General features: G+C 53.1%; 2 protein-coding genes across 2 annotated transcripts; one reads left to right on the forward strand and one right to left on the reverse strand.

The window, feature by feature from the left end:
- The first annotated feature begins 7,166 nt into the window (after positions 1-7,166).
- On the forward strand, positions 7,167-57,283 carry LOC138673822 (axoneme-associated protein mst101(2)-like). Its single transcript, XM_069761858.1, has 4 exons — positions 7,167-7,277; positions 7,376-8,056; positions 14,265-14,361; positions 56,849-57,283. Exons 1-4 carry the CDS (start codon positions 7,167-7,169, stop codon positions 57,169-57,171), a joined length of 1,212 nt encoding a protein of 403 aa, XP_069617959.1. The 3' UTR covers positions 57,172-57,283.
- LOC138673781 (neurofilament heavy polypeptide-like) lies at positions 19,877-21,309 on the reverse strand. Its single transcript, XM_069761825.1, has 2 exons — positions 20,892-21,309; positions 19,877-20,810 (listed from the first exon to the last, which is right to left on the reverse strand). The coding sequence occupies exons 1-2, from the start codon at positions 21,307-21,309 to the stop codon at positions 19,978-19,980; spliced, it is 1,251 nt and encodes a 416-aa protein (XP_069617926.1). The 3' UTR covers positions 19,877-19,977.
- Positions 57,284-68,713: the final 11,430 nt, after the last annotated feature.

Raw genomic sequence — 68,713 nt, forward strand, 5'->3', positions numbered from 1 at the left:
ACTGTACGACTCTGGGCACTGTACGACTCTGGGCACTGTATGACTCTGGGCACTGTACCACTCTGGACACTGTACGACTCTGGGCACTGTACGACTCTGGGCACTGTACGACTCTGGGCACTGTACGACTCTGGGCACTGTATGACTCTGGGCACTGTACCGCTCTGGGCACTGTACGACTCTGGGCACTGTATGACTCTGAGTACTCTATGATTGAGCACTGTATGGCTGGGCACTGAAAGATTAGGCACTGTACGACTCTGGGCACTGTACGACTCTGGGCACTGTACGACTCTGGGCACTGTATGACTCTGGGCACTGTACCACTCTGGGCACTGTACGACTCTGGGCACTGTACGACTCTGGGCACTGTACGACTCTGGGCACTGTATGACTCTGGGCACTGTACGACTCTGGGCACTGTACGACTCTGGGCACTGTACGACTCTGGGCACTGTACCACTCTGGGCACTGTACGACTCTGGGCACTGTATGACTCTGGGCACTGTACCACTCTGGACACTGTACGACTCTGGGCACTGTACGACTCTGGGCACTGTACGACTCTGGGCACTGTATGACTCTGGGCACTGTACCACTCTGGACACTGTACGACTCTGGGCACTGTACGACTCTGGGCACTGTATGACTCTGGGCACTGTACCACTCTGGGCACTGTACGACTCTGGGCACTGTACGACTCTGGGCACTGTATGACTCTGGGCACTGTACAGCTCTGGGCACTGTACGACTCTGGGCACTGTATGACTCTGAGTACTCTATGATTGAGCACTGTATGGCTGGGCACTGAAAGATTAGGCACTGTACCACTCTGGGCACTGTACGACTCTGGGCACTGTACGACTCTGGGCACTGTACGACTCTGGGCACTGTACCACTCTGGGCACTGTACGACTCTGGGCACTGTACCACTCTGGGCACTGTATGACTCTGGGCACTGTACCACTCTGGGCACTGTACCACTCTGGGCACTGTATGACTCTGGGCACTGTATGACTCTGGGCACTGTACCACTCTGGGCACTGTATGACTCTGGGCACTGTACGACTCTGGGCACTGTATGACTCTGGGCACTGTATGACTCTGGGCACTGTACGACTCTGGGCACTGTACAACTCTGGGCACTGTATGACTCTGGGCACTGTACGACTCTGGGCACTGTATGACTCAGGGCACTGTACCACTCTGGGCACTGTACCACTCTGGGCACTGTATGACTCTGGGCACTGTACCACTCTGGGCACTGTACCACTCTGGGCACTGTATGACTCTGGGCACTGTATGACTCTGGGCACTGTACGACTCTGGGCACTGTATGACTCTGGGCACTGTATGACTCTGGGCACTGTACCACTCTGGGCACTGTATGACTCTGGGCACTGTACCACTCTGGGCACTGTACCACTCTGGGCACTGTATGACTCTGGGCACTGTACCACTCTGGGCACTGTACCACTCTGGGCACTGTATGACTCTGGGCACTGTATGACTCTGGGCACTGTATGACTCTGGGCACTGTACCACTCTGGGCACTGTACCACTCTGGGCACTGTATGACTCTGGGCACTGTACCACTCTGGGCACTGTACCACTCTGGGCACTGTATGACTCTGGGCACTGTATGACTCTGGGCACTGTATGACTCTGGGCACTGTACGACTCTGGGCACTGTATGACTCTGGGCACTGTATGACTCTGGGCACTGTACGACTCTGGGCACTGTACGACTCTGGGCACTGTACGACTCTGGGCACTGTATGACTCTGGGCACTGTACGACTCTGGGCACTGTATGACTCTGGGCACTGTACGACTCTGGGCACTGTACGACTCTGGGCACTGTATGACTCTGGGCACTGTACCACTCTGGGCATTGTACGACTCTGGGCACTGTACGACTCTGGGCACTGTACGACTCTGGGCACTGTACGACTCTGGGCACTGTACCACTCTGGGCACTGTACGACTCTGGGCACTGTACCACTCTGGGCACTGTATGACTCTGGGCACTGTATGACTCTGGGCACTGTACCACTCTGGGCACTGTACCACTCTGGGCACTGTATGACTCTGGGCACTGTATGACTCTGGGCACTGTACCACTCTGGGCACTGTACCACTCTGGGCACTGTATGACTCTGGGCACTGTACGACTCTGGGCACTGTATGACTCTGGGCACTGTACGACTCTGGGCACTGTACGACTCTGGGCACTGTATGACTCTGGGCACTGTACGACTCTGGGCACTGTACGACTCTGGGCACTGTATGACTCTGGGCACTGTACCACTCTGGGCACTGTACCACTCTGGGCACTGTATGACTCTGGGCACTGTACCACTCTGGGCACTGTACCACTCTGGGCACTGTATGACTCTGGGCACTGTATGACTCTGGGCACTGTATGACTCTGGGCACTGTACGACTCTGGGCACTGTATGACTCTGGGCACTGTATGACTCTGGGCACTGTACCACTCTGGGCACTGTATGACTCTGGGCACTGTACCACTCTGGGCACTGTACCACTCTGGGCACTGTATGACTCTGGGCACTGTACCACTCTGGGCACTGTACCACTCTGGGCACTGTATGACTCTGGGCACTGTATGACTCTGGGCACTGTATGACTCTGGGCACTGTACCACTCTGGGCACTGTACCACTCTGGGCACTGTATGACTCTGGGCACTGTACCACTCTGGGCACTGTACAACTCTGGGCACTGTATGACTCTGGGCACTGTACCACTCTGGGCACTGTATGACTCTGGGCACTGTATGACTCTGGGCACTGTACCACTCTGGGCACTGTACGACTCTGGGCACTGTACCACTCTGGGCACTGTACCACTCTGGGCACTGTATGACTCTGGGCACTGTATGACTCTGGGCACTGTACCACTCTGGGCACTGTACCACTCTGGGCACTGTATGACTCTGGGCACTGTACGACTCTGGGCACTGTATGACTCTGGGCACTGTATGACTCTGGGCACTGTACGACTCTGGGCACTGTACAACTCTGGGCACTGTATGACTCTGGGCACTGTACGACTCTGGGCACTGTACCACTCTGGGCACTGTATGACTCTGGGCACTGTACCACTCTGGGCACTGTACCACTCTGGGCACTGTATGACTCTGGGCACTGTACGACTCTGGGCACTGTATGACTCTGGGCACTGTATGACTCTGGGCACTGTACCACTCTGGGCACTGTATGACTCTGGGCACTGTACCACTCTGGGCACTGTACCACTCTGGGCACTGTATGACTCTGGGCACTGTACCACTCTGGGCACTGTACCACTCTGGGCACTGTATGACTCTGGGCACTGTATGACTCTGGGCACTGTACCACTCTGGGCACTGTACCACTCTGGGCACTGTATGACTCTGGGCACTGTACCACTCTGGGCACTGTACCACTCTGGGCACTGTATGACTCTGGGCACTGTATAACTCTGGGCACTGTACGACTCTGGGCACTGTATGACTCTGGGCACTGTACGACTCTGGGCACTGTACGACTCTGGGCACTGTATGACTCTGGGCACTGTACGACTCTGGGCACTGTACGACTCTGGGCACTGTACCACTCTGGGCACTGTACCACTCTGGGCACTGTATGACTCTGGGCACTGTACCACTCTGGGCACTGTACGACTCTGGGCACTGTACGACTCTGGGCACTGTATGACTCTGGGCACTGTACCGCTCTGGGCACTGTACGACTCTGGGCACTGTATGACTCTGAGTACTCTATGATTGAGCACTGTATGGCTGGGCACTGAAAGATTAGGCACTGTACGACTCTGGGCACTGTACGACTCTGGGCACTGTACGACTCTGGGCACTGTACCACTCTGGGCACTATACCACTCTGGGCACTGTATGACTCTGGGCACTGTACCACTCTGGGCACTGTACCACTCTGGGCACTGTATGACTCTGGGCACTGTACCACTCTGGGCACTGTACCACTCTGGGCACTGTATGACTCTGGGCACTGTATGACTCTGGGCACTGTACGACTCTGGGCACTGTATGACTCTGGGCACTGTATGACTCTGGGCACTGTACCACTCTGGGCACTGTATGACTCTGGGCACTGTAGCACTCTGGGCACTGTACCACTCTGGGCACTGTATGACTCTGGGCACTGTACCACTCTGGGCACTGTACCACTCTGGGCACTGTATGACTCTGGGCACTGTATGACTCTGGGCACTGTATCACTCTGGGCACTGTACCACTCTGGGCACTGTATGACTCTGGGCACTGTACCACTCTGGGCACTGTATGACTCTGGGCACTGTACGACTCTGGGCACTGTATGACTCTGGGCACTGTATGACTCTGGGCACTGTACCACTCTGGGCACTGTACCACTCTGGGCACTGTATGACTCTGGGCACTGTACCACTCTGGGCACTGTACCACTCTGGGCACTGTATGACTCTGGGCACTGTATGACTCTGGGCACTGTACCACTCTGGGCACTGTACGACTCTGGGCACTGTACCACTCTGGGCACTGTACGACTCTGAGCACTGTACGACTCTGGGCACTGTACGACTCTGGGCACTGTACGACTCTGGGCACTGTATGACTCTGGGCACTGTATGACTCTGGGCACTGTACGACTCTGGGCACTGTATGACTCTGGGCACTGTACGACTCTGGGCACTGTATGACTCTGGGCACTGTACGACTCTGGGCACTGTATGACTCTGGGCACTGTACCACTCTGGGCACTGTATGACTCTGGGCACTGTACCACTCTGGGCACTGTACCACTCTGGGCACTGTACGACTCTGGGCACTGTATGACTCTGGGCACTGTACCACTCTGGGCACTGTACCACTCTGGGCACTGTATGACTCTGGGCACTGTATGACTCTGGGCACTGTACGACTCTGGGCACTGTATGACTCTGGGCACTGTACCACTCTGGGCACTGTACCACTCTGGGCACTGTATGACTCTGGGCACTGTACCACTCTGGGCACTGTATGACTCTGGGCACTGTACCACTCTGGGCACTGTACCACTCTGGGCACTGTATGACTCTGGGCACTGTATGACTCTGGGCACTGTACCACTCTGGGCACTGTACGACTCTGGGCACTGTACGACTCTGAGCACTGTATGACTCTGGGCACTGTATGACTCTGGGCACTGTACGACTCTGGGCACTGTACGACTCTGGGCACTGTATGACTCTGGGTACTGTATGACTCTGGGCACTGTACGACTCTGGGCACTGTATGACTCTGGGCACTGTATGACTCTGGGCACTGTACGACTCTGGGCACTGTACGACTCTGGGCACTGTATGACTCTGGGCACTGTATGACTCTGGGCACTGTACGACTCTGGGCACTGTATGACTCTGGGCACTGTACGACTCTGGGCACTGTATGACTCTGGGCACTGTACCACTCTGGGCACTGTATGACTCTGGGCACTGTACCACTCTGGGCACTGTACCACTCTGGGCACTGTACGACTCTGGGCACTGTATGACTCTGGGCACTGTACCACTCTGGGCACTGTACCACTCTGGGCACTGTATGACTCTGGGCACTGTACGACTCTGGGCACTGTATGACTCTGGGCACTGTACGACTCTGGGCACTGTATGACTCTGGGCACTGTACCACTCTGGGCACTGTACCACTCTGGGCACTGTATGACTCTGGGCACTGTACGACTCTGGGCACTGTATGACTCTGGGCACTGTATGACTCTGGGCACTGTACCACTCTGGGCACTGTATGACTCTGGGCACTGTACCACTCTGGGCACTGTACCACTCTGGGCACTGTATGACTCTGGGCACTGTACCACTCTGGGCACTGTATGACTCTGGGCACTGTATGACTCTGGGCACTGTATGACTCTGGGCACTGTACCACTCTGGGCACTGTATGACTCTGGGCACTGTACCACTCTGGGCACTGTATGACTCTGGGCACTGTACCACTCTGGGCACTGTACCACTCTGGGCACTGTACCACTCTGGGCACTGTATGACTCTGGGCACTGGACGACTCTGGGCACTGTACCACTCTGGGCACTGTATGACTCTGGGCACTGTACGACTCTGGGCACTGTATGACTCTGGGCACTGTATGACTCTGGGCACTGTATGACTCTGGGCACTGTACCACTCTGGGCACTGTATGACTCTGGGCACTGTACCACTCTGGGCACTGTACCACTCTGGGCACTGTATGACTCTGGGCACTGTACCACTCTGGGCACTGTACGACTCTGGGCACTGTACGACTCTGGGCACTGTACCACTCTGGGCACTGTACCACTCTGGGCACTGTATGACTCTGGGCACTGTACGACTCTGGGCACTGTATGACTCTGGGCACTGTACCACTCTGGGCACTGTACCACTCTGGGCACTGTATGACTCTGGGCACTGTATGACTCTGGGCACTGTACCACTCTGGGCACTGTATGACTCTGGGCACTGTACCACTCTGGGCACTGTACCACTCTGGGCACTGTACGACTCTGGGCACTGTACCACTCTGGGCACTGTACCACTCTGGGCACTGTACGACTCTGGGCACTGTACCACTCTGGGCACTGTACCACTCTGGGCACTGTACCACTCTGGGCACTGTACGACTCTGGGCACTGTACGACTCTGGGCACTGTACCACTCTGGGCACTGTACCACTCTGGGCACTGTATGACTCTGGGCACTGTACGACTCTGGGCACTGTATGACTCTGGGCACTGTACCACTCTGGGCACTGTACCACTCTGGGCACTGTATGACTCTGGGCACTGTATGACTCTGGGCACTGTACCACTCTGGGCACTGTATGACTCTGGGCACTGTACCACTCTGGGCACTGTACCACTCTGGGCACTGTATGACTCTGGGCACTGTACGACTCTGGGCACTGTATGACTCTGGGCACTGTACCACTCTGGGCACTGTATGACTCTGGGCACTGTATGACTCTGGGCACTGTACGACTCTGGGCACTGTACCACTCTGGGCACTGTATGACTCTGGGCACTGTACCACTCTGGGCACTGTATGACTCTGGGCACTGTATGACTGGACCTTGTCATCCATTCATCCCTGTATACACCCAGTACCGGCAGGCACCATGCGGTTATTATCGGCACCGTACCGGCACTGGTATAGTGGGCAGCAGGGGGCGCTGCAGGCGCTGCCCCTCCCCCTCTGCGCATTGTCTTGTTACATGGGGAGTTTTCTAGTAATTGTTATAATTATAGGCAAATGATCCAAGAAAGTGAAAAGAACAGAAAAGCCGCAAAAATCTCACAGCTGCGACAGAGCGACAATCAGTGCTAGAGGAAAGAAGCTGCGACAGCGGAGGAGAGAGGCTGCGACACGGCAGAGGAGAGAGGCTGCGACACAGCGGAGGAAAGAAGCTGCGACAGCGGAGGAGAGAGACTGCGACACGGCAGAGGAGAGAGGCTGCGACACAGCGGAGGAAAGAAGCTGCGACAGCGGAGGAGAGAGGCTGCGACACGGCAGAGGAGAGAGGCTGCGACACAGCGGAGGAAAGAAGCTGCGACAGCGGAGGAGAGAGACTGCGACAGCGGAGGAGAGAGACTGCGACAGCGGAGGAGAGAGACTGCGACACGGCAGAGGAGAGAGACTGCGACACAGCGGAGGAGAGAGGCTGCGACAGCGGAGGAAAGAGGCTGCGACACAGCGGAGGAAAGAGGCTGCGACACAGCGGAGGAGAGAGGCTGCGACACAGCGGAGGAGAGAGGCTGCGACACAGCAGAGGAGAGAGGCTGCGACAGCGGAGGAGAGAGGCTGCGACACAGTGAGAAGAGAGGCTGCGACAATCAGTGCCAGAGGAAAGAGGCTGCGACACAGCAGAGGAGAGAGACTGCGACACAGCAGAGGAGAGAGGCTGCGACAATCAGTGCCAGAGGAAAGAGGCTGCGACAGCGGAGGAGAGAGGCTGCGACACAGCAGAGAAGGTGCGGGGTTCGGAGTCTGGAGCAGCACAGTCCACAGGTGAGGGCAGAGGCGGCTATATATTATATACACACACACTATATATGTATATATTATATACTCGCACACACTATATATATTTTTTACTCTCACACACACTATATATATATATACTCACACACCGTTGACCTCGTGTCCTCTAATAACTGTCACTTTCCCCATGGTGACATTGTTACATTGTTCCATTATCACAGATGATTCTCGCACACACACTGTATATATATATATACTCTCACACACACTATATATATTATATACTCGCACACACTGTATATATATATACTCTCACACATACACTATATATATATATATATACTCTCACACACACTATATATATTATATACTCGCACACACTGTATATATATATACTCTCACACATACACTATATATATATATATATATATACTCTCACACACACTATATATATTATATACTCGCACACACTGTATATATATATACTCTCACACATACACTATATATATATATATATACTCTCACACACACTATATATATTATATACTCGCACACACTGTATATATATATACTCTCACACATACACTATATATATATATATACTCTCACACACACTATATATATTATATACTCGCACACACTGTATATATATATACTCTCACACATACACTATATATATATATATATACTCTCACACACACTATATATATTATATACTCGCACACACTGTATATATATATACTCTCACACATACACTATATATATATATATATATATATACTCTCACACACACTATATATATTATATACTCGCACACACTGTATATATATATACTCTCACACATACACTATATATATATATATATACTCTCACACACACTATATATATTATATACTCGCACACACTGTATATATATATACTCTCACACATACACTATATATATATATATACTCTCACACACACTATATATATTATATACTCGCACACACTGTATATATATATACTCTCACACATACACTATATATATATATATATACTCTCACACACACTATATATATTATATACTCGCACACACTGTATATATATATACTCTCACACATACACTATATATATATATATATATATACTCTCACACACACTATATATATTATATACTCGCACACACTGTATATATATATACTCTCACACATACACTATATATATATATATATATACTCACACACACTATATATATTATATACTCGCACACACTGTATATATATATACTCTCACACATACACTATATATATATATATATATATACTCTCACACACACTATATATATTATATACTCGCACACACTGTATATATATATACTCTCACACATACACTATATATATATATATACTCACACACACTATATATATTATATACTCGCACACACTGTATATATATATACTCTCACACATACACTATATATATATATATATATACTCTCACACACACTATATATATTATATACTCGCACACACTGTATATATATATATATGCTCACTGCACATTTTGCGCTTTCTCTTTATATCATTTTCAGGACTTCATTTGATTTAAACATCAAATTACTTAAAATTACAGAGATACAAGAATTCCTCTTCTCCTCCTTTTCCTCTTCTCTCTCTTCTCCTTTTTCTGTCTGGTTTTTCCTGTTCTCCTTCCACCTGCTATTTTCCATTAACTTCATCTTCCTCTTCTTTTCTTCCTCCTCTTCCTCCTTCCCTCTTTCCTTCTGATTCCATCCTTCCTTTTTCCCTCTTTGATCCTTGTTCCTCTCTGATATTTAGTAAATAGATACAATGTATCAGTCTCCAGGCTGCTGTCCTGCCGGGTCCGCGCCTCAGTGATCACTGGACTGTCAGCTCCGCGGCCCAGGACTATATACAGTATATATAATAGAGGTGCCTATATATGGTGTATACAGGTAATACAGGTGCACCCCATATGTACCTGTATACACCCTATATATCCATCTATACACCCTATATGGACCTGTATACACCCTATATATGCACCTCTATACACTCCATATACAGTATACTCCTATATACACCCTATATATAGCTATATACGCTCTATATGTACCTCTATACACCCTATATGCACTCCTGTGTACACTCCATATATACATCTATACACCCTATATGTACCTGAATACACCCTTTATATAAACCGCTATACACTATATATATACCTCCATACACCCTATATGTACTTGTATACACCCTATATATACCTCTATATACAAAACACACTACAGTATACACCCCATATATATCTGTATAAACCCTATATATACTCCTGTATACACTATATATACATCTATACACCCTATATGTACCTGTATACACCCTTTATATACACCTCTATACACCCTATATATACCTCCATACACCCTATATATACCTCTATACACAATATATACTACTGTATACACCTTATATATATACCTATATGCACCCTATATATACTCCGGTATAGACAGATATTTGGCAGGTACATAGCTGGACAAGGGATGCAGCCTGTATACAGATATTACTAATGTAATGTGATAATCTGCAGAGGGATCAGTGATGAGATAATCTGCAGAGGAGACAGTGATGGGATAATCTGCAGAGGAGACAGTGATGGGATAATCTGCAGAGGAGACAGTGATGAGATAATCTGCAGAGGAGACAGTGATGTGATAATCTGCAGAGGAGACAGTGATGGGATAATCTGCAGAGGGATCAGTGATGAGATAATCTGCAGAGGAGACAGTGATGGGATAATCTGCAGAGGGATCAGTGATGAGATAATCTGCAGAGGAGACAGTGATGGGATAATCTGCAGAGGAGACAGTGATGGGATAATCTGCAGAGGGAGCAGTGATGAGATAATCTGCAGAGGAGACAGTGATGGGATAATCTGCAGAGGAGACAGTGATGGGATAATCTGCAGAGGAGACAGTGATGAGATAATCTGCAGAGGAGACAGTGATGGGATAATCTGCAGAGGGATCAGTGATGAGATAATCTGCAGAGGAGACAGTGATGAGATAATCTGCAGAGGAGACAGTGATGGGATAATCTGCAGAGGAGACAGTGATGGGATAATCTGCAGAGGAGACAGTGATGAGATAATCTGCAGAGGAGACAGTGATGGGATAATCTGCAGAGGGATCAGTGATGAGATAATCTGCAGAGGAGACAGTGATGGGATAATCTGCAGAGGGATCAGTGATGTGATAATCTGCAGAGGAGACAGTGATGAGATAATCTGCAGAGGGATCAGTGATGAGATAATCTGCAGAGGAGACAGTGATGAGATAATCTGCAGAGGAGACAGTGATGTGATAATCTGCAGAGGAGACAGTGATGTGATAATCTGCAGAGGAGACAGTGATGAGATAATCTGCAGAGGGGACAGTGATGGGATAATCTGCAGAGGAGACAGTGATGTGATAATCTGCAGAGGGGACAGTGATGAGATAATCTGCAGAGGAGACAGTGATGAGATAATCTGCAGAGGAGACAGTGATGGGATAATCTGCAGAGGAGACAGTGATGAGATAATCTGCAAAGGAGACAGTGATTAGATAATCTGCAGAGGGGACAGTGATGGGATAATCTGCAGAGGAGACAGTGATGTGATAATCTGCAGAGGGGACAGTGATGGGATAATCTGCAGAGGAGACAGTGATGAGATAATCTGCAGAGAGGACAGTGATGGGATAATCTGCAGAGGAGACAGTGATGGGATAATCTGCAGAGGGGACAGTGATGTGATAATCTGCAGAGGGGACAGTGATGTGATAATCTGCAGAGGAGACAGTGATGTGATAATCTGCAGAGGAGACAGTGATGATAATCATCAGAGGGGACAGTGATGTGATAATCTGCAGAGGGGACAGTGATGTGATAATCTGCAGAGGGGACAGTGATGTGATAATCTGCAGAGGGGACAGTGATGTGATAATCTGCAGAGGGGACAGTGATGTGATAATCTGCAGAGAAGACAGTGATGTGATAATCTGCAGAGAAGACAGTGATGTGATAATCTGCAGAGGAGACAGTGATGATAATCATCAGAGGGGACAGTGATGTGATAATCTGCAGAGAGGACAGTGATGTGATAATCTGCAGAGAGGACAGTGATGTGATAATCTGCAGAGGGGACAGTGATGGGATAATCTGCAGAGAGGACAGTGATGTGATAATCTGCAGAGGGGACAGTGATGGGATAATCTGCAGAGGAGACAGTGATGAGATAATCTGCAGAGGAGACAGTGATGAGATAATCTGCAGAGGAGACAGTGATGTGATAATCTGCAGAGGAGACAGTGATGTGATAATCTGCAGAGGGGACAGTGATGTGATAATCTGCAGAGGGGACAGTGATGTGATAATCTGCAGAGGGGACAGTGATGGGATAATCTGCAGAGAGGACAGTGATGTGATAATCTGCAGAGGGGACAGTGATGGAATAATCTGCAGAGGAGACAGTGATGAGATAATCTGCAGAGGAGACAGTGATGAGATAATCTGCAGAGAGGACAGTGATGTGATAATCTGCAGAGGGGACAGTGATGGGATAATCTGCAGAGGAGACAGTGATGAGATAATCTGCAGAGGAGACAGTGATGAGATAATCTGCAGAGGAGACAGTGATGTGATAATCTGCAGAGAGGACAGTGATGTGATAATCTGCAGAGGGGACAGTGATGGGATAATCTGCAGAGGAGACAGTGATGAGATAATCTGCAGAGGAGACAGTGATGTGATAATCTGCAGAGGGGACAGTGATGTGATAATCTGCAGAGGGGACAGTGATGGGATAATCTGCAGAGGAGACAGTGATGTGATAATCTGCAGAGGAGACAGTGATGAGATAATCTGCAGAGGAGACAGTGATGAGATAATCTGCAGAGGAGACAGTGATGAGATAATCTGCAGAGGAGACAGTGATGTGATAATCTGCAGAGGGGACAGTGATGGGATAATCTGCAGAGGAGACAGTGATGAGATAATCTGCAGAGAGGACAGTGATGGGATAATCTGCAGAGGAGACAGTGATGTGATAATCTGCAGAGGGGACAGTGATGTGATAATCTGCAGAGGGGACAGTGATGTGATAATCTGCAGAGGAGACAGTGATGTGATAATCAGCAGAGGAGACAGTGATGTGATAATTTGCAGAGAGGACAGTGATGTGATAATCTGCAGAGGAGACAGTGATGGGATAATCTGCAGAGGAGACAGTGATGTGATAATCTGCAGAGGAGACAGTGATGTGATAATCTGCAGAGGGGACAGTGATGTGATAATTTGCAGAGAGGACAGTGATGGGATAATCTGCAGAGGAGACAGTGATGTGATAATCTGCAGAGGGGACAGTGATGTGATAATCTGCAGAGGGGACAGTGATGTGATAATCTGCAGAGGAGACAGTGATGTGATAATCTGCAGAGGGGACAGTGATGTGATAATTTGCAGAGAGGACAGTGATGTGATAATTTGCAGAGAGGACAGTGATGTGATAATCTGCAGAGGAGACAGTGATGTGATAATCTGCAGAGGGGACAGTGATGTGATAATCTGCAGAGGGGACAGTGATGAGATAATCTGCAGAGGAGACAGTGATGTGATAATCAGCAGAGGAGACAGTGATGTGATAATCTGCAGAGGGGACAGTGATGTGATAATCTGCAGAGGGGACAGTGATGTGATAATCTGCAGAGAGGACAGTGATGTGATAATCTGCAGAGGGGACAGTGATGGGATAATCTGCAGAGGAGACAGTGATGTGATAATCTGCAGAGAGGACAGTGATGTGATAATCTGCAGAGAGGACAGTGATGTGATAATCTGCAGAGGGGACAGTAATGTGATAATTTGCAGAGAGGACAGTGATGTGATAATCTGCAGAGGGGACAGTGATGTGATAATCTGCAGAGAGGACAGTGATGTGATAATCTGCAGAGGGGACAGTGATGGGATAATCTGCAGAGAGGACAGTGATGTGATAATCTGCAGAGGGGACAGTGATGGGATAATCTGCAGAGGGGACAGTGATGTGATAATCTGCAGAGGGGACAGTGATGTGATAATCTGCAGAGGGGACAGTGATGGGATAATCTGCAGAGGGGACAGTGATGGGATAATCTGCAGAGAGGACAGTGATGTGATAATCTGCAGCGTTTCCTTCAGTTTTCTGTGTCTTGCAGGGTCAGGACATGAGCCGGTTCCTTGTCTTTGTGGTGGTCTCGCTGGCATTGGGCCATGATGGCTGCTCCGCGGGTGTTGACATTGCGCGACTCCCAGGTAAATTCTTCTCATTGGACCCGTCCAGAGTTTGGGGGGTAACAATGTTCATCGTCTCCTGGATCCCCCGATACACGAGCGACTCATTGTTGTATTTTCACCATTTCCCCTTATTCTTACATTATTTTGTCACTTTACAGTTGATTTTATTTGTTTCGCCTGTTTTTTCATTCCCGTGGGTCTCTCTTTTCCGTGGGTCTCTATTTAGCATCATAGAATGGTAGAGTTGGAAGGGACCTCATGGGTCATCTTGTCCAACTCAATGCTCAAAGCAGGACACACTAAATCTTCTCAGACAGATGTCTGTCCAGCCTCTGTGTGAAGACTTCCATTGAAGGAGAACTCACCACCTCTGGTCGCAGCCTGTTCCACTCATTGATCACTGTCACCCTTCTAATATCTAATCTGTATCTTCTCCCTTTCTTCTCGTCTTTCCTTGTGCAAATGAGAATAAAGATGATCCTTCTACAATGTGACAGACCCTCAGATATTTGTAGACAGCTATTAAGTCTCCTCTCAGTCTTCTTTTTTGCAGCTAAACATTCCCAAATTCTACAAATGTTCCGCATAGGACATGGTTTGGAGAACTTGCTCTAGTTTGTTGATGTCTTTTTTAAATGTGGTGCCCAAAACTGGACACAGTATTCCAGATGAGGTCTGACCAAAGAGGAGTAGAGGGCAATAATGACTTCACGTGATCTAGACTGTATGCTTCTGTTAATACATCCCAGAATTGTATTTGCCCTTTTTGCTGCTGCATCACACTGTTGACTCATGTTCAGTCTGTGATCTATTAGTTTTCCTGTGGGTCTCTGTTTCTTGTGGGTCTCTCTTTTCCGTGGGGTCTCTCTTTCCCGTGGGTTTTTCTTTCCCGTGGGTCTTTCTTTCCCGTGGGTCTCTCTTTCCCGTGAGTCTTTATTTCCCGTGGGTCTCTCTTTCCCGTGGGTCTTTCTTTCCTGTGGGTTTTTCTCTCCCGTGGGTATTTCTTTCCCGTGGGTCTCTCTTTCCCGTGGGTCTTTCTTTCCCGTGGGTCTTTCTTTCCTGTGGGTCTTTCTTTCCCGTGGGTCTTTCTTTCCCGTGGGTCTCTCTTTCCCGTGGGTCTTTATTTCCCGTGGGTCTCTCTTTCCCGTGGGTCTTTCTTTCCTGTGGGTTTTTCTCTCCCGTGGGTCTTTCTTTTCCGTGGGTCTTTCTTTCCCGTGGGTTTCTCTTTTCCATGTGTCTTTCTTTTCCATGAGTCTTTTTTGTATTTTTTATTTTGTATTGTATTGTATTTTGTCTTTTCTATGGTCGTTCTTTTTTTCTGTGTCTTTTCCATGATTTTTTTTCTGTGGTTCTTTTCTGTGGGTTTTTCTTTTCTGTGGTTCTTTCTTTCCCGTGTGTCTTTCTTTCCCGTGGGTCTCTCTTTCCCGTGGATCTCTCTTTCCTGTGGGTCTTTCTTTCCTATGGGTTTTTCTTTCCCATGGGTCTTTCTTTCCCATGGGTCTCTCTTTCCTGTGGGTCTTTCTTTCCCGTGGGTTTCTCTTTTCCATGTGTCTTTCTTTTCCATTAGTCTTTTTTTTTCCATGGGTTTTTCTTTTCTGTGGGTTTTTCTTTTCTGTGGTCTTTCTTTTCCGTGTTCTTTCTTTTTTGTAGGTCTTTCTTTTCCGTGGGTCTTTCTTTTCTGTGGGTCTTTGCTTTCTGTGGGTCTTTGCCTTCTGTGGGTCTTTTTTTTCTGTGGGTTTTTCTTTTCCGTGGTCTCTCTTTTTTGTGGGTCTCTCTTTCCTGTGGGCTTTTCTTTTCTGTGGGTCTTTCTTTTCCGTGGGTATTTGCTTTCTGTGGGTCTTTCTTTTCTGTGGGATTTTCTTTTCGGTGCTCTTCCTTTTCTGTGGGTCTTTGCTTTCTTTCTTTTCTGTGGGTCTTTCTTTTCTGTGGGTCTTTCTTTTCTGTGGGTCTTTGCTGTCTGTGTGTCTTTCTTTTCCGTGGTTTTTCTTTTATGTGGTCTTTTTTGTGGGTCTCTCTTTTCCATGGGATTTTCTTTTCTGTGGTCTTTCTTTTCTGTGGGTCTTTCTTTTCTGTGGGTCTTTCTTTTCCGTGATTTTTTTTCTGTGGATCTTTCTTTTCTGTGGGTCTTTCCCATGGGTCTTTCTTTCCTGTGGGTCTTTCTTTCCCATGGGTCTCTCTTTCCCGTGGGTCTCTCTTTCCCGTTGGTCTATTTCTTTTCTGTGGGTCTTTCTTTTCTGTGGGTCTTTCTTTTCCGTGATTTTTTTTCTGTGGATCTTTCTTTTCTGTGGGTCTTTCCCATGGGTCTTTCTTTCCTGTGGGTCTTTCTTTCCCATGGGTCTCTCTTTCCCGTGGGTCTCTCTTTCCTGTTGGTCTCTTTCCCGTGGGTCTCTCTTTCCCATGGGTCTCTCTTTCTCATGAGTCTTTTTTTCCTGTGGGTTTTTCTTTCCCATGGGTCTCTCTTTCCCGTGGGTCTTTCTTTCCCGTGGGTCTCTCTTTCTCATGGGTCTCTCTTTCCCGTGGGTCTCTCTTTCCTGTGGGTCTTTCTTTTCCGTGGGTATTTGCTTTCTGTGGGTCTTTCTTTTCTGTGGGATTTTCTTTTCGGCGCTTTTCCTTTTCTGAGGGTCTTTGCTTTCTTTCTTTTCTGTGGGTCTTTTCTGTGGGTCTTTCTTTTCTGTGGGTCTTTGCTGTCTGTGGGTCTTTCTTTTCCGTGGTTTTTCTTTTATGTGGTCTTTTTTGTGGGTCTCTCTTTTCCATGGGATTTTCTTTTCTGTGGTCTTTCTTTTCTGTGGGTCTTTCTTTTCTGTGGGTCTTTCTTTTCCGTGATTTTTTTTCTGTGGATCTTTCTCTTCTGTGGGTCTTTCCCATGGGTCTTTCTTTCCTGTGGGTCTTTCTTTCCCATGGGTCTCTCTTTCCCGTGGGTCTCTCTTTCCCGTTGGTCTATTTCTTTTCTGTGGGTCTTTCTTTTCTGTGGGTCTTTCTTTTCCGTGATTTTTTTTCTGTGGATCTTTCTTTTCTGTGGGTCTTTCCCATGGGTCTTTCTTTCCTGTGGGTCTTTCTTTCCCATGGGTCTCTCTTTCCCGTGGGTCTCTCTTTCCCGTTGGTCTCTTTCCCGTGGGTCTCTCTTTCCCATGGGTCTCTCTTTCTCATGAGTCTTTTTTTCCTGTGGGTTTTTCTTTCCCATGGGTCTCTCTTTCCCGTGGGTCTTTCTTTCCCGTGGGTCTCTCTTTCTCATGGGTCTCTCTTTCCCGTGGGTCTCTCTTTCCTGTGGGTCTTTCTTTTCCGTGGGTATTTGCTTTCTGTGGGTCTTTCTTTTCTGTGGGATTTTCTTTTCGGCGCTTTTCCTTTTCTGAGGGTCTTTGCTTTCTTTCTTTTCTGTGGGTCTTTTCTGTGGGTCTTTCTTTTCTGTGGGTCTTTGCTGTCTGTGGGTCTTTCTTTTCCGTGGTTTTTCTTTTATGTGGTCTTTCTTTTCTGTGGGTCTTTCTTTTCTGTGGGTATTTCTTTTCTGTGGGTTTTTCTTTTCTGTGGATCTTTCTTTTCTGTGGATCTTTCTTTTCTGTGAGTTTTTCTTTTCTGTGGGTCTTTGCTTTCTTTCTTTTCTGTGGGTTTTTATTTTCTGTGGATCTTTCTTTTCTGTGGGATTTTCTTTTCGGCGCTCTTCCTTTTCTGTGGGTCTTTGCTTTCTTTCTTTTCTGTGGGTCTTTTCTTTTATGTGGTCTTTTTTGTGGGTCTTTTCTATGGGATTTTCTTTTCTGTGGGTCTTTCTTTTCTGTGGGTCTTTCTTTTCTGTGGGTTTTTCTTTTCTGTGGGTCTTTCTTTTCCGTGGGTTTTTCTTCTCTGCGGTCTTTCTTTTCTGTGGGTCTTTCTTTTCTGTGGATCTTTCTTTTCTGTGGATCTTTCTTTTCTGTGGGTTTTTCTTTTCTGTGGGTCTTTGCTTTCTGTGGGTTTTTCTTTTCTGTGGGTCTTTCTTTTTCATGGTATTTCTTTTCTGTGGGTCTTTCTTTTTGTGGGTTTTCCTTTTCTGTGGGTCTTTCTTTTCCTTGGTCTTTCTTTTTTGTGGGTCTTTCTTTTTTGTGGGTCTTTGCTTTCTGTGGGTCTTTGTTTTCTGTGGGTCTTTCTTTTCTGTGGGTTTTTCTTTTCCGTGGGTCTTTCTTTTCCGTGGGTTTTTCTTCTCTGCGGTCTTTCTTTTCTGTGGGTCTTTCTTTTCTGTGGGTCTTTCTTTTCTGTGGGTTTTTCTTTTCTGTGTTATTTCTTTTCTGTGGGTTTTTCTTTTCTGTGGATCTTTCTTTTCTGTGGGTCTTTCTTTTCCGTGGGCTTTCTTTTCTGTGGGTCTTTGCTTTCTGTGGGTTTTTCTTTTCTGTTGGTCTTTCTTTTCCATGGTATTTCTTTTCTGTGGGTCTTTCTTTTTGTGGGTTTTCCTTTTCTATGGGTCTTTCTTTTCCTTGGTCTTTCTTTTTTGTGGGTCTTTCTTTTTTGTGGGTCTTTGCTTTCTGTGGGTCTTTGTTTTCCGTGGGTCTTTCTTTTCTGTGGGTCTTTCTTTTCTGTGGGTCTTTGCTGTCTGTGTGTCTTTCTTTTCCGTGGTTTATCTTTTATGTGGTCTTTTTTTGTGGGTCTCTCTTTTCCATGGGATTTTCTTTTCTGTGGTCTTTCTTTTCTGTGGGTCTTTCTTTTCTGTGGGTCTTTCTTTTCCGTGATTTTTTTTCTGTGGATCTTTCTTTTCTGTGGGTCTTTCCCATGGGTCTTTCTTTCCTGTGGGTCTTTCTTTCCCGTGGGTCTTTCTTTCCCATGGGTCTCTCTTTCCCGTGGGTCTCTCTTTCCTGTTGGTCTCTTTCCCGTGGGTCTCTTTTTCCAATGAGTCTTTTTTTCCTGTGGGTTCTTTTTCCCATGGGTCTCTCTTTCCCGTGGGTCTTTCTTTCCCGTGGGTCTCTCTTTCCCATGGGTCTCTTTTTCCCATGGGTCTCTCTTTCCCGTGGGTCTCCCTTTCCCATGGGTCTTTCTTTCCTGTGGGTTTTTCTTTCCCATGGGTCTCTCTTTCCCGTGGGGCTTTCTTTCCCATGGGTCTCTCTTTCCTGTGGGTCTTTCTTTCCAGTGGGTTTCTCTTTTCCATGTGTCTTTCTTTTCCATGAGTCTTTCTTTTCCATGGGGTTCTCTTTTCTGTGGGTTTTTCTTTTCTGTGGTCTTTCTTTTCCATGTTCTTTCTTTTTTGTGGGTCTTTTCCGTGGGTCTTTCTTTTCTGTGGTTCTTTCTTTTCTGTGGGTCTTTTTTTCTGTGGGTTTTTCTTTTCCGTGGTCTTTCTTTATTGTGGGTCTTTCTTTTCTGTGGGCTTTTCTTTTCCGTGGTCTTTCTTTATTGTGGGTCTTTCTTTTCTGTGGGCTTTTCTTTTCTGTGGGTCTTTCTTTTCTGTGGGATTTTCTTTTCGGCGCTTTTCCTTTTCTGTGGGTCTTTGCTTTCTTTCTTTTCTGTGGGTCTTTTCTGTGGGTCTTTCTTTTCTGTGGGTCTTTGCTGTCTGTGGGTCTTTCTTTTCCGTGGTTTTTCTTTTATGTGGTCTTTTTTGTGGGTCTCTCTTTTCCATGGGATTTTCTTTTCTGTGGTCTTTCTTTTCGGTGGGTCTTTCTTTTCTGTGGGTCTTTCTTTTCCTTAATTTTTTTTCTGTGGCTCTTTCTTTCCCGTGGGTCTTTCTTTCCCGTGGGTCTTTCTTTCCCGTGGGTCTTTCTTTCCCATGGGTCTCTCTTTCCCGTGGGTCTTTCTTTCCCGTGGGTCTTTCTTTCCCGTGGGTCTTTCTCTCCCATGGGTCTCTCTTTCCTGTGGGTCTCTTTCCCGTGGGTCTCTTTCCCGTGGGTCTCTCTTTTCCATGTGTCTTTCTTTTCCATGGGGTTTTCTTTTCTGTGGGTTTTTCTTTTCTGTGGTCTTTCTTTTCCATGGGCTTTTTTTTGGTGGGTCTTTCTTTTCCGTGGGTCTTTCTTTTCTGTGGGTCTTTGCTTTCTGTGGGTCTTTGCTTTCTGTGGGTTTTTCTTTTCTGTGGTCTTTCTTTTCCGTGGTCTTTTCTTTTCTGTGGTTTTTCTTTTCTGTGGGTCTTTCTTTTCCATGGGTCTTTGCTTTCTGTGGATCTTTCTTTTCTGTGGGATTTTCTTTTCGGCGCTCTTCCTTTTCTGTGGGTCTTTGCTTTCTTTCTTTTCTGTGGGTCTTTACTGTCTGTGGGTCTTTCTTTTCTGTGTTTTTTCTGTGGTCTTTTTTCTGTGGTCTTTCTTTTCTGTGGGTTTTTCTTTTCTGTGGGTCTTTCTTTTCCGTGGGTCTTTCTTTTCCGTGGGTTTTTTTTCTCTGCGGTCTTTCTTTTCTGTGGGTCTTTCTTTTTTGTGGGTCTTTCTTTTCTGTGGGTTTTTCTTTTCTGTGGATCTTTCTTTTTTGAGGATCTTTCTTTTCTGTGAGTTTTTCTTTTCTGTGGGTCTTTCTTTTCTGTGGGTTTTTCTTTTCTGTGGGTTTTTATTTTCTGTGGATCTTTCTTTTCTGTGGGATTTTCTTTTCGGCGCTCTTCCTTTTCTGTGGGTCTTTGCTTTCTTTCTTTTTTGTGGGTCTTTCTTTTCTATGGGATTTTCTTTTCTGTGGTCTTTCTTTTCTGTGGGTCTTTCTTTTCTGTGGGTTTTTCTTTTCTGTGGGTGTTTCTTTTCCGTGGGTTTTTCTTCTCTGAGGTCTTTCTATTCTGTGGGTCTTTCTTTTCTGTGGGTTTTTCTTTTCTGTGGATCTTTCTTTTCTGTGGGTTTTTCTTTTCTGTGGATCTTTCTTTTCTGTGAGTCTTTCTTTTCCGTGGGCTTTCTTTTCTGTGGGTCTTTGCTTTCTGTGGGTTTTTCTTTTCTGTGGGTCTTTCTTTTCCATGGTATTTCTTTTCTGTGGGTCTTTCTTTTTGTGGGTTTTCCTTTTCTGTGGGTCTTTCTTTTCCTTGGTCTTTCTTTTTTGTGGGTCTTTGCTTTCCATGGTTCTTTCTTTTTTGTGGGTCTTTGTTTTCTGTGGGTCTTTCTTTTTTGTGGGTCTTTATTTTTCACGGGTCTTTCTTTTTTGTGGGTCTTTGCTTTCTGTGGGTCTTTGTTTTCTGTGGGTCTTTCTTTTTTGTGGGTCTTTCTTTTCCATGGGATTTTCTTTTCTGTGGTCTTTTTTTTCTGTGGTCTTTCTTTTCTGTGGATCTTTCTTTTCTGTGGGTTTTTCTTTTCTGTGGGTCTTTCTTTTTTGTGGGTTTTCCTTTTCTGTGGGTCTTTCTTTTCCTTGGTCTTTCTTTTTTGTGGGTCTTTGCTTTCCATGGTTCTTTCTTTTTTGTGGGTCTTTGTTTTCTGTGGGTCTTTCTTTTTTGTGGGTCTTTATTTTTCACGGGTCTTTCTTTTTTGTGGGTCTTTGCTTTCTGTGGGTCTTTGTTTTCTGTGGGTCTTTCTTTTTTGTGGGTCTTTCTTTTCCATGGGATTTTCTTTTCTGTGGTCTTTTTTTTCTGTGGTCTTTCTTTTCTGTGGATCTTTCTTTTCTGTGGGTTTTTCTTTTCTGTGGGTCTTTCTTTTTTGTGGGTCTTTATTTTTCATGGGTCTTTCTTTTTTGTGGGCCTTTATTTTTCATGGGTCTTTCTTTTCTGTGAGTCTTTCTTTTCCGTGGGCTTTCTTTTCTGTGGGTCTTTGCTTTCTGTGGGTTTTTCTTTTCTGTGGGTCTTTCTTTTCCATGGTATTTCTTTTCTGTGGGTCTTTCTTTTTGTGGGTTTTCCTTTTCTGTGGGTCTTTATTTTCCTTGGTCTTTCTTTTTTGTGGGTCTTTGCTTTCCATGGTTCTTTCTTTTTTGTGGGTCTTTGTATTCTGTGGGTCTTTCTTTTTTGTGGGTCTTTATTTTTCACGGGTCTTTCTTTTTTGTGGGTCTTTGCTTTCTGTGGGTCTTTGTTTTCTGTGGGTCTTTCTTTTTTGTGGGTCTTTCTTTTCCATGGGATTTTCTTTTCTGTGGTCTTTCTTTTCTGTGGTCTTTCTTTTCTGTGGATCTTTCTTTTCTGTGGGTTTTTCTTTTCTGTGGGTCTTTCTTTTTTGTGGGTCTTTATTTTTCATAGGTCTTTCTTTTTTGTGGGTCTTTATTTTCCATGGGTCTCTCTTTTTTTGTGGGTCTTTATTGTGGGTCTCTCTTCTTTGTGGGTCTTTGTGCACAGGTTTTGTGGATTACAGATGTGTCTGAAGGGGTCGATTCATTCTTTACCAGTTCTTGAAGTTCCCTTTGCCTTGTGACAAACACTGATGGGTTTTGTGCCAGAACTATTTATCAGTTCCGTTTTTGTGACTTTTCAGCGCACAATTTCGCTTATTCTCCTAAAATGTCACAAAATTGCCCCCAAAAATGTCAGACATGAAATCACTGCCGGGAGGATTGGAGCAATTGCGGGAAAATGTAGTAAGTTTTTGAAAAGTTACAAACTGTGAATCAGGAAAATGTAAACTGCGCCCAAAGGAAGTGAAAAAGCCAAAGACGTAAGAAAATGACTGAAAAAGCCGCAAATGGGAAGATCAATGTGGTGCAAGCAAAAAAGATAACACAGATACAAATGATAGACAAAGTAAAGTGCAAGTTTTACTTTGTGCAGAATCCACGACCCTCTTGGGCCATTTTGAAGATTTTGGTGCCCAAAACATTAAGTAATACAAGAAGACAGAAATATGAATAGTGACTTAATAGCCACAAATGACGACTTGAGCCCAATGTGATGAGTGGGAGAGAAAGTGACCGCAGGGGATCATAGACCTTCACTGTCCACGGCACATAATGCTGCCATACGGTGCCATGGGGCACAGAGCAGCCGTCGCACTGACATTAGTTTAGAGACGGACACACATGTTGCTGCTTCATGTTCTTAGATCTTCTAGACGTCGTCCAGACTGATGTTCTCACAAGTGTTCTGTGGTTCTCATGGATCGATCGCATGTCCACAAAAAATCACAGGGACAAGTCTGTTATTGATGACCGTCACCTGTACAAGACTATGGGGCGGTGAAAATCATGGACAGCGCTCAGATGGCATCAAGGTGTAATCAGTGTGCAGCCGTGTGCAGTCTGTGTGCTGTCTGTGTGTAGTCCCTGTGCTGTCTGTGTGCTGTCTGTCTGCAGTCCCTGTGCTGTCTGTGTGCTGTCTGTCTGCAGTCCCTGTGCTGTCTGTGTGCTGTCTGTGTGTAGTCCCTGTGCTGTCTGTGTGCTGTCTGTCTGCAGTCCCTGTGCTGTCTGTGTGCTGTCTGTCTGCAGTCCCTGTGCTGTCTGTGTGCTGTCTGTCTGCAGTCCCTGTGCTGTCTGTGTGCTGTCTGTCTGCAGTCCCTGTGCTGTCTGTGAGCTGTCTGTCTGCAGCCCCCGTGCTGTCTGTGTGCTGTCTGTGTGTAGTCCCTGTGCTGTCTGTGTGCTGTCTGTCTGCAGCCCCCATGCTGTCTGTGTGCAGTCCCTGTGCTGTCTGTGTGCTGTCTGTCTGCAGTCCCTGTGCTGTCTGTCTGCAGTCCCTGCGCTGTCTGTGTGCTGTCTGTGTGCTGTCTGTGTGTAGTCCCTGTGCTGTCTGTCTGCAGTCCCTATGCTGTCTGTCTGCAGTCCCTGCGCTGTCTGTCTGCAGTCCCTGCGCTGTCTGTGTGCTGTCTGTGTGTAGTCCCTGTGCTGTCTGTCTGCAGTCCCTGTGCTGTCTGTCTGCAGTCCCTGCACTGTCTGTGTGCTGTCTGTGTGCTGTCTGTGTGTAGTCCCTGTGCTGTCTGTGTGCAGTCCCTGTGCTGTCTGTCTGCAGTCCCTGTGCTGTCTGTCTGCAGTCCCTGTGCTGTCTGTCTGCAGTCTCTGCGCTGTCTGTCTGCAGTCCCTGCGCTGTCTGTGTGCTGTCTGTGTGCAGTCCCTGTGCTGTCTGTGAGCTGTCTGTCTGCAGTCCCTGTGCTGTCTGTCTGCAGTCCCTGCGCTGTCTGTGTGCTGTCTGTGTGCTGTCTGTGTGTAGTCCCTGTGCTGTCTGTCTGCAGTCCCTATGCTGTCTGTCTGCAGTCCCTGCGCTGTCTGTCTGCAGTCCCTGCGCTGTCTGTGTGCTGTCTGTGTGTAGTCCCTGTGCTGTCTGTCTGCAGTCCCTGTGCTGTCTGTCTGCAGTCCCTGTGCTGTCTGTCTGCAGTCCCTGCGCTGTCTGTGTGCTGTCTGTGTGCTGTCTGTGTGTAGTCCCTGTGCTGTCTGTGAGCAGTCCCTGTGCTGTCTGTCTGCAGTCCCTGTGCTGTCTGTCTGCAGTCCCTGCGCTGTCTGTCTGCAGTCCCTGCGCTGTCTGTGTGCTGTCTGTGTGTAGTCCCTGTGCTGTCTGTCTGCAGTCCCTGCGCTGTCTGTCTGCAGTCCCTGCGCTGTCTGTGTGTAGTCCCTGTGCTGTCTGTCTGCAGTCCCTGCGCTGTCTGTCTGCAGTCCCTGCGCTGTCTGTCTGCAGTCCCTGTGCTGTCTGTCTGCAGTCCCTGCGCTGTCTGTGTGTAGTCCCTGTGCTGTCTGTGTGCTGTCTGTCTGCAGTCCCTGTGCTGTCTGTGAGCTGTCTGTCTGCAGTCCCTGTGCTGTCTGTGTGCTGTCTGTCTGCAGTCCCTGTGCTGTCTGTGTGCTGTCTGTCTGCAGTCCCTGTGCTGTCTGTGTGCTGTCTGTCTGCAGTCCCTGTGCTGTCTGTGTGTAGTCCCTGTGCAGTCTGTGTGCTGTCCGTCTGCAGTCCCTGTGCTGTCTGTGTGCTGTCTGTCTGCAGTCCCTGTGCTGTCTGTCTGCAGTCCCTGTGCTGTCTGTGTGTAGTCCCTGTGCAGTCTGTGTGCTGTCTGTCTGCAGTCCCTGTGCTGTCTGTGTGTAGTCCCTGTGCAGTCTGTGTGCTGTCTGTCTGCAGTCCCTATGCTGTCTGTGTGCTGTCTGTCTGCAGTCCCTGTGCTGTCTGTGTGCTGTCTGTCTGCAGTCCCTGTGCTGTCTGTGTGCTGTCTGTGTAGTCCCTGTGCTGTCTGTGAGCTGTCTGCAGTCCCTGTGCTGTCTGTGTGCTGTCTGTGTGTAGTCCCTGTGCTGTCTGTGTGCTGTCTGTCTGCAGTCCCCGTGCTGTCTGTGTGGTGTCTGTCTGCAGTCCCTGTGCTGTCTGCGTGCTGTCTGTCTGCAGCCCCCGTGCTGTCTGTGTGCTGTCTGTGTGTAGTCCCTGTGCTGTCTGTGTGCTGTCTGTCTGCAGTCCCTGCGCTGTCTGTGTGCTGTCTGTGTGTAGTCCCTATGCTGTCTGTGTGCTGTCTGTGTGCAGTCCCTGTGCTGTCTGTGTGCTGTCTGTGTGCAGTCCCGGTGCTGTCTGTGAGCTGTCTGTCTGCAGTCCCTGTGCTGTCTGTCTGCAGTCCCTGCGCTGTCTGTGTGCTGTCTGTGTGTAGTCCCTGTGCTGTCTGTCTGCAGTCCCTGTGCTGTCTGTCTGCAGTCCCTGCGCTGTCTGTCTGCAGTCCCTGCGCTGTCTGTGTGCTGTCTGTGTGTAGTCCCTGTGCTGTCTGTCTGCAGTCCCTGTGCTGTCTGTCTGCAGTCCCTGCACTGTCTGTGTGCTGTCTGTGTGCTGTCTGTGTGTAGTCCCTGTGCTGTCTGTGTGCAGTCCCTGTGCTGTCTGTCTGCAGTCCCTGTGCTGTCTGTCTGCAGTCCCTGCGCTGTCTGTCTGCAGTCCCTGCGCTGTCTGTGTGCTGTCTGTGTGTAGTCCCTGTGCTGTCTGTCTGCAGTCCCTGCGCTGTCTGTCTGCAGTCCCTGCGCTGTCTGTGTGTAGTCCCTGTGCTGTCTGTCTGCAGTCCCTGCGCTGTCTGTCTGCAGTCCCTGTGCTGTCTGTCTGCAGTCCCTGTGCTGTCTGTCTGCAGTCCCTGCGCTGTCTGTGTGCTGTCTGTGTGTAGTCCCTGTGCTGTCTGTGTGCTGTCTGTGTGTAGTCCCTGTGCTGTCTGTGTGCTGTCTGTGTGTAGTCCCTGTGCTGTCTGTCTGCAGTCCCTGTGCTGTCTGTCTGCAGTCCCTGCGCTGTCTGTCTGCAGTCCCTGTGCTGTCTGTGTGTAGTCCCTGTGCTGTCTGTCTGCAGTCCCTGTGCTGTCTGTCTGCAGTCCTTGCGCTGTCTGTCTGCAGTCCCTGTGCTGTCTGTGTGTAGTCCCTGTGCTGTCTGTCTGCAGTCCCTGTGCTGTCTGTCTGCAGTCCCTGTGCTGTCTGTCTGCAGTCCCTGCGCTGTCTGTCTGCAGTCCCTGTGCTGTCTGTGTGTAGTCCCTGTGCTGTCTGTCTGCAGTCCCTGTGCTGTCTGTCTGCAGTCCCTGTGCTGTCTGCAGTCCCTGTGCTGTCTGTGTGTAGTCCCTGTGCTGTCTGTCTGTAGTCCCTGTGCTGTCTGCAGTCCCTGCGCTCTCTGTCTGCAGTCCCTGTGCTGTCTGTGTGCAGTCCCTGTGCTGTCTGTCTGCAGTCCCTGTGCTGTCTATGTGTAGTCCCTGTGCTGTCTGTATGTAGTCCCTGTGCTGTCTGTCTGCAGTGCCTGTGCTGTCTGTGTGTAGTCCCTGTGCTGTCTGTCTGCAGTCCCTGTGCTGTCTGTCTGCAGTCCCTGTGCTGTCTGTCTGCAGTCCCTGCGCTGTCTGTCTGCAGTCCCTGTGCTGTCTGTGTGTAGTCCCTGTGCTGTCTGTCTGCAGTCCCTGTGCTGTCTGTCTGCAGTCCCTGTGCTGTCTGCAGTCCCTGTGCTGTCTGTGTGTAGTCCCTGTGCTGTCTGTCTGTAGTCCCTGTGCTGTCTGCAGTCCCTGCGCTCTCTGTCTGCAGTCCCTGTGCTGTCTGTGTGCAGTCCCTGTGCTGTCTGTCTGCAGTCCCTGTGCTGTCTATGTGTAGTCCCTGTGCTGTCTGTGTGTAGTCCCTGTGCTGTCTGTGTGTAGTCCCTGTGCTGTCTGTCTGCAGTCCCTGCGCTGTTTGTCTGCAGTCTCTGTGCTGTCTGTCTGCTGTCCCTGTACTGTCTGTCTGCAGTCCCTGTGCTGTCTGTGTGTAGTCCCTGCGCTGTCTGTCTGCAGTCCCTGCGCTGTTTGTCTGCAGTCCCTGCGCTGTCTGTCTGCAGTCCCTGTGCTGTCTGTCTGCAGTCCCTGTGCTGTCTATGTGTAGTCCCTGTGCTGTCTGTATGTAGTCCCTGTGCTGTCTGTCTGCAGTGCCTGCGCTGTCTGTGTGTAGTCCCTGTGCTGTCTGTGTGTAGTCCCTGTGCTGTCTGTCTGCAGTCCCTGCGCTGTTTGTCTGCAGTCCCTGTGCTGTCTGTCTGCAGTCCCTGCACTGTCTGTGTGCTGTCTGTCTGTAGTCCCTGTGCTGTCTGTCTGTAGTCCCTGTGCTGTCTGCAGTCCCTGCGCTCTCTGTCTGCAGTCCCTGTGCTGTCTGTGTGCAGTCCCTGTGCTGTCTGTCTGCAGTCCCTGTGCTGTCTATGTGTAGTCCCTGTGTTGTCTGTATGTAGTCCCTGTGCTGTCTGTCTGCAGTGCCTGCGCTGTCTGTGTGTAGTCCCTGTGCTGTCTGTCTGCAGTCCCTGCGCTGTTTGTCTGCAGTCCCTGTGCGGTCTGTCTGCAGTCCATGCGGTGTCTGTCTGCAGTCCCTGCGCTGTCAGTCTGCAGTCCCTGTGCTGTCTATGTGTAGTCCCTGTGCTGTCTGTATGTAGTCCCTGTGCTGTCTGTCTGCAGTCCCTGTGCTGTCTATGTGTAGTCCCTGTGCTGTCTGTGTGTAGTCCCTGCGCTGTTTGTCTGCAGTCCCTGCGCTGTTTGTCTGCAGTCCCTGTGCTGTCTGTCTGCAGTCCCTGCACTGTCTGTGTGCTGTCTGTCTGTAGTCCCTGCGCTGTCTGTCTGCAGTCCCTGTGCTGTCTGTCTGCAGTCCCTGCACTGTCTGTGTGCTGTCTGTCTGTAGTCCCTGTGCTGTCTGTCTGCAGTCCCTGCACTGTCTGTGTGCTGTCTGTCTGCAGTCCCTGTGCTGTCTGTCTGCAGTCCCTGCGCTGTCTGTGTGCTGTCTGTGTGTAGTCCCTGTGCTGTCTGTCTGCAGTCCCTGTGCTGTCTGTCTGCAGTCCCTGCACTGTCTGTGTGCTGTCTGTGTGCTGTCTGTGTGTAGTCCCTGTGCTGTCTGTGTGCAGTCCCTGTGCTGTCTGTCTGCAGTCCCTGTGCTGTCTGTCTGCAGTCCCTGCACTGTCTGTCTGCAGTCCCTACGCTGTCTGTGTGCTGTCTGTGTGTAGTCCCTGTGCTGTCTGTCTGCAGTCCCTGCGCTGTCTGTCTGCAGTCCCTGCGCTGTCTGTGTGTAGTCCCTGTGCTGTCTGTCTGCAGTCCCTGCGCTGTCTGTCTGCAGTCCCTGTGCTGTCTGTCTGCAGTCCCTGTGCTGTCTGTCTGCAGTCCCTGCGCTGTCTGTGTGTAGTCCCTGTGCTGTCTGTGTGCTGTCTGTCTGTAGTCCCTGTGCTGTCTGTCTGCAGTCCCTGTGCTGTCTGTCTGCAGTCCCTGCGCTGTCTGTCTGCAGTCCCTGTGCTGTCTGTGTGTAGTCCCTGTGCTGTCTGTCTGCAGTCCCTGTGCTGTCTGTCTGCAGTCCCTGCGCTGTCTGTCTGCAGTCCCTGTGCTGTCTGTGTGTAGTCCCTGTGCTGTCTGTCTGCAGTCCCTGTGCTGTCTGTCTGCAGTCCCTGTGCTGTCTGTCTGCAGTCCCTGCGCTGTCTGTCTGCAGTCCCTGTGCTGTCTGTGTGTAGTCCCTGTGCTGTCTGTCTGCAGTCCCTGTGCTGTCTGTCTGCAGTCCCTGTGCTGTCTGCAGTCCCTGTGCTGTCTGTGTGTAGTCCCTGTGCTGTCTGTCTGTAGTCCCTGTGCTGTCTGCAGTCCCTGCGCTCTCTGTCTGCAGTCCCTGTGCTGTCTGTGTGCAGTCCCTGTGCTGTCTGTCTGCAGTCCCTGTGCTGTCTATGTGTAGTCCCTGTGCTGTCTGTATGTAGTCCCTGTGCTGTCTGTCTGCAGTGCCTGCGCTGTCTGTGTGTAGTCCCTGTGCTGTCTGTGTGTAGTCCCTGTGCTGTCTGTCTGCAATCCCTGCGCTGTTTGTCTGCAGTCTCTGTGCTGTCTCTCTGCTGTCCCTGTACTGTCTGTCTGCAGTCCCTGTGCTGTCTGTGTGTAGTCCCTGCGCTGTCTGTGTGTAGTCCCTGCGCTGTCTGTCTGCAGTCCCTGTGCTGTCTGTCTGCAGTCCCTGTGCTGTCTATGTGTAGTCCCTGTGCTGTCTGTATGTAGTCCCTGTGCTGTCTGTCTGCAGTGCCTGCGCTGTCTGTGTGTAGTCCCTGTGCTGTCTGTGTGTAGTCCCTGTGCTGTCTGTCTGCAGTCCCTGCGCTGTTTGTCTGCAGTCCCTGTGCTGTCTGTCTGCAGTCCCTGCACTGTCTGTGTGCTGTCTGTCTGTAGTCCCTGTGCTGTCTGTCTGTAGTCCCTGTGCTGTCTGCAGTCCCTGCGCTCTCTGTCTGCAGTCCCTGTGCTGTCTGTGTGCAGTCCCTGTGCTGTCTGTCTGCAGTCCCTGTGCTGTCTATGTGTAGTCCCTGTGTTGTCTGTATGTAGTCCCTGTGCTGTCTGTCTGCAGTGCCTGCGCTGTCTGTGTGTAGTCCCTGTGCTGTCTGTCTGCAGTCCCTGCGCTGTTTGTCTGCAGTCCCTGTGCTGTCTGTCTGCAGTCCCTGTGCTGTCTGTCTGCTGTCCCTGTACTGTCTGTCTGCAGTCCCTGTGCTGTCTGTGTGTAGTCCCTGCGCTGTCTGTGTGTAGTCCCTGCGCTGTCTGTCTGCAGTCCCTGTGCTGTCTGTCTGCAGTCCCTGTGCTGTCTATGTGTAGTCCCTGTGCTGTCTGTATGTAGTCCCTGTGCTGTCTGTCTGCAGTGCCTGCGCTGTCTGTGTGTAGTCCCTGTGCTGTCTGTGTGTAGTCCCTGTGCTGTCTGTCTGCAGTCCCTGCGCTGTTTGTCTGCAGTCCCTGTGCTGTCTGTCTGCAGTCCCTGCACTGTCTGTGTGCTGTCTGTCTGTAGTCCCTGTGCTGTCTGTCTGTAGTCCCTGTGCTGTCTGCAGTCCCTGCGCTCTCTGTCTGCAGTCCCTGTGCTGTCTGTGTGCAGTCCCTGTGCTGTCTGTCTGCAGTCCCTGTGCTGTCTATGTGTAGTCCCTGTGTTGTCTGTATGTAGTCCCTGTGCTGTCTGTCTGCAGTGCCTGCGCTGTCTGCAGTCCCTGTTCTGTCTGTCTGCAGTCCCTGCGCTCTCTGTCTGCAGTCCCTGCGCTGTCTGTCTGCAGTCCCTGTGCTGTCTGTCTGCAGTCCCTGCGCTGTCTGTCTGCAGTCCCTGTACTGTCTGTCTGCAGTCCCTGCGCTGTCTGTCTGCAGTCCCTGCGCTGTCTGTCTGCAGTCCCTGTGCTGTCTGTCTGCAGTCACTGTACTGTCTGTCTGCAGTCCCTGTGCTGTCTGTGTGTAGTTCCTGCGCTGTCTGTGTGTAGTCCCTGCGCTGTCTGTCTGCAGTCCCTGTGCTGTCTGTCTGCAGTCCCTGCGCTGTCTGTCTGCAGTCCCTATGCTGTCTGTCTGCAGTCCCTGTACTGTCTGTCTGCAGTCCCTGGGCTGTCTGTGTGTAGTCCCTGCGCTGTCTGTGTGTAGTCCCTGCGCTGTCTGTCTGCAGTCCCTGTGCTGTCTGTCTGCAGTCCCTGTGCTGTCTGTCTCCAGTCCCTGCGCTGTCTGTCTGCAGTCCCTGTGCTGTCTGTCTGCAGTCCCTGCGCTGTCTGTGTGTAGTCCCTGTGCTGTCTGTGTGTAGTCCCTGTGCTGTCTGTGTGTAGTCCCTGCGCTGTTTGTCTGCAGTCCCTGCGCTGTCTGTCTGCAGTCCCTGTGCTGTCTGTCTACAGTCCCTGTGCTGTTTGTCTGCAGTCCCTGTGCTGTCTGTCTGCAGTCCCTGTGCTGTCTGTCTGCAGTCCCTGCGCTGTCTGTCTGCAGTCCCTGTGCTGTCTGTGTGTAGTCCCTGTGCTGTCTGTCTGCAGTCCCTGTGCTGTCTGTCTGCAGTCCCTGTGCTGTCTGCAGTCCCTGTGCTGTCTGTGTGTAGTCCCTGTGCTGTCTGTCTGTAGTCCCTGTGCTGTCTGCAGTCCCTGCGCTCTCTGTCTGCAGTCCCTGTGCTGTCTGTGTGCAGTCCCTGTGCTGTCTGTCTGCAGTCCCTGTGCTGTCTGTGTGCAGTCCCTGTGCTGTCTGTCTGCAGTCCCTGCGCTGTCTGTCTGCAGTCCCTGTGCTGTCTGTCTGCAGTCCCTGTGCTGTCTGTGTGCTGTCTGTGTGTAGTCCCTGCGCTGTCTGTCTGCAGTCCCTGTGCTGTCTGTGTGCTGTCTGTGTGTAGTCCCTGCGCTGTCTGTCTGCAGTCCCTGTGCTGTCTGTGTGTAGTCCCTGCGCTGTCTGTCTGCAGTCCCTGCGCTGTCTGTCTGCAGTCCCTGTGCTGTCTGTGTGTAGTCCCTGTGCTGTCTGTCTGCAGTCCCTGTGCTGTCTGTCTGCAGTCCCTGCGCTGTCTGTCTGCAGTCCCTGCGCTGTCTGTCTGCAGTCCCTGTGCTGTCTGTCTGCAGTCCCTGCGCTGTCTGTGTGCTGTCTGTGTGTAGTCCCTGTGCTGTCTGTCTGCAGTCCCTGTGCTGTCTGTGTGTAGTCCCTGCGCTGTCTGTCTGCAGTCCCTGCGCTGTCTGTCTGCAGTCCCTGTGCTGTCTGTGTGTAGTCCCTGTGCTGTCTGTCTGCAGTCCCTGTGCTGTCTGTCTGCAGTCCCTGCGCTGTCTGTCTGCAGTCCCTGCGCTGTCTGTCTGCAGTCCCTGTGCTGTCTGTCTGCAGTCCCTGCGCTGTCTGTGTGCTGTCTGTGTGTAGTCCCTGTGCTGTCTGTCTGCAGTCCCTGCGCTGTCTGTCTGCAGTCCCTGCGCTGTCTGTCTGCAGTCCCTGTGCTGTCTGTCTGCAGTCCCTGCGCTGTCTGTGTGCTGTCTGTGTGTAGTCCCTGTGCTGTCTGTCTGCAGTCCCTGTGCTGTCTGTGTGTAGTCCCTGCGCTGTCTGTCTGCAGTCCCTGCGCTGTCTGTCTGCAGTCCCTGTGCTGTCTGTCTGCAGTCCCTGCGCTGTCTGTGTGCTGTCTGTGTGTAGTCCCTGTGCTGTCTGTCTGCAGTCCCTGTGCTGTCTGTGTGTAGTCCCTGTGCTGTCTGTCTGCAGTCCCTGCGCTGTCTGTCTGCAGTCCCTGCGCTGTCTGTCTGCAGTCCCTGTGCTGTCTGTCTGCAGTCCCTGCGCTGTCTGTGTGCTGTCTGTGTGTAGTCCCTGTGCTGTCTGTCTGCAGTCCCTGTGCTGTCTGTCTGCAGTCCCTGCGCTGTCTGTGTGCTGTCTGTGTGTAGTCCCTGTGCTGTCTGTCTGCAGTCCCTGCGCTGTCTGTCTGCAGTCCCTGTGCTGTCTGTGTGCTGTCTGTGTGTAGTCCCTGTGCTGTCTGTCTGCAGTCCCTGTGCTGTCTGTCTGCAGTCCCTGTGCTGTCTGTCTGCAGTCCCTGCGCTGTCTGTCTGCAGTCCCTGCGCTGTCTGTCTGCAGTCCCTGTGCTGTCTGTCTGCAGTCCCTGCGCTGTCTGTCTGCAGTCCCTGCGCTGTCTGTCTGCAGTCCCTGTGCTGTCTGTGTGCTGTCTGTGTGTAGTCCCTGCGCTGTCTGTGTGCTGTCTGTGTGTAGTCCCTGCGCTGTCTGTCTGCAGTCCCTGTGCTGTCTGTGTGTAGTCCCTGTGCTGTCTGTCTGCAGTCCCTGTGCTGTCTGTCTGCAGTCCCTGCGCTGTCTGTCTGCAGTCCCTGTGCTGTCTGTCTGCAGTCCCTGCGCTGTCTGTCTGCAGTCCCTGCGCTGTCTGTCTGCAGTCCCTGTGCTGTCTGTCTGCAGTCACTGCGCTGTCCGTGTGCTGTCTGTGTGTAGTCCCTGTGCTGTCTGTCTGCAGTTCCTGCGCTGTTTGTCTGCAGTCCCTGTGCTGTCTGTCTGCAGTCCCTGGGCTGTCTGTCTGCAGTCCCTGCGCTGTCTGTCTGCAGTCCCTGCGCTGTCTGTCTGCAGTCCCTGCGCTGTCTGTCTGCAGTCCCTGCGCTGTCTGTCTGCAGTCCCTGGGCTGTCTGTCTGCAGTCCCTGCGCTGTCAGTTGCAGTCCCTGCGCTGTCTGTTGCAGTCCCTGCACTGTCTGTCTGCAGTCCCTGCGCTGTCTGTCTGCAGTCCCTGCGCTGTCTGTCTGTAGTCCCTGCGCTGTCTGTCTGCAGTCCCTGTGCTGTCTGTGTGTAGTCCCTGTGCTGTCTGTCTGCAGTCCCTGTGCTGTCTGTCTGCAGTCCCTGCGCTCTCTGTCTGTAGTCCCTGCGCTGTCTGTCTGCAGTCCCTGTGCTGTCTGTGTGTAGTCCCTGTGCTGTCTGTCTGCAGTCCCTGTGCTGTCTGTCTGCAGTCCCTGCGCTGTCTGTCTGCAGTCCCTGCGCTGTCTGTCTGCAGTCCCTGTGCTGTCTGTCTGCAGTCCCTGGGCTGTCTGTCTGCAGTCCCTGCGCTGTCTGTCTGCAGTCCCTGTGCTGTCTGTCTGCAGTCCCTGGGCTGTCTGTCTGCAGTCCCTGCGCTGTCTATTGCAGTCCCTGCGCTGTCTGTTGCAGTCCCTGCGCTGTCTGTCTGTAGTCCCTGTGCTGTCTGTGTGTAGTCCCTGTGCTGTCTGTCTGCAGTCCCTGCGCTGTCTGTCTGTAGTCCCTGCGCTGTCTGTCTGCAGTCCCTGTGCTGTCTGTGTGTAGTCCCTGTGCTGTCTGTCTGTAGTCCCTGCGCTGTCTGTGTGTAGTCCCTGGGCTGTCTGTGTGTAGTCCCTGTGCTGTCTGTCTGCAGTCCCTGGGCTGTCTGTCTGCAGTCCCTGCGCTGTCTGTCTGCAGTCCCTGCGCTGTCTGTCTGCCGTCCCTGTGCTGTCTGTGTGTAGTCCCTGGGCTGTCTGTCTGCAGTCCCTGCGCTGTCTGTCTGCAGTCCCTGCGCTGTCTGTCTGCAGTCCCTGTGCTCTCTGTGTGTAGTCCCTGTGCTGTCTGTCTGCAGTCCCTGCGCTGTCTGTCTGCAGTCCCTGCACTGTCTGTGTGCTGTCTGTCTGTAGTCCCTGCGCTGTCTGTCTGCAGTCCCTGCGCTGTCTGTCTGCAGTCCCTGTGCTGTCTGTCTGCAGTCCCTGTGCTGTCTGTGTGCTGTCTGTCTGCAGTCCCTGCGCTGTCTGCCTGCAGTCCCTATGCTGTCTGTCTGCAGTCCTTGTGCTGTCTGTCTGCAGTCCCTGCGCTGTCTGTCTGCAGTCCCTGTGCTGTCTGTCTGCAGTCCCTGTGCTGTCTGTGTGCTGTCTGTCTGCAGTCCCTGCGCTGTCTGCCTGCAGTCCCTATGCTGTCTGTCTGCAGTCCTTGTGCTGTCTGTCTGCAGTCCCTGTGCTGTCTGTCTGCAGTCCTTGTGCTGTCTGTCTGCAGTCCCTGCGCTGTCTGTCTGCAGTCCCTGTGCTGTCTGTCTGCAGTCCCTGTGCTGTCTGTCTGCAGTCCCTGTGCTGTCTGTGTGCTGTCTGTCTGCAGTCCCTGCGCTGTCTGCCTGCAGTCCCTATGCTGTATGTCTGCAGTCCCTGTGCTGTCTGTCTGCAGTCCTTGTGCTGTCTGTCTGCAGTCCCTGCGCTGTCTGTCTGCAGTCCCTGTGCTGTCTGTCTGCAGTACCTGTGCTGTCTGTCTGCAGTCCCTGCGCTGTCTGCAGTCCCTGTTCTGTCTGTCTGCAGTCCCTGCGCTCTCTGTCTGCAGTCCCTGCGCTGTCTGTCTGCAGTCCCTGTGCTGTCTGTCTGCAGTCCCTGCGCTGTCTGTCTGCAGTCCCTGTACTGTCTGTCTGCAGTCCCTGCGCTGTCTGTCTGCAGTCCCTGCGCTGTCTGTCTGCAGTCCCTGTGCTGTCTGTCTGCAGCTGTCTGTCTGCAGTCCCTGCGCTGTCTGTCTGCAGTCCCTGTGCTGTCTGTCTGCAGTCCCTGTGCTGTCTGTGTGTAGTCCCTGCGCTGTCTGTGTGTAGTCCCTGCGCTGTCTGTCTGCAGTCCCTGTGCTGTCTGTCTGCAGTCCCTGCGCTGTCTGTCTGCAGTCCCTGTGCTGTCTGTCTGCAGTCCCTGTACTGTCTGTCTGCAGTCCCTGGGCTGTCTGTGTGTAGTCCCTGCGCTGTCTGTGTGTAGTCCCTGCGCTGTCTGTCTGCAGTCCCTGTGCTGTCTGTCTGCAGTCCCTGTGCTGTCTGTCTCCAGTCCCTGCGCTGTCTGTCTGCAGTCCCTGCGCTGTCTGTCTGCAGTCCCTGCGCTGTCTGTGTGTAGTCCCTGTGCTGTCTGTGTGTAGTCCCTGTGCTGTCTGTGTGTAGTCCCTGCGCTGTTTGTCTGCAGTCCCTGCGCTGTCTGTCTGCAGTCCCTGTGCTGTCTGTCTACAGTCCCTGTGCTGTTTGTCTGCAGTCCCTGTGCTGTCTGTCTGCAGTCCCTGTGCTGTCTGTCTGCAGTCCCTGCGCTGTCTGTCTGCAGTCCCTGTGCTGTCTGTGTGTAGTCCCTGTGCTGTCTGTCTGCAGTCCCTGTGCTGTCTGTCTGCAGTCCCTGTGCTGTCTGCAGTCCCTGTGCTGTCTGTGTGTAGTCCCTGTGCTGTCTGTCTGTAGTCCCTGTGCTGTCTGCAGTCCCTGCGCTCTCTGTCTGCAGTCCCTGTGCTGTCTGTGTGCAGTCCCTGTGCTGTCTGTCTGCAGTCCCTGTGCTGTCTGTGTGCAGTCCCTGTGCTGTCTGTCTGCAGTCCCTGCGCTGTCTGTCTGCAGTCCCTGTGCTGTCTGTCTGCAGTCCCTGTGCTGTCTGTGTGCTGTCTGTGTGTAGTCCCTGCGCTGTCTGTCTGCAGTCCCTGTGCTGTCTGTGTGCTGTCTGTGTGTAGTCCCTGCGCTGTCTGTCTGCAGTCCCTGTGCTGTCTGTGTGTAGTCCCTGCGCTGTCTGTCTGCAGTCCCTGCGCTGTCTGTCTGCAGTCCCTGTGCTGTCTGTGTGTAGTCCCTGTGCTGTCTGTCTGCAGTCCCTGTGCTGTCTGTCTGCAGTCCCTGCGCTGTCTGTCTGCAGTCCCTGCGCTGTCTGTCTGCAGTCCCTGTGCTGTCTGTCTGCAGTCCCTGCGCTGTCTGTGTGCTGTCTGTGTGTAGTCCCTGTGCTGTCTGTCTGCAGTCCCTGTGCTGTCTGTGTGTAGTCCCTGCGCTGTCTGTCTGCAGTCCCTGCGCTGTCTGTCTGCAGTCCCTGTGCTGTCTGTGTGTAGTCCCTGTGCTGTCTGTCTGCAGTCCCTGTGCTGTCTGTCTGCAGTCCCTGCGCTGTCTGTCTGCAGTCCCTGCGCTGTCTGTCTGCAGTCCCTGTGCTGTCTGTCTGCAGTCCCTGCGCTGTCTGTGTGCTGTCTGTGTGTAGTCCCTGTGCTGTCTGTCTGCAGTCCCTGTGCTGTCTGTCTGCAGTCCCTGCGCTGTCTGTCTGCAGTCCCTGCGCTGTCTGTCTGCAGTCCCTGTGCTGTCTGTCTGCAGTCCCTGCGCTGTCTGTGTGCTGTCTGTGTGTAGTCCCTGTGCTGTCTGTCTGCAGTCCCTGTGCTGTCTGTGTGTAGTCCCTGCGCTGTCTGTCTGCAGTCCCTGCGCTGTCTGTCTGCAGTCCCTGTGCTGTCTGTCTGCAGTCCCTGCGCTGTCTGTGTGCTGTCTGTGTGTAGTCCCTGTGCTGTCTGTCTGCAGTCCCTGTGCTGTCTGTGTGTAGTCCCTGTGCTGTCTGTCTGCAGTCCCTGCGCTGTCTGTCTGCAGTCCCTGCGCTGTCTGTCTGCAGTCCCTGTGCTGTCTGTCTGCAGTCCCTGCGCTGTCTGTGTGCTGTCTGTGTGTAGTCCCTGTGCTGTCTGTCTGCAGTCCCTGTGCTGTCTGTCTGCAGTCCCTGCGCTGTCTGTGTGCTGTCTGTGTGTAGTCCCTGTGCTGTCTGTCTGCAGTCCCTGCGCTGTCTGTCTGCAGTCCCTGTGCTGTCTGTGTGCTGTCTGTGTGTAGTCCCTGTGCTGTCTGTCTGCAGTCCCTGTGCTGTCTGTCTGCAGTCCCTGCGCTGTCTGTCTGCAGTCCCTGCGCTGTCTGTCTGCAGTCCCTGTGCTGTCTGTCTGCAGTCCCTGCGCTGTCTGTCTGCAGTCCCTGCGCTGTCTGTCTGCAGTCCCTGTGCTGTCTGTGTGCTGTCTGTGTGTAGTCCCTGCGCTGTCTGTGTGCTGTCTGTGTGTAGTCCCTGCGCTGTCTGTCTGCAGTCCCTGTGCTGTCTGTGTGTAGTCCCTGTGCTGTCTGTCTGCAGTCCCTGTGCTGTCTGTCTGCAGTCCCTGCGCTGTCTGTCTGCAGTCCCTGTGCTGTCTGTCTGCAGTCCCTGCGCTGTCTGTCTGCAGTCCCTGCGCTGTCTGTCTGCAGTCCCTGCGCTGTCTGTCTGCAGTCCCTGTGCTGTCTGTGTGCTGTCTGTGTGTAGTCCCTGCGCTGTCTGTGTGCTGTCTGTGTGTAGTCCCTGCGCTGTCTGTCTGTAGTCCCTGTGCTGTCTGTGTGTAGTCCCTGTGCTGTCTGTCTGCAGTCCCTGCGCTGTCTGTCTGTAGTCCCTGCGCTGTCTGTCTGCAGTCCCTGTGCTGTCTGTGTGTAGTCCCTGTGCTGTCTGTCTGTAGTCCCTGCGCTGTCTGTGTGTAGTCCCTGGGCTGTCTGTGTGTAGTCCCTGTGCTGTCTGTCTGCAGTCCCTGGGCTGTCTGTCTGCAGTCCCTGCGCTGTCTGTCTGCAGTCCCTGCGCTGTCTGTCTGCAGTCCCTGTGCTGTCTGTGTGTAGTCCCTGGGCTGTCTGTCTGCAGTCCCTGCGCTGTCTGTCTGCAGTCCCTGCGCTGTCTGTCTGCAGTCCCTGTGCTGTCTGTCTGCAGTCACTGCGCTGTCTGTGTGCTGTCTGTGTGTAGTCCCTGTGCTGTCTGTCTGCAGTTCCTGCGCTGTTTGTCTGCAGTCCCTGTGCTGTCTGTCTGCAGTCCCTGGGCTGTCTGTCTGCAGTCCCTGCGCTGTCTGTCTGCAGTACCTGCGCTGTCTGTCTGCAGTCCCTGCGCTGTCTGTCTGCAGTCCCTGTGCTGTCTGTCTGCAGTCCCTGCGCTGTCTGTCTGCAGTCCCTGGCCTGTCTGTCTGCAGTCCCTGCGCTGTCTGTTGCAGTCCCTGCGCTGTCTGTTGCAGTCCCTGCACTGTCTGTCTGCAGTCCCTGCGCTGTCTGTCTGCAGTCCCTGCGCTGTCTGTCTGTAGTCCCTGCGCTGTCTGTCTGCAGTCCCTGTGCTGTCTGTGTGTAGTCCCTGTGCTGTCTGTCTGCAGTCCCTGTGCTGTCTGTCTGCAGTCCCTGCGCTGTCTGTCTGCAGTCCCTGCGCTGTCTGTCTGTAGTCCCTGCGCTGTCTGTCTGCAGTCCCTGTGCTGTCTGTGTGTAGTCCCTGTGCTGTCTGTCTGTAGTCCCTGCGCTGTCTGTGTGTAGTCCCTGGGCTGTCTGTGTGTAGTCCCTGTGCTGTCTGTCTGCAGTCCCTGGGCTGTCTGTCTGCAGTCCCTGCGCTGTCTGTCTGCAGTCCCTGCGCTGTCTGTCTGCAGTCCCTGTGCTGTCTGTGTGTAGTCCCTGGGCTGTCTGTCTGCAGTCCCTGCGCTGTCTGTCTGCAGTCCCTGCGCTGTCTGTCTGCAGTCCCTGTGCTGTCTGTCTGCAGTCACTGCGCTGTCTGTGTGCTGTCTGTGTGTAGTCCCTGTGCTGTCTGTCTGCAGTTCCTGCGCTGTTTGTCTGCAGTCCCTGTGCTGTCTGTCTGCAGTCCCTGGGCTGTCTGTCTGCAGTCCCTGCGCTGTCTGTCTGCAGTACCTGCGCTGTCTGTCTGCAGTCCCTGCGCTGTCTGTCTGCAGTCCCTGTGCTGTCTGTCTGCAGTCCCTGCGCTGTCTGTCTGCAGTCCCTGGGCTGTCTGTCTGCAGTCCCTGCGCTGTCTGTTGCAGTCCCTGCGCTGTCTGTTGCAGTCCCTGCACTGTCTGTCTGCAGTCCCTGCGCTGTCTGTCTGCAGTCCCTGCGCTGTCTGTCTGTAGTCCCAGCGCTGTCTGTCTGCAGTCCCTGTGCTGTCTGTGTGTAGTCCCTGTGCTGTCTGTCTGCAGTCCCTGTGCTGTCTGTCTGCAGTCCCTGCGCTGTCTGTCTGTAGTCCCTGCGCTGTCTGTCTGCAGTCCCTGTGCTGTCTGTGTGTAGTCCCTGTGCTGTCTGTCTGCAGTCCCTGTGCTGTCTGTCTGCAGTCCCTGCGCTGTCTGTCTGCAGTCCCTGCGCTGTCTGTCTGCTGTCCCTGTGCTGTCTGTCTGCAGTCCCTGGGCTGTCTGTCTGCAGTCCCTGCGCTGTCTGTCTGCAGTCCCTGTGCTGTCTGTCTGCAGTCCCTGGGCTGTCTGTCTGCAGTCCCTGCGCTGTCTATTGCAGTCCCTGCGCTGTCTGTTGCAGTCCCTGCGCTGTCTGTCTGTAGTCCCTGTGCTGTCTGTGTGTAGTCCCTGTGCTGTCTGTCTGCAGTCCCTGCGCTGTCTGTCTGTAGTCCCTGCGCTGTCTGTCTGCAGTCCCTGTGCTGTCTGTGTGTAGTCCCTGTGCTGTCTGTCTGTAGTCCCTGCGCTGTCTGTGTGTAGTCCCTGGGCTGTCTGTGTGTAGTCCCTGTGCTGTCTGTCTGCAGTCCCTGGGCTGTCTGTCTGCAGTCCCTGCGCTGTCTGTCTGCAGTCCCTGCGCTGTCTGTCTGCAGTCCCTGTGCTGTCTGTGTGTAGTCCCTGGGCTGTCTGTCTGCAGTCCCTGCGCTGTCTGTCTGCAGTCCCTGCGCTGTCTGTCTGCAGTCCCTGCGCTGTCTGTCTGCAGTCCCTGTGCTCTCTGTGTGTAGTCCCTGTGCTGTCTGTCTGCAGTCCCTGCGCTGTCTGTCTGCAGTCCCTGCGCTGTCTGTCTGCAGTCCCTGCGCTGTCTGTCTGTAGTCCCTGCGCTGTCTGTCTGCAGTCCCTGTGCTGTCTGTGTGTAGTCCCTGGGCTGTCTGTCTGCAGTCCCTGCGCTGTCTGTCTGCAGTCCCTGCGCTGTCTGTCTGCAGTCTCTGCGCTGTCTGTCTGCAGTCCCTGCGCTGTCTGTCTGCAGTCCCTGCGCTGTCTGTCTGTAGTCCCTGCGCTGTCTGTCTGCAGTCCCTGTGCTGTCTGTGTGTAGTCCCTGTGCTGTCTGTCTGCAGTCCCTGTACTGTCTGTCTGCAGTCCCTGTGCTGTCTGTCTGCAGTCCCTGTGCTGTCTGTCTGTAGTCCCTGTGCTGTCTGTCTGCAGTCCCTGTGCTGTCTGTGTGTAGTCCCTGTGCTGTCTGTCTGCAGTCCCTGTGCTGTCTGTCTGCAGTCCCTGCGCTGTCTGTCTGCAGTCCCTGCGCTGTCTGTCTGCAGTCCCTGTGCTGTCTGTCTGCAGTCCCTGCGCTGTCTGTGTGCTGTCTGTGTGTAGTCCCTGTGCTGTCTGTCTGCAGTCCCTGTGCTGTCTGTGTGTAGTCCCTGCGCTGTCTGTCTGCAGTCCCTGCGCTGTCTGTCTGCAGTCCCTGTGCTGTCTGTCTGCAGTCCCTGCGCTGTCTGTGTGCTGTCTGTGTGTAGTCCCTGTGCTGTCTGTCTGCAGTCCCTGTGCTGTCTGTGTGTAGTCCCTGTGCTGTCTGTCTGCAGTCCCTGCGCTGTCTGTCTGCAGTCCCTGCGCTGTCTGTCTGCAGTCCCTGTGCTGTCTGTCTGCAGTCCCTGCGCTGTCTGTGTGCTGTCTGTGTGTAGTCCCTGTGCTGTCTGTCTGCAGTCCCTGTGCTGTCTGTCTGCAGTCCCTGCGCTGTCTGTGTGCTGTCTGTGTGTAGTCCCTGTGCTGTCTGTCTGCAGTCCCTGCGCTGTCTGTCTGCAGTCCCTGTGCTGTCTGTGTGCTGTCTGTGTGTAGTCCCTGTGCTGTCTGTCTGCAGTCCCTGTGCTGTCTGTCTGCAGTCCCTGCGCTGTCTGTCTGCAGTCCCTGCGCTGTCTGTCTGCAGTCCCTGCGCTGTCTGTCTGCAGTCCCTGCGCTGTCTGTCTGCAGTCCCTGCGCTGTCTGTCTGCAGTCCCTACGCTGTCTGTCTGCAGTCCCTGTGCTGTCTGTGTGCTGTCTGTGTGTAGTCCCTGCGCTGTCTGTGTGCTGTCTGTGTGTAGTCCCTGCGCTGTCTGTCTGCAGTCCCTGTGCTGTCTGTGTGTAGTCCCTGTGCTGTCTGTCTGCAGTCCCTGTGCTGTCTGTCTGCAGTCCCTGCGTTGTCTGTCTGCAGTCCCTGTGCTGTCTGTCTGCAGTCCCTGCGCTGTCTGTCTGCAGTCCCTGCGCTGTCTGTCTGCAGTCCCTGCGCTGTCTGTCTGCAGTCCCTGGGCTGTCTGTCTGCAGTCCCTGCGCTGTCTATTGCAGTCCCTGCGCTGTCTGTTGCAGTCCCTGCGCTGTCTGTCTGTAGTCCCTGTGCTGTCTGTGTGTAGTCCCTGTGCTGTCTGTCTGCAGTCCCTGCGCTGTCTGTCTGTAGTCCCTGCGCTGTCTGTCTGCAGTCCCTGTGCTGTCTGTGTGTAGTCCCTGTGCTGTCTGTCTGTAGTCCCTGCGCTGTCTGTGTGTAGTCCCTGGGCTGTCTGTGTGTAGTCCCTGTGCTGTCTGTCTGCAGTCCCTGGGCTGTCTGTCTGCAGTCCCTGCGCTGTCTGTCTGCAGTCCCTGCGCTGTCTGTCTGCAGTCCCTGTGCTGTCTGTGTGTAGTCCCTGGGCTGTCTGTCTGCAGTCCCTGCGCTGTCTGTCTGCAGTCCCTGCGCTGTCTGTCTGCAGTCCCTGCGCTGTCTGTCTGCAGTCCCTGTGCTCTCTGTGTGTAGTCCCTGTGCTGTCTGTCTGCAGTCCCTGCGCTGTCTGTCTGCAGTCCCTGCGCTGTCTGTCTGCAGTCCCTGCGCTGTCTGTCTGTAGTCCCTGCGCTGTCTGTCTGCAGTCCCTGTGCTGTCTGTGTGTAGTCCCTGGGCTGTCTGTCTGCAGTCCCTGCGCTGTCTGTCTGCAGTCCCTGCGCTGTCTGTCTGCAGTCTCTGCGCTGTCTGTCTGCAGTCCCTGCGCTGTCTGTCTGCAGTCCCTGCGCTGTCTGTCTGTAGTCCCTGCGCTGTCTGTCTGCAGTCCCTGTGCTGTCTGTGTGTAGTCCCTGTGCTGTCTGTCTGCAGTCCCTGTACTGTCTGTCTGCAGTCCCTGTGCTGTCTGTCTGCAGTCCCTGTGCTGTCTGTCTGTAGTCCCTGTGCTGTCTGTCTGCAGTCCCTGTGCTGTCTGTGTGTAGTCCCTGTGCTGTCTGTCTGCAGTCCCTGTGCTGTCTGTCTGCAGTCCCTGCGCTGTCTGTCTGCAGTCCCTGCGCTGTCTGTCTGCAGTCCCTGTGCTGTCTGTCTGCAGTCCCTGCGCTGTCTGTGTGCTGTCTGTGTGTAGTCCCTGTGCTGTCTGTCTGCAGTCCCTGTGCTGTCTGTGTGTAGTCCCTGCGCTGTCTGTCTGCAGTCCCTGCGCTGTCTGTCTGCAGTCCCTGTGCTGTCTGTCTGCAGTCCCTGCGCTGTCTGTGTGCTGTCTGTGTGTAGTCCCTGTGCTGTCTGTCTGCAGTCCCTGTGCTGTCTGTGTGTAGTCCCTGTGCTGTCTGTCTGCAGTCCCTGCGCTGTCTGTCTGCAGTCCCTGCGCTGTCTGTCTGCAGTCCCTGTGCTGTCTGTCTGCAGTCCCTGCGCTGTCTGTGTGCTGTCTGTGTGTAGTCCCTGTGCTGTCTGTCTGCAGTCCCTGTGCTGTCTGTCTGCAGTCCCTGCGCTGTCTGTGTGCTGTCTGTGTGTAGTCCCTGTGCTGTCTGTCTGCAGTCCCTGCGCTGTCTGTCTGCAGTCCCTGTGCTGTCTGTGTGCTGTCTGTGTGTAGTCCCTGTGCTGTCTGTCTGCAGTCCCTGTGCTGTCTGTCTGCAGTCCCTGCGCTGTCTGTCTGCAGTCCCTGCGCTGTCTGTCTGCAGTCCCTGCGCTGTCTGTCTGCAGTCCCTGCGCTGTCTGTCTGCAGTCCCTGCGCTGTCTGTCTGCAGTCCCTACGCTGTCTGTCTGCAGTCCCTGTGCTGTCTGTGTGCTGTCTGTGTGTAGTCCCTGCGCTGTCTGTGTGCTGTCTGTGTGTAGTCCCTGCGCTGTCTGTCTGCAGTCCCTGTGCTGTCTGTGTGTAGTCCCTGTGCTGTCTGTCTGCAGTCCCTGTGCTGTCTGTCTGCAGTCCCTGCGTTGTCTGTCTGCAGTCCCTGTGCTGTCTGTCTGCAGTCCCTGCGCTGTCTGTCTGCAGTCCCTGCGCTGTCTGTCTGCAGTCCCTGTGCTGTCTGTCTGCAGTCACTGCGCTGTCTGTGTGCTGTCTGTGTGTAGTCCCTGTGCTGTCTGTCTGCAGTTCCTGCGCTGTTTGTCTGCAGTCCCTGTGCTGTCTGTCTGCAGTCCCTGGGCTGTCTGTCTGCAGTCCCTGCGCTGTCTGTCTGCAGTCCCTGTGCTGTCTGTCTGCAGTCCCTGCGCTGTCTGTCTGTAGTCCCTGCGCTGTCTGTCTGCAGTCCCTGTGCTGTCTGTGTGTAGTCCCTGTACTGTCTGTCTGCAGTCCCTGTGCTGTCTGTCTGCAGTCCCTGCGCTGTCTGTCTGTAGTCCCTGCGCTGTCTGTCTGCAGTCCCTGTGCTGTCTGTGTGTAGTCCCTGTGCTGTCTGCAGTCCCTGTGCTGTCTGTCTGCAGTCCCTGCGCTGTCTGTCTGCAGTCCCTGCGCTGTCTGTCTGCAGTCCCTGTGCTGTCTGTCTGCAGTCCCTGGGCTGTCTGTCTGCAGTCCCTGCGCTGTCTGTCTGCAGTCCCTGTGCTGTCTGTCTGCAGTCCCTGGGCTGTCTGTCTGCAGTCCCTGCGCTGTCTATTGCAGTCCCTGCGCTGTCTGTTGCAGTCCCTGCGCTGTCTGTCTGTAGTCCCTGTGCTGTCTGTCTGCAGTCCCTGTGCTGTCTGTCTGTAGTCCCTGTGCTGTCTGTCTGCAGTCCCTGTGCTGTCTGTGTGTAGTCCCTGTGCTGTCTGTCTGCAGTCCCTGTGCTGTCTGTCTGCAGTCCCTGCGCTGTCTGTCTGCAGTCCCTGCGCTGTCTGTCTGCAGTCCCTGTGCTGTCTGTCTGCAGTCCCTGCGCTGTCTGTGTGCTGTCTGTGTGTAGTCCCTGTGCTGTCTGTCTGCAGTCCCTGTGCTGTCTGTGTGTAGTCCCTGCGCTGTCTGTCTGCAGTCCCTGCGCTGTCTGTCTGCAGTCCCTGTGCTGTCTGTCTGCAGTCCCTGCGCTGTCTGTGTGCTGTCTGTGTGTAGTCCCTGTGCTGTCTGTCTGCAGTCCCTGTGCTGTCTGTGTGTAGTCCCTGTGCTGTCTGTCTGCAGTCCCTGCGCTGTCTGTCTGCAGTCCCTGCGCTGTCTGTCTGCAGTCCCTGTGCTGTCTGTCTGCAGTCCCTGCGCTGTCTGTGTGCTGTCTGTGTGTAGTCCCTGTGCTGTCTGTCTGCAGTCCCTGTGCTGTCTGTCTGCAGTCCCTGCGCTGTCTGTGTGCTGTCTGTGTGTAGTCCCTGTGCTGTCTGTCTGCAGTCCCTGCGCTGTCTGTCTGCAGTCCCTGTGCTGTCTGTGTGCTGTCTGTGTGTAGTCCCTGTGCTGTCTGTCTGCAGTCCCTGTGCTGTCTGTCTGCAGTCCCTGTGCTGTCTGTCTGCAGTCCCTGCGCTGTCTGTCTGCAGTCCCTGCGCTGTCTGTCTGCAGTCCCTGTGCTGTCTGTCTGCAGTCCCTGCGCTGTCTGTCTGCAGTCCCTGCGCTGTCTGTCTGCAGTCCCTGTGCTGTCTGTGTGCTGTCTGTGTGTAGTCCCTGCGCTGTCTGTGTGCTGTCTGTGTGTAGTCCCTGCGCTGTCTGTCTGCAGTCCCTGTGCTGTCTGTGTGTAGTCCCTGTGCTGTCTGTCTGCAGTCCCTGTGCTGTCTGTCTGCAGTCCCTGCGTTGTCTGTCTGCAGTCCCTGTGCTGTCTGTCTGCAGTCCCTGCGCTGTCTGTCTGCAGTCCCTGCGCTGTCTGTCTGCAGTCCCTGTGCTGTCTGTCTGCAGTCACTGCGCTGTCTGTGTGCTGTCTGTGTGTAGTCCCTGTGCTGTCTGTCTGCAGTTCCTGCGCTGTTTGTCTGCAGTCCCTGTGCTGTCTGTCTGCAGTCCCTGGGCTGTCTGTCTGCAGTCCCTGCGCTGTCTGTCTGCAGTCCCTGTGCTGTCTGTCTGCAGTCCCTGCGCTGTCTGTCTGTAGTCCCTGCGCTGTCTGTCTGCAGTCCCTGTGCTGTCTGTGTGTAGTCCCTGTGCTGTCTGTCTGCAGTCCCTGTGCTGTCTGTCTGCAGTCCCTGCGCTGTCTGTCTGTAGTCCCTGCGCTGTCTGTCTGCAGTCCCTGTGCTGTCTGTGTGTAGTCCCTGTGCTGTCTGTCTGCAGTCCCTGTGCTGTCTGTCTGCAGTCCCTGCGCTGTCTGTCTGCAGTCCCTGCGCTGTCTGTCTGCAGTCCCTGTGCTGTCTGTCTGCAGTCCCTGGGCTGTCTGTCTGCAGTCCCTGCGCTGTCTGTCTGCAGTCCCTGTGCTGTCTGTCTGCAGTCCCTGGGCTGTCTGTCTGCAGTCCCTGCGCTGTCTATTGCAGTCCCTGCGCTGTCTGTTGCAGTCCCTGCGCTGTCTGTCTGTAGTCCCTGTGCTGTCTGTGTGTAGTCCCTGTGCTGTCTGTCTGCAGTCCCTGCGCTGTCTGTCTGTAGTCCCTGCGCTGTCTGTCTGCAGTCCCTGTGCTGTCTGTGTGTAGTCCCTGTGCTGTCTGTCTGTAGTCCCTGCGCTGTCTGTGTGTAGTCCCTGGGCTGTCTGTGTGTAGTCCCTGTGCTGTCTGTCTGCAGTCCCTGCGCTGTCTGTCTGCAGTCCCTGTGCTGTCTGTGTGTAGTCCCTGGGCTGTCTGTCTGCAGTCCCTGCGCTGTCTGTCTGCAGTCCCTGCGCTGTCTGTCTGCAGTCCCTGTGCTGTCTGTGTGTAGTCCCTGGGCTGTCTGTCTGCAGTCCCTGCGCTGTCTGTCTGCAGTCCCTGCGCTGTCTGTCTGCAGTCCCTGCGCTGTCTGTCTGCAGTCCCTGTGCTCTCTGTGTGTAGTCCCTGTGCTGTCTGTCTGCAGTCCCTGCGCTGTCTGTCTGCAGTCCCTGCGCTGTCTGTCTGCAGTCCCTGCGCTGTCTGTCTGCAGTCCCTGTGCTGTCTGTCTGCAGTCCCTGGGCTGTCTGTCTGCAGTCCCTGCGCTGTCTATTGCAGTCCCTGCGCTGTCTGTTGCAGTCCCTGCGCTGTCTGTCTGTAGTCCCTGTGCTGTCTGTGTGTAGTCCCTGTGCTGTCTGTCTGCAGTCCCTGCGCTGTCTGTCTGTAGTCCCTGCGCTGTCTGTCTGCAGTCCCTGTGCTGTCTGTGTGTAGTCCCTGTGCTGTCTGTCTGTAGTCCCTGCGCTGTCTGTGTGTAGTCCCTGGGCTGTCTGTGTGTAGTCCCTGTGCTGTCTGTCTGCAGTCCCTGGGCTGTCTGTCTGCAGTCCCTGCGCTGTCTGTCTGCAGTCCCTGCGCTGTCTGTCTGCAGTCCCTGTGCTGTCTGTGTGTAGTCCCTGGGCTGTCTGTCTGCAGTCCCTGCGCTGTCTGTCTGCAGTCCCTGCGCTGTCTGTCTGCAGTCCCTGCGCTGTCTGTCTGCAGTCCCTGTGCTCTCTGTGTGTAGTCCCTGTGCTGTCTGTCTGCAGTCCCTGCGCTGTCTGTCTGCAGTCCCTGCGCTGTCTGTCTGCAGTCCCTGCGCTGTCTGTCTGTAGTCCCTGCGCTGTCTGTCTGCAGTCCCTGTGCTGTCTGTGTGTAGTCCCTGGGCTGTCTGTCTGCAGTCCCTGCGCTGTCTGTCTGCAGTCCCTGCGCTGTCTGTCTGCAGTCTCTGCGCTGTCTGTCTGCAGTCCCTGCGCTGTCTGTCTGCAGTCCCTGCGCTGTCTGTCTGTAGTCCCTGCGCTGTCTGTCTGCAGTCCCTGTGCTGTCTGTGTGTAGTCCCTGTGCTGTCTGTCTGCAGTCCCTGTACTGTCTGTCTGCAGTCCCTGTGCTGTCTGTCTGCAGTCCCTGTGCTGTCTGTCTGTAGTCCCTGTGCTGTCTGTCTGCAGTCCCTGTGCTGTCTGTGTGTAGTCCCTGTGCTGTCTGTCTGCAGTCCCTGCGCTGTCTGTCTGCAGTCCCTGCGCTGTCTGTCTGCAGTCCCTGCGCTGTCTGTCTGCAGTCCCTGTGCTGTCTGTCTGCAGTCCCTGCGCTGTCTGTGTGCTGTCTGTGTGTAGTCCCTGTGCTGTCTGTCTGCAGTCCCTGTGCTGTCTGTGTGTAGTCCCTGCGCTGTCTGTCTGCAGTCCCTGCGCTGTCTGTCTGCAGTCCCTGTGCTGTCTGTCTGCAGTCCCTGCGCTGTCTGTGTGCTGTCTGTGTGTAGTCCCTGTGCTGTCTGTCTGCAGTCCCTGTGCTGTCTGTGTGTAGTCCCTGTGCTGTCTGTCTGCAGTCCCTGCGCTGTCTGTCTGCAGTCCCTGCGCTGTCTGTCTGCAGTCCCTGTGCTGTCTGTCTGCAGTCCCTGCGCTGTCTGTGTGCTGTCTGTGTGTAGTCCCTGTGCTGTCTGTCTGCAGTCCCTGTGCTGTCTGTCTGCAGTCCCTGCGCTGTCTGTGTGCTGTCTGTGTGTAGTCCCTGTGCTGTCTGTCTGCAGTCCCTGCGCTGTCTGTCTGCAGTCCCTGTGCTGTCTGTGTGCTGTCTGTGTGTAGTCCCTGTGCTGTCTGTCTGCAGTCCCTGTGCTGTCTGTCTGCAGTCCCTGTGCTGTCTGTCTGCAGTCCCTGCGCTGTCTGTCTGCAGTCCCTGCGCTGTCTGTCTGCAGTCCCTGTGCTGTCTGTCTGCAGTCCCTGCGCTGTCTGTCTGCAGTCCCTGCGCTGTCTGTCTGCAGTCCCTGTGCTGTCTGTGTGCTGTCTGTGTGTAGTCCCTGCGCTGTCTGTGTGCTGTCTGTGTGTAGTCCCTGCGCTGTCTGTCTGCAGTCCCTGTGCTGTCTGTGTGTAGTCCCTGTGCTGTCTGTCTGCAGTCCCTGTGCTGTCTGTCTGCAGTCCCTGCGCTGTCTGTCTGCAGTCCCTGTGCTGTCTGTCTGCAGTCCCTGCGCTGTCTGTCTGCAGTCCCTGCGCTGTCTGTCTGCAGTCCCTGTGCTGTCTGTCTGCAGTCACTGCGCTGTCTGTGTGCTGTCTGTGTGTAGTCCCTGTGCTGTCTGTCTGCAGTTCCTGCGCTGTTTGTCTGCAGTCCCTGTGCTGTCTGTCTGCAGTCCCTGGGCTGTCTGTCTGCAGTCCCTGCGCTGTCTGTCTGCAGTCCCTGCGCTGTCTGTCTGCAGTCCCTGCGCTGTTTGTCTGCAGTCCCTGTGCTGTCTGTCTGCAGTCCCTGCGCTGTCTGTCTGCAGTCCCTGCGCTGTCTGTTGCAGTCCCTGCGCTGTCTGTTGCAGTCCCTGCGCTGTCTGTCTGCAGTCCCTGCGCTGTCTGTCTGCAGTCCCTGCGCTGTCTGTCTGTAGTCCCTGCGCTGTCTGTCTGCAGTCCCTGTGCTGTCTGTGTGTAGTCCCTGTGCTGTCTGTCTGCAGTCCCTGCGCTGTCTGTCTGCAGTCCCTGCGCTGTCTGTCTGTAGTCCCTGCGCTGTCTGTCTGCAGTCCCTGTGCTGTCTGTGTGTAGTCCCTGTGCTGTCTGTCTGCAGTCCCTGCGCTGTCTGTCTGCAGTCCCTGCGCTGTCTGTCTGCAGTCCCTGCGCTGTCTGTCTGCAGTCCCTGTGCTGTCTGTCTGCAGTCCCTGGGCTGTCTGTCTGCAGTCCCTGCGCTGTCTGTCTGCAGTCCCTGTGCTGTCTGTCTGCAGTCCCTGGGCTGTCTGTCTGCAGTCCCTGCGCTGTCTATTGCAGTCCCTGCGCTGTCTGTTGCAGTCCCTGCGCTGTCTGTCTGTAGTCCCTGGGCTGTCTGTGTGTAGTCCCTGCGCTGTCTGTCTGCAGTCCCTGCGCTGTCTGTCTGTAGTCCCTGCGCTGTCTGTCTGCAGTCCCTGTGCTGTCTGTGTGTAGTCCCTGTGCTGTCTGTCTGTAGTCCCTGCGCTGTCTGTGTGTAGTCCCTGGGCTGTCTGTGTGTAGTCCCTGTGCTGTCTGTCTGCAGTCCCTGGGCTGTCTGTCTGCAGTCCCTGCGCTGTCTGTCTGCAGTCCCTGCGCTGTCTGTCTGGAGTCCCTGTGCTGTCTGTGTGTAGTCCCTGGGCTGTCTGTCTGCAGTCCCTGCGCTGTCTGTCTGCAGTCCCTGCGCTGTCTGTCTGCAGTCCCTGCGCTGTCTGTCTGCAGTCCCTGTGCTCTCTGTGTGTAGTCCCTGTGCTGTCTGTCTGCAGTCCCTGCGCTGTCTGTCTGCAGTCCCTGCGCTGTCTGTCTGCAGTCCCTGCGCTGTCTGTCTGTAGTCCCTGCGCTGTCTGTCTGCAGTCCCTGTGCTGTCTGTGTGTAGTCCCTGGGCTGTCTGTCTGCAGTCCCTGCGCTGTCTGTCTGCAGTCCCTGCGCTGTCTGTCTGCAGTCTCTGCGCTGTCTGTCTGCAGTCCCTGCGCTGTCTGTCTGCAGTCCCTGCGCTGTCTGTCTGTAGTCCCTGCGCTGTCTGTCTGCAGTCCCTGTGCTGTCTGTGTGTAGTCCCTGTGCTGTCTGTCTGCAGTCCCTGTACTGTCTGTCTGCAGTCCCTGTGCTGTCTGTCTGCAGTCCCTGTGCTGTCTGTCTGTAGTCCCTGTGCTGTCTGTCTGCAGTCCCTGTGCTGTCTGTGTGTAGTCCCTGCGCTGTCTGTCTGCAGTCCCTGCGCTGTCTGTCTGTAGTCCCTGTGCTGTCTGTCTGCAGTCCCTGCGCTGTCTGTCTGTAGTCCCTGCGCTGTCTGTCTGCAGTCCCTGTGCTGTCTGTGTGTAGTCCCTGTGCTGTCTGTCTGCAGTCCCTGCGCTGTCTGTCTGTAGTCCCTGTGCTGTCTGTCTGCAGTCCCTGCGCTGTCTGTCTGTAGTCCCTGCGCTGTCTGTCTGCAGTCCCTGTGCTCTCTGTGTGTAGTCCCTGTGCTGTCTGTCTGCAGTCCCTGCGCTGTCTGTCTGCAGTCCCTGCGCTGTCTGTCTGTAGTCCCTGCGCTGTCTGTCTGCAGTCCCTGTGCTGTCTGTGTGTAGTCCCTGGGCTGTCTGTCTGCAGTCCCTGCGCTGTCTGTCTGCAGTCCCTGCGCTGTCTGTCTGCAGTCTCTGCGCTGTCTGTCTGCAGTCCCTGCGCTGTCTGTCTGCATTCCCTGCGCTGTCTGTCTGTAGTCCCTGCGCTGTCTGTCTGCAGTCCCTGTGCTGTCTGTGTGTAGTCCCTGTGCTGTCTGTCTGCAGTCCCTGTACTGTCTGTCTGCAGTCCCTGTGCTGTCTGTCTGCAGTCCCTGTGCTGTCTGTCTGTAGTCCCTGTGCTGTCTGTCTGCAGTCCCTGTGCTGTCTGTGTGTAGTCCCTGCGCTGTCTGTCTGCAGTCCCTGCGCTGTCTGTCTGTAGTCCCTGTGCTGTCTGTCTGCAGTCCCTGCGCTGTCTGTCTGTAGTCCCTGCGCTGTCTGTCTGCAGTCCCTGTGCTGTCTGTGTGTAGTCCCTGGGCTGTCTGTCTGCAGTCCCTGCGCTGTCTGTCTGTAGTCCCTGTGCTGTCTGTCTGCAGTCCCTGCGCTGTCTGTCTGTAGTCCCTGCGCTGTCTGTCTGCAGTCCCTGTGCTGTCTGTGTGTAGTCCCTGTGCTGTCTGTCTGCAGTCCCTGCGCTGTCTGTCTGTAGTCCCTGCGCTGTCTGTCTGTAGTCCCTGCGCTGTCTGTCTGCAGTCCCTGCGCTGTCTGTCTGTAGTCCCTGCGCTGTCTGTCTGCAGTCCCTGTGCTGTCTGTCTGTAGTCCCTGTGCTGTCTGTCTGCAGTCCCTGCGCTGTCTGTCTGTAGTCCCTGCGCTGTCTGTCTGCAGTCCCTGTGCTGTCTGTGTGTAGTCCCTGTGCTGTCTGTCTGCAGTCCCTGCGCTGTCTGTCTGTAGTCCCTGCGCTGTCTGTCTGTAGTCCCTGTGCTGTCTGTCTGCAGTCCCTGCGCTGTCTGTCTGTAGTCCCTGTGCTGTCTGTCTGCAGTCCCTGCGCTCTCTGTCTGCAGTCCCTGCGCTGTCTGTCTGCAGTCCCTGTGCTGTCTGTCTGTAGTCCCTGTGCTGTCTGTCTGTAGTCCCTGTGCTGTCTGTCTGCAGTCCCTGCGCTGTCTGTCTGTAGTCCCTGCGCTGTCTGTCTGCAGTCCCTGTGCTGTCTGTGTGTAGTCCCTGTGCTGTCTGTCTGCAGTCCCTGCGCTGTCTGTCTGTAGTCCCTGCGCTGTCTGTCTGTAGTCCCTGCGCTGTCTGTCTGCAGTCCCTGCGCTGTCTGTCTGTAGTCCCTGCGCTGTCTGTCTGCAGTCCCTGTGCTGTCTGTCTGTAGTCCCTGTGCTGTCTGTCTGCAGTCCCTGCGCTGTCTGTCTGTAGTCCCTGCGCTGTCTGTCTGTAGTCCCTGCGCTGTCTGTCTGCAGTCCCTGCGCTGTCTGTCTGTAGTCCCTGCGCTGTCTGTCTGCAGTCCCTGTGCTGTCTGTCTGTAGTCCCTGTGCTGTCTGTCTGCAGTCCCTGCGCTGTCTGTCTGTAGTCCCTGCGCTGTCTGTCTGCAGTCCCTGTGCTGTCTGTGTGTAGTCCCTGTGCTGTCTGTCTGCAGTCCCTGCGCTGTCTGTCTGTAGTCCCTGCGCTGTCTGTCTGTAGTCCCTGTGCTGTCTGTCTGCAGTCCCTGCGCTGTCTGTCTGTAGTCCCTGTGCTGTCTGTCTGCAGTCCCTGCGCTCTCTGTCTGCAGTCCCTGCGCTGTCTGTCTGCAGTCCCTGTGCTGTCTGTCTGTAGTCCCTGTGCTGTCTGTCTGCAGTCCCTGCGCTGTCTGTAGTCCCTGCGCTGTCTGTCTGCAGTCCCTGTGCTGTCTGTGTGTAGTCCCTGTGCTGTCTGTCTGCAGTCCCTGCGCTGTCTGTCTGTAGTCCCTGCGCTGTCTGTCTGCAGTCCCTGTGCTGTCTGTCTGCAGTCCCTGTGCTGTCTGTCTGCAGTCCCTGTGCTGTCTGTGTGTAGTCCCTGTGCTGTCTGTCTGTAGTCCCTGCGCTGTCTGTCTGCAGTCCCTGTGCTGTCTGTGTGTAGTCCCTGTGCTGTCTGTCTGTAGTCCCTGCGCTGTCTGTCTGTAGTCCCTGCGCTGTCTGTCTGCAGTCCCTGTGCTGTCTGTCTGCAGTCCCTGTGCTGTCTGTCTGTAGTCCCTGTGCTGTCTGTCTGCAGTCCCTGTGCTGTCTGTGTGTAGTCCCTGCGCTGTCTGTCTGTAGTCCCTGCGCTGTCTGTCTGCAGTCCCTGTGCTGTCTGTGTGTAGTCCCTGTGCTGTCTGTCTGCAGTCCCTGCGCTGTCTGTCTGTAGTCCCTGTGCTGTCTGTCTGCAGTCCCTGCGCTGTCTGTCTGTAGTCCCTGCGCTGTCTGTCTGCAGTCCCTGTGCTGTCTGTGTGTAGTCCCTGTGCTGTCTGTCTGCAGTCCCTGCGCTGTCTGTCTGTAGTCCCTGCGCTGTCTGTCTGCAGTCCCTGTGCTGTCTGTGTGTAGTCCCTGTGCTGTCTGTCTGCAGTCCCTGCGCTGTCTGTCTGTAGTCCCTGCGCTGTCTGTCTGCAGTCCCTGTGCTGTCTGTGTGTAGTCCCTGTGCTGTCTGTCTGCAGTCCCTGTGCTGTCTGTGTGTAGTCCCTGTGCTGTCTGTCTGCAGTCCCTGTGCTGTCTGTCTGCAGTCCCTGTGTACTGAACTATGATCATTATCGGTCGTGGGAGACACAGGGTGCTGTGGTTCTGTATTGTCAGGCACAAGATCCTAGACCTGCACAAAGCTGGAATGCGCTACAGAACCATAAGACGCTGGGGGAGAAGGAGACAACTGTTGGTGCAATAGTAAGAAAATGGAAGAAATACAAAATGACTGTCAATCGACATCGATCTGGGGCACCATGCAGAATCTCACCTCGTGGGGTGTCCGTGATCATGAGGAAGGTGAGAGATCAGCCTAAAACTACACGGGGGAACTTGTTAATGATCTCAAGGCAGCTGGGACCACAGTCACCAAGAAAACCATTGGTAACACATTACACCATAAAGGTGTAACATCCTGCAGTGCCCGCAAGGTCCCCTGGCTCTAGAAGGCGCATGTGCGGCCCGTCTGAAGTTCGCCAATGACACCTGGAGGATTCTGTGAGTGATTGGGAGAAGGTGCTGTGGTCAGATGAGAAATATTGAGGTTTTTGTCATTAACTCAACTCGCCGTGTTTGGCGGAAGAGAAATGCTGCCTATGACCCAAAGAACACCATCCCCACTGTCAAGCATGGAGGTGGGAACATTATGTTTTGCGAAGTTTCTCTGCTAAGGGCACATGACTACTTCACCACATCAATGGGAGAATGGATGGAGGCATGTACCGTAAAATCCTGAGTGACAACCTCCTTCCCTCCGCCAGGACATTAAAAATGGATCGTGGCTGGGTCTTCCAATGACCCAAAACATGCAACCAAGGCAATACTGCTCAAAAAGAAGCACATTAAGAACATGGAGTGGCCTAGCCAGTCTCTAGACCTTCATCTCATAGAAAACTTATGGATGGAGATGAAGCTCCGAGTTCCCAAGCGACGGCCTCAAATCTTAATGATTCAGAGATGATCTGCAAAGAGGAGAGGAGCAAATTCCTCCTGACGTGTGCACAAACCTCATCATCAACCACAAGAAACGTCTGACTGCTGTGCCTGCCAACAAGGGTTTTACCATCAAGTATTAAGTCTTGTTTGCCAGAGGGATCAAATACTTATTTCTCACTGCAAAATGCAAATGAATGTATATAATTTATACAATGTGATTTTCTGGATTTTACTTTTGATATTCTATCTCTCAACGTTAAAATTAACCTACCCTTAAAATTATCGACTGTTCATGTCTTTGTCAGTGGGCAAATAAACAACATCAGCAAGGGGTCAAATACTTATTTCCCCCACTGTAACAAGGGAGGCTGTGTGAGGTCTCATACTGTGTTTTGGGGAACTATGTGAAGGCTCATACAGTATGTAGGAGGCTATGTGGGGGCTCATACTGTTTATAGAGGTCTGTGGACTCATACTGCATATAAACGGGGTGTCGGCATATTGATAATTATTTTATATTAGAATGAAATATAATTAAATTGTTAAAATTATCATTGAACAGAATTAATCTCAGAATATTGATTCAGACACCTCAACAGTCATGTGACCCCTCCGGAAAATGTATATTGTACAGTCACCGCCAGTCTCCACAATAACCAGGGACAATCTAGCTGCCACCGATCGTTTACTACAGGCCCATTGGACGCCCGTACTGGTAACGTGGGGCCTCACGAGGCTTCAGGGTGCGGTTTATAGAGTAAGAGGAGTGAAGCTGTTACATTTCTATCATTAATCCCACAATTCGGCCGAAGTGATAAATACACAAGAGATGTTAGAGGGGACGACACAACACAGTGTGTACAGGCGCATAAATAACCGGGAGAAACACAAGAAAGGCGCTAGACCTGATGTCACAGGAATGGCGCAGATCTGCAGGAGGGGGGCGCTCTGATTAGGAAAGTCCTTACAGCAGCTGTATCTCCCAGCACTGATCATGGGGTCTTTTACCAGGTACCAGCCGCTCCCACCGACCTCCCCCGGTGACCTCAGATGGGGGCCGGTAGATGAGATCCCCGATGTAAAGGATATCTGCCCCCCGGAGGTCCCAGGCGGGAGATATTAACCCCATATTTCTATCATGATTTTAGGTTCCTAGATGAGACATGACATATACAACGTTATCACCCGGCCGATATTAATTCTGGGCTAATGTGCAGACCGCAGAGCAATGCAAGTGAATGTGCTGCGCTCCGCACTGCGCCACCATGCCGAAAATATGTCTCCTGTATCTATAGCGCCTACACCTGTCACTACTAACCAATATTCCTATCTGGTACGTGGCCCCACAGAGTCTGGGACATCGACCATGTGGCTCTGAAGTCAGGAAGACCCTAATTACACAGGGACAGAAAAGTGTCAGCACATAAAGCTGCTGCTTCCTATTCATACTGAGCACATCACAGGAGGGGCCGCATCACAGGAGGGGCCGCATCACAGGAGGGGCCACATCACAGGAGGAGCCACATCACAGGAGGGGCCGCATCACAGGAGGGGCTACATCACAGGAGGGGCCACATCACAGGAGGGGCCACATCACAGGAGGGGCCACATCACAGGAGGGGCCACATCACAGGAGGGGCCGCATCACATCACAGGAGGGGCCACATCACAGGAGGGGCCGCATCACAGGAGGGGCCACATCACAGGAGGGGCCACATCACAGGAGGGGCCACATCACAGGAGGGGCCGCATCACATCACAGGAGGGGCCACATCACAGGAGGGGCCACATCACAGGAGGGGCCACATCACAGGAGGGGCCGCATCACATCACAGGAGGGGCCACATCACAGGAGGGGCCACATCACAGGAGGGGCCACATCACAGGAGGGGCCGCATCACATCACAGGAGGGGCTGCATCACAGGAGGGGCCGCATCACATCACAGGAGGGGCCACATCACAGGAGGGGCCGCATCACAGGAGGGGCCACATCACAGGAGGGGCCACATCACAGGAGGGGCCACATCACAGGAGGGGCCACATCACAGGAGGGGCCGCATCACATCACAGGAGGGGCCACATCACAGGAGGGGCCACATCACAGGAGGGGCCACATCACAGGAGGGGCCACATCACAGGAGGGGCCGCATCACATCACAGGAGGGGCTGCATCACAGGAGGGGCCGCATCACATCACAGGAGGGGCCACATCACAGGAGGGGCCGCATCACAGGAGGGGCCGCATCACATCACAGGAGGGGCCGCATCACAGGAGGGGCCACATCACAGGAGGGGCCACATCACAGGAGGGGCCACATCACATTACAGGAGGGGCCGCATCACAGGAGGGGCCAAATCACATCACAGGAGGGGCCACATCACAGGAGGGGCCAAATCACATCACAGGAGGGGCCGCATCAGAGGAGGGGCCGCATCACTTCACAGGAGGGGTCGCATCACAGGAGGGGTCGCATCACATCACAGGAGGGGCCACATCACAGGAGGGGCCGCATCACAGTAGGGAGTCCGCATCACAGGAGGGGCCGCATCACAGGAGGGGCGTCATCACAGGAGGGGCCGCATCACAGGAGGGATTCCGCATCACAGGAGGGGCCCCATGACAGGAGGGGCTGCATCACAGGAGGGGGTCGCATCACAGGAGGGGCCACATCACATCAGAGGAGGGGCCACATCACATCACATGAGGGGCCGCATCACAGGAGGGGCCACATCACATCACAGGAGGGGCCACATCACATCACAGGAGGGGCCGCATCACAGGAGGGGCCACATCACATCATAGGAGGGGCCGCATCACAGGAGGGGCCACATTACATCACAGGAGGGGCCACATCACAGCAGGGTGGTCGTAGAGAGTGTCAGCTCTTCTCCCCATGGCCCGGATTCACATTCATACTGCACAGTCTATGTAATAATATCAGCTTTTGCTTGTCTTTTTGCAGATGTCGATTTCGCCGACAGCCATTTTCCGGTGAAGAGAACGTCTTATCAGCTGATCCGCAGCACCGATGCTCTAAGTTTTTCAGATCACCCCAATGTTTGTTACTTCATCCAAAATGGTGGTGAGGACGGGCAGATCTCATGTCGGCTGCGCCTCGCGAGGAGTAAATTTAACTTTAACCCATTTGGACTTCGCTTTGGAAAGCGACAACAGAAAGACGCGACGAAGCGCAGAGACGCGAGCAGCTATATTATACCGTACCTGCTCCAGCTGAAAAACGGACTGCTGCCACCGTGCCGGCCCGCGCCGCCGCAGCGCTGCTAGCACCGGACAAAGCTTTTATAGCGCTTCTCTGCTGATATTTTGTATCTTGCATCAGTTTACTGTTTTTATGGCGAAACATCCGTGTGATTACTGCTGTGTTTATAATAAACGTTGGTGCATCCTTGTTCCTGACTGCTGCGACCCAGAAAAACTCCTCTCCCACAAAGTGACGCCACACATGCCTATTTCAATATAGCTTGCTTATTTAGGAAAGATTTATTCAAAATAACTTCCATCTTTTCTTTGACTTAAAATTATGGTCGCAGCTTAACACCGGCAAAATTTGCCAACCAATTGGGTGCAGGGAAATTGTCTGCCTTCCGGTCTCCCGGTGCAGGTATCTTCACCACCAGAATCTCCACCCATTCCGCCATGGAGTAGCCCGGAACCCAAGCTACGACCCACCCAAAGAATGGAGCGCCTGAACCACCCCTTCCCGAAGACCATCCAGAAAAATATCCAAACCAGCATCATTAAGATGAACCCCATCCGGAAGGAGAAAACCCGAATTATCCCCCTGTAATCGGTGGTGCCTCACCACAACACCATTCTTAAATCTGATAAAACAAGATATTCGCTGGTTTAAAGTGCGTCTAGATCTTTCCATGGCGTTCAGCTCCCTGGCGCCTCGCCAAACCAGCTTAGGAATCAGCTCCGACCAAACCAAATGCATTACTGGAAAGAAACCCGGAAATTTGTCCAAATCGACTCTCATGAGGGTCAACAGTTCAGCGAGAGGAAAAGAAGCCAGGTCGTTCCCTCCGGCATGAATAACCACCACTGTCGGGGAAGACGCAACTCTTGCGGAAGGACTTGAGACCAGGTAAGACCCCTCGTACCAAGCCAGATAACGTCCATTCCTGTGAAGCTGAGCGATCGTCCTCCTGGGCACAACTCAGCACGCCGAGCTGCCCATTATATGTACGAATGACCAACCAGCCATATGCTGGGCCGCATACCATCTGAAACAAATTAAAATTGTTATTAAACAAAAAACGAAATATAAGCTAGGGAACAGAACATCAAGAAACTTGTATAAAAGTATACCCCTAATGGAATGTTCTTACAGAACTAACTCGGGCCTGATATACTTGGTGAAACAACGGGAACTCCATCTACCAACTCTTTGAATATCTGATTCAAAAAGACCCGCCCTGGAGGCTTCTGTAGCTGCACCGATCCTAAAAGAATGAGTACCGAAATCTGACGCGGGAAGACCTAGGAATGACAGCGTGTGCCTTAGGACCGCCAGAAACTGACTCGAAAATAGGGGAGAGCCGTTGTCATGTACGAAAAATTGAGCCCCACTGCTCCTAACCTGCATATAACTGTTGATTAACGCCAATAGGCAAATCGTTCCATTTATGGCAAACAGCGGGAACCAAGTGCCTTTACCTTCCTGGTCGGTTTTGGATCTGCGCACTCTAGCCCTCAAACCATCGTCGCAAATCACTATGTCGTCCAGCTGCAGGCCACCTGCCTTTTGACGGGACGAGGGGAGTATCTCGCTGACCCGCATGGCCCCGAAAAACGCCAGGCCGAATGCCGCTGAGATCAACGTGGCTTCGTAAACGGAATCACAAACAGTGCCCGAAACCTTAACTAAGTTAGCCAGGAGCGGGAAGGAAATGGGCTTCCTTTGGTCGTTCTGTGTGCTTACCCGACGCCAGCCTTTTAGTACTTGTCCGATCAAAAAATGCTTGGTTGAATCGGACCAACCGCGTAATTTGAAATGAAAAGCCACGTCCGATATGCGGTTACGAGCCACCGCTCCCGAAACCCCTGAGACCTGCAATCGAGCCAGGAATGCCAAAGGGACCTGTACCCTCAGGGAGTCCGAAGTACCTACCGGTTTATCCGCTGCTAAAATACACCACTCATCCCACGCCTTACCGTATGCTCTCCAGGTAGACGGAGCAATGGATGACCTTATCAGGGGAATTAATTCACCAGGACATCCTAAACCGAAGGAGGGCATTCCAGAATTCGCGTTTGTTCCCTCGGGAGCCGACCACACCGTTCCTGTGAATCAGACCAATGTTTGACGTTCGTTAAACTGTCATTATCACTGTTACCAACGCTCGCTTTTATCCACACATTGAACTCCAAACATCTCAACACAATGAAACCAATGATCTTTATAACAGGTATGGAGGAAGATGACAGGTAATTAATGGCATGTGTAGCGCTGTCCGTTTTGAGCTGCAGTCGGATGCGCTTATTGCAAAAACGCTGACCCCAAAGTTCCATAGCAGCCGCCAGGGGAAACAACTCGGTTAAGGTCGGATCCCGGGCCCATGCTCTGCCAATCCAAGATTCAGGCCATGTGCCAATGCACTTTTGGTCCTTGAAACGAACGCTGAAAGCTACAGGACCCGCTGGTCCGAACATTAGGTCCAAGCTACCACTATCGCAGTCCTCCTCCTCAAAACATGTTTTTCCGTTGTATTAAGAAATCGCTGCCATATGATCAGATCCCGTCGTAGTTGGGCAGTGATCCTGATCCTGTGGTGAGGTTGTTTCACGCCTCTCGTGGCAAGAATCAACCTGCGAGAAAAGATTCTGCCCATCGGCATTATCTTACAAGCGAAATTCAAGGAGCCGAGAAGAGATTGCATTTGAACTAGGGAAACCTTACCGACCGATAAGCAACCCTCGATTAAATCTAACAGCTTCGCAATCTTGTCCTGAGGCAACCTACATTCCATGGCAACTGAATCAATTTCGATCCCGAGGAAAGTGATTACGGGGACAGGACCAATCGTTTTTTCCGGGGACAGGGGTACACCGAAATGGGACATGAAATCCTTAAATTGTGCCAGTGCCTGGGAACACGATTCCGAATTTGCTGGTCCCACTAACAAAAAGTCATTGAGGTAGTGCGTAATAGATGACAAACGCGTGACCTTACGAGCGACCCATTCCAAGAATGTGCTAAACATTTCGAAATAATGGCAGGAAATTGAGCATCCCATAGGGCGGCATGTGTCGTAATAGTACCGGCCTTCGAACATGGCACCTAACAGGTGATAGCAGTCCGGGTGAACCGGAAGCAAGCGAAAGGCGGATTCGATATCTGATTTGGCCGTAAGGGCCCCTGGCCCAGCTTTTCTGACCATCTCAACGGCTCTGTCAAAAGGTATATATGTTACCGCGGTGTCGTCACCCGGGATGCCATCGTTCACCGATCTGCCTTTTGGGTAAGACAAATGGTGAATTAGCCGGTATTTTCCCTTCCCTGATCTTTTTTGGGAACTATGCCCAACGGGGAAACCCGTAAGTTATAAAAGGGGGGAACGTCGAAGGGGCCCCGGAAGCGTCCTGCTTGAATTTCCTTATTCAATTTTTCGTACAGGATAACGGGGAAGTCCCTTGCAGATTTTAAATTAGGGGTCGACTGAGGTTTGTCCCAAAAACGAAAGGGATGAAAAAAACGAAAGAAAACCCCAAACTGAGCTGTGCCACGGCCGGTTTATTGGGGTACCTGACCAACCAAGGTTCCATGTTTTTTACGCTCACTGGTGTCAAGTGGTTCACTCCCTGTGGGTGTCTTACTGCTATTCAATTTTTGAGAGGGTCTTGTGCATTTAGATGCCGAATGGGTTCCACCGCGAACAGAACATTCGTGTTTGTATTTGCATAATCCATAAAATTTGCAGTGGCCCTCATTGAACAGCCAACAAGTGCCAGGTCTTCGTATAACCGCCGACCCTGCATTGTTGGCAGAGCTGGCGGACGAGCCGGGAAAGGGCTGCAAGGTTTTCTGGGCCATCAAGTGCAACCAGGAATCAGTGGCCTTCACCCCCCACCCTAAATGTGGGTTGATGGCTAGCTGACGGCGGAAATCTTCATCATATTTCCACCATGCAGAACCGCTGTGGGACTTGTATGAACTGTAGATGCTGTCTAAATAAATTAATAGCTCGGAACAGCGTTCCGGGTGCTTCTCACCCATCACGCAACCTAAATCCGCAAAGCCTGCAGCCAATTGTTGATAGTTTTGGCTACCTTAGGCTTCCTGTCGTAAACCTTTTCGCCCACCCGTCTCTCCTTGTCCACCGAGTGCTGCTCGGTGGATACTAGGGACCAAATGTCGATGAACTCGTTAGCCCAAATTTGTTCCTTTACGCTAACGTCTAGATGTGAACCTAGAGGTGGAACACCACAAAAAAGTCCATCTTTGTAAATGTCCGGGCGAGGAGGGTGGAGGGGGGGTTTCCGCGCAGCAGGTTGTAGCAACCTGGGATTCACAAAAATTCTGCCGCCACCCATGCTAAACGGGATCACCGTATCCGGTAAATTCACAGTATTACCCCTGTCACCACCCCAAGCCCCGGTAAAGGCGTACTCACCGGATTGCACATTGGGCTCCGGACGGCTCTGCTCTTGAGTTTCATGGTTGGTAGCACTTCGCCGTTCCACTCGGGACGTGGACCTGTGGCGTGATGAAACGTGTCGACGAGACCGGCTGGATGAACTATCCGACGAGGATGGAGAACGCCACCTTGAGGCTCTAGACCGCCTGCTGCAACGGCTGGGTCTGGACCTATGAGAATGCCCCCTACTACTGTAATGCTCCCTACGCCTTTTCCGGTGTCGGCGATAGTGTCCGGACGACGATGAAGAGGAGAGGCTGCGCGCGGAGCGTTTACCCGCACTCTGACCGCTAACCAGAGCCGGGGTGCCAGCACCCTGTGCGGGAGGTCCAACATCGGTTGCCACCAGCTATAAAACTGCTGAGGCGTTCTGATGTTCTCCTACTGCCATTTGCGATGGAACTATTTGCCCCCCAGGTATTTGTGAAGGAGGTGTTGTAAAAATCAATGGGCATGAGAGGAAAGGGGATTCCACTCTAACCCCTGTGTGGCCAGCAACAGTTTGTTGCCCGAATACTGAGGCGGAACATACCTGCTGTTGGGCTGGTATTAAAGCCTCCCACCGCCTCCCTGTATTATTGCTACTGTCTCCCATTGGTTGTGGAGTCGGGGAAACAATCTCTTGTGACTCTCCTACTCCCCCAGCCTCCTGCGAGGACGAAGATGACCCCTGTACTCCCCCCATGCTAGCAGCAGGTATCAGCCCTGGCCCAGTTACAGTACCCAAAGGCTTTTGCTGTAAACCTCCTCCACTAGTAGTGCCCGCCGAATGAGCGGCACTGGTAGGCTTAAATATAACCTCCTCCTGTGCCTGCCCGACCCCTGATGCCGAGACACACTGTCTGCCGCCCACGTGTGAGGAACGCGTGCGCTTGAACCGCGCATGCTCCTCTTCGAATGAATTGGCGGGCTCAGGTGAGCCGGCGGCCGGGTGGCTCTGCTAGATCGCCGCCCGCCCGACGGCATCGCTTGGCTCGCTGCAGGGAGGGAGCCGCTCCCGGCCAGCAAAGCCGCCAGCCATTCGCTGCCCTCTCTGCTAATTTTTTCCCTCACCGCCTCCTGGAGTGGGTCCATGTCACCGGCAGCCCCAACTAGGTCCGGGTTCAGAATGAGGACCGGAAGCCGTGTCGAGGCGCGCCAGTCCCCCTTCCAAATGAGACCACGCCCCCTGGCAGGGCCGTATTTGCCACTAGGCACTCGAGGGCACGTGCCTAGGGCGGCGACATTGCGGGGGGCGGCACCTGAGCAAGGATTTTTTTTTTTTTTAGTCCTGGGTCACAAACGCGACCGACCGCCCCACCCCCCTGCCTCCCCGCCTCCAAGTCCCACCCACCCTCCCTCCTTGAAGACAATACTCACCTGCTCCAGCGATGCCTGGTCTCAGCGTCTGTAGCGCGTCCTGAGTGAGCGGTCACGTGGTACCACTCATTAAGGTCATGAATATGCACATATTCATGACCTTAATGAGCGGTACCACATGACCGCTCACTCAGGAAGAAGGCGCTGCGGCGGGACAGAGCCAGAGGGATGTCGGCGGTGGCAGCCGCGCGGTGTGTGGGACAGGCAGCTGACAGGTGAGTATGAGGGACAGGGGACGGGGGCGGGGGGATGAAGGAGGAAGGTAAGCCGCCCGCGCCATGCAAGATGGCCCGGGAGAAGGAGCGGGAGAAGGGGAGGGGGTGGAAAGATGAGCCATGCATAGGGGGGGGGAATTATGAGCCATGAGCCATGCATAGGGAAGGGAATTATGAGCCATGAGCCATGCATGGGGGGAATTATGAGCCATGAGCTAACAGGCATGCATAGGGGGGGAATTATGAGCCATCAGTCATGCATAGGGGGGAATTATGAGCCATGCATAGGGGGGGGGAATTATGAGCCAACAGCCATGCATAGGGAGGGGGAATTATGAGCCATGAGCCATCAGCCATGCATAGGGGGGTAATTATGAGCCATCAGCCATGCATAGGGGGGGGGGGAATTATGAGCCATCAGCCATGATTAATAATGGCCACATATGATGCTCAATACTGTATAAGGGCCACACGATGCTCAATACTGTATAATGGCCATTGGCCACACATGATGCTCCATACTGTATAATGGCCACACATGATGATCAATACTGTATAATTGACCCACATGATGCTCAATACTGTATAATGGCCACACATGATGCTCCATACTGTATAATGGCCCATTATACAGTATGGAGCATCATGTGTAGCCATTATGCAGTATGGAACATCATGTAGGGCCATTATACAGTATGTGGAGCACTACGTAGCCATTATACAGTATGGAGCACTGCGTGGCCATATTTTTGGGGGGTTTTAATGTATATGAAACAGTGTGATCAGCAGAGCTAAATGGTTTTGGTTGGGACTTGGATATGATTGTGATTAGTTGTGAAATGGGTGTGGTCAGAGGCGTGGCCTAAAATTTGCTGCGGCGTACTATGTGCGCCGCAACCTTTAAACCTTTTTCCCCTTCAAAAGTTGGGGGGTATGGCACCACATTTCCCAGATCACAGCAAGTACCGCAAATCCCATAGGGAATGAATGAGGCCGAACGCAGTGTTGCCGTAAGTGATCCGTTACGTGGCAGATGCAGAAAAACTGCCCGATCTGCTGCAAAAGGCGACTTTCACATCAGCGATTCTTGCCAAAGTCTATGCTGATAGTGTCATACTCACCAATGGGGGAGGCAGAGCTAAAAGTGCCTAGGGCAGCAGAAACTCTAAATACGGCCCTGCCCCCCGGCGACGCGGCCACCCAATCACAAGCGACGTCACCCCGTGGGAGACCGGTGGTAGCCATGCAGGGGCCCGGCAGTCAGGGGACAGCGGGACTGCCGCAGTGTCCCTCAATATCCTGAGACAATAAAAGAACTCGCCGATCTCCCTGAAGTGCTCAGCGTCTGTCATAAAGAAACAAAATAACACTGATACTGAGACTACAACCCACTGCAAAGGACCGGAGAAGTACTGTGCAGTGTATATGGAGCGCCCCAAAGGGATCCGGGCCCTTCTTCTGTTCTCGGTGGTATACCTTCCCACAGGTGAAGTATGTTCCCAGGGCTTCCCAGTGAGTAGATGGTGGATGGTGGATGATGTAAGGCGCGGTGAATAATGAGGACACAATGTTGCAGTCTCTTTACCTTTACTGAAGGCTTCAGCATCCACACTCCCGGGTAGGGACCACAGGGTAGCAGAGTCCAGCCGGTCTGAAGGCAAATCCAGAGTCCCCTTATCCAGGTGGAAATCAATAGCCTTCCTATGCGCACAGTAACACAGTAGGTCCCTACTTGCATAAGCTCCGATAAGGTCCTTACTGTTGTTACTCCTCTCACTGTTCCCCGTGGTCGGATAGAACAAAACACGTATGACCGGTGACCTGAGACTTTGGTTAGGGACTCTAGCACGCCCCGACCTCTTTAAGGTTGCTACCTTGCCTCCTGTGTATAAAGGGCGGACAGGCAACTTGGAATCACCTGCCCTGCCGGTCTCTGAAGCAAGACGTTGAGCACTTACTCCCTCGGTATTCCGGCTACTGGATCGCGCACCAGAAGGATGCAGCTTCTCTCGGCCACTCTCCTTTCTGGTATCCACTTGTTGCTATGCCTTCGTTTCTCACTCACTGCAGTACACTTCTCTTCTATATCTCTTTCTTAGGATGCTGCCGCACGTGGGGCAGGTGCAGCTCCGTGGACCCTCGTCCTCCTCAGACCGCAGTCTGGATCTGACTGGAGATGACTCCAGCCAGCTCGACCTGGAGACCTTTCCGTCTCGGTCCCCAGCCAGGAACTCCTAACTTTCCCTCCAACTACCAGTTTTACCTAACTGTGAGGAGTGGCCTAGTAAATAGACCCTTTGCTACCCCTGGTGGCTGGAGTGTGAAGTGTGTTGTGTGGCTGTGATACCTGGACAGATCTCCTTCATTGCCTTCAGACGTAACATCACTCCCCCTGGTGGAAGAATAACATTACTGCAACGAAACAGGACTCTGGGGCACTGCATATATACAGGAGGAGTGGCACTGTGCAGTGTATATATACAGGACAGGAGGAGTGGTACTGTGCAGTGTATATTTAACACCCCAGGTAACCAGTTGTTTCAGTGTTGTTGCCTTCCCTTCGGGGAGGGTAATATCATGCTTGGAGGCAAGGAGGATTTCCTTTACCAGGTAATGCACCTACATGCAACACATTCTGAATCCAGGCCAGAAGGGGGAGCTTTGAACCCAGATTAAGGGGAGCTTCCCCAACTTTATGTATTCTGGTCTGGAGGAGAAGTTAGACAGTTGGTCCGCGGAGACCAAGGAAGAAAGTTGGTCCAGGGAGACCAAGGAAGGCAGTCTGTAGCAGACAGTGGAGAAGAGCAGAGAGTGGGTCCGTGCAGCCACGTGTGAGCTGCAGCTCCAGGAAAGGAAGATAACCTGAAGGGTTGGAATGTAGTGAGCATCTGAGGAAAGAAGGACAGAAGGAAAGGGCTTAGAGGGGAACTGTGACGGGGCACCCTCTGAGCCGAAGTGCAGGAACCGGGCACCGTTAACCTGAGGCTGTGTTGTACTCCAGGTCACACGGCAGAACCGGAGGGTAAAGGACTTTATGAAATTTACCTGCACCTACACCTGAAGGTGCAGCAATACACGAAGAGCCCAGGTCATGATCGAGACCCTATAAAAAGGTTCGCACTGCCCACCATACAGGTAACTGTCCCAGGACAGGAGAGAGAGAGAGGACCTCACCTGGGAGAGGGATCCACCATTGCCTCCAGGCCGGCCGTACCATATCACCACCTGTTCCTGGTACCCTGGACTGTGGCCTGCTACTACCAGTAAACCAGGTAAAGACGTTACAACCCCGTGTCTCCATTTATTTGCCAGCATCCACTACACCATCCTTGCCATACACCTTGAGAGCCCTGGGAACCCCGCTTCACCTGTGGGAAGCGTCACCATCTCTGCTGCAGTAACATTACCCCAGAGGACCCCTTTAAGCAGTGTCAGTCACCTCTGACCGAGAACCACAGGTGGCATCACAAACTTTCACCACCTTATCAATCCCTTAAAAGACTTTTCCATTTTACTTGAGTGCCCAGGGCCACGGACCAGGTCACTGCCACCGTGACCACCCCTTTAATTGCGACCAGACCCGGTACCGAGTATCCCCATTGCCCGGGTAGGCGACTTATATATATACAGGAGTAGTGGCACTGTGCAGTGTATATATACAGGAGGAGTGGTACTGTGCAGTGTATATATACAGGAGGAGTGGTACTGTGCAGTGTATATATACAGGAGGAGTGGTACTGTGCAGTGTATATATACAGGAGGAGTGGTACTGCGCAGTGTATATATACAGGAGGAGTGGTACTGTATAGTGTATATATTCAGGAGGCGTGGTACTGTGCAGTGTATATACACAGGAAAGGAGGAGAGGTACTGTGCAGTGTATATACAGGAGGAGTGGTACTGTGCAGTGTATATACAGGAGGAGCGGTACTGTGCAGTGTACTGTATATATAGGACAGGAGGAGTGGTACTGTGCAGTGTATATATACAGGACAGGAGGAGTGGTACTGCGCAGTGTATATATACAGGACAGGAGGAGTGGTACTGTGCAGTGCATACTGTATATACAGGATATTCCTTTAACATCCTCACCACTCACACCAATTTGTCATGAATCGGGGTTGTTTGGTTGCCCCTGGTTCTTTCTGAAGGGGATTTATCTATATCCCACTTCATAGTTCCGGTTTGGAACTCTCAGCTCTCTGGCGCCCCCTTACCCTCAGGTCAGGCAGGGAACTGCACCTAGGATAAATAGTCGCCAGAAAGGCTGCCTGCTATGTGCTGGTGGTGGGGCACACACTGCAGTGAGGGTGATATAATTATTCCCAGCTGCAGCCGAGCAATCCTGTTCCGTCTCTGCCAACGTTACCCACCAGCGCAGGACACTTCGCTCGCCACCAGCTCCTATTTCTTAATAACAGGCCACGAGCCAACCCAATTAGCATAATTTACTTCAGAGGACGTGTAAGTACGTTATAGAGCAAGGAGAAAGGAAGCTAGTAATTTTATATATTTTACTCCAAAAGGTAGGCAGTGTTTACAAAAGTATAAAAAGATATTATTAAATGAGACAATTATGTATATACAGACAATTACAAAATAAAAAGGGATTAAAAGCAGAAAAACACCTACAGTTCTTTCATATCATGGCTGACCATGCGGCTGGGGAGAGGGGAGCATATGTCCCAATGCATCACAGAGTGTCTCTCAGCTAGTTCCCTGGACAAAGACTACTGCAGAATGAGGTCTCACTATCTTATACCTGTGCCCAAAACCAAGGCACTCGCCCTGTGGTGACCTCACTGGGTGGCTGAATACTTCCCTTTCTTGAAGATATGAAAAAACATTTCTACACATATCTCGGCGTATGAACCTCGGAGAAGAAAGACAAAATTATCATTATGCTCACTGTCATGATAATGTGAAAATCCCATATTGTGAGTTTAGTTCTAGAAGGTACCATGCCACAGATACACGCTGCAGATTCGACCCCCCTTTCTTCCCCACTGCATTCGCTGATACAAAAACAAGGCCCTATGGCAGGCACACTCTGTGTAACCTGATACCAATGTGTAGCAGCCCCCACTAAGCAGTTTTATGGCTCTATGCTGTGGGCAGACAAGTCTCCCTACCCTACTTATTCCCTCTCCCACCTGGTACTGGTTGAAAGTGGTATAGAAACCATGAGCCCTGGACCCGTTGAAGCGCCCTGCGCGAAACGGCCGTAGTCCTTACCGGTTCCCCGCACCCTCTCCTGTTCACGTCCTGCCGCCTCTCCATATGTACCTGATTGCTGTTCGTAGCAAATAAAGGACTTCATCACAGCATCTCCAGGGGTGAGTGCCATACTTTCTTTTCTGATATACTGTCAGTGAAGCCTTGGGTCCTCTGTGGATTTTTCTGTGAGCACCACCCCGAGCTGTTTTTTCTGGACAGTGTTGCAGCCGACGCTGCCGCCGCTTTTCCACACACCTGTGAAGAGTTGTGATTCTAGTGCCGCACGGCTACCATTCTTTGGTTTGGTTATAGAAACCATGAACTTCTATTGTTCTTTTAACGTTATATATAGTGGCACCGATCAGGGCTAGAGAT

This window comes from Ranitomeya imitator, chromosome 4 (genome assembly GCF_032444005.1).
Source record: "Ranitomeya imitator isolate aRanImi1 chromosome 4, aRanImi1.pri, whole genome shotgun sequence".
Taxonomy (NCBI): Eukaryota; Metazoa; Chordata; class Amphibia; order Anura; family Dendrobatidae; genus Ranitomeya; species Ranitomeya imitator.

Bases quoted from the DNA above. Each gene is read 5' to 3' on its own strand.
- LOC138673781 (XM_069761825.1), bottom strand. From the start codon at position 21,309: ATGGAAAGCAAAGACCCACAAAAAAGAAAGACCAAGGAAAAGAAAGAC. The intron at 20,811-20,891 runs GCAAAGACCCAC...AAAAACCCACAG, and splicing joins ACCCACAAAAAAGAAAGAAA to AAAAGAAAAACCCACAGAAA.
- LOC138673822 (XM_069761858.1), top strand. From the start codon at position 7,167: ATGCGGTTATTATCGGCACCGTACCGGCACTGGTATAGTGGGCAGCAG. The intron at 7,278-7,375 runs GTAATTGTTATA...AATCAGTGCTAG, and splicing joins GTTACATGGGGAGTTTTCTA to AGGAAAGAAGCTGCGACAGC. The intron at 14,362-56,848 runs GTAAATTCTTCT...GTCTTTTTGCAG, and splicing joins TGACATTGCGCGACTCCCAG to ATGTCGATTTCGCCGACAGC.